Source organism: Rhinichthys klamathensis, unplaced genomic scaffold (genome assembly GCF_029890125.1).
Source record: "Rhinichthys klamathensis goyatoka isolate OS25496 unplaced genomic scaffold, OSU_Roscu_1.1 h1tg000591l_1, whole genome shotgun sequence".
In the NCBI taxonomy this organism is placed as follows: domain Eukaryota; kingdom Metazoa; phylum Chordata; class Actinopteri; order Cypriniformes; family Leuciscidae; genus Rhinichthys; species Rhinichthys klamathensis.
The window spans coordinates 290,075-362,163 of record NW_026607048.1 but is presented as its reverse complement, the minus strand read 5'-3'; positions in this window follow the sequence as shown (position 1 = coordinate 362,163).

Here is a 72,089-nt window from a genome sequence, read left to right as displayed (position 1 = left end):
ACCTGCTCAAATTTACTGGACATCAGTAGCAAATTAACTTTCATATTATCATTGTCATTTACCAGTGTTGTGTGTATAAATTGCCTCACTTCATTTGCATCAGTGGGCAGGAGTGTCATGCCCATTCAAATCAAGGACAAGCACCCCCTCATATTTCCAGGTGGATTTAGACTGCAACTTACTTGTACATTGGGAATTTAAGATGAACAATTACTGTAGGTAACATAAATAAATAAATAAATAAATAAATAAAGGAATTTACATTTCAAATTAAGCTGGTCAGTCCAATCGAGCTGAACCATCTGCATATAATTTGCACAGGGTAATGTATTCCTCTTCCTATAGTTTTAGTGCGGCTATCTTGTCAAACACATTTAACACATGGAATACGGAGTGAGTGAGTGGTGTTGCCAGGACAGGTGGAGGTTATGAAACATCATCATGCCTTTACAGGAGGTCATGATGTGACATTGTTCTGAGCTGATAGCTCTGCTTAGTGCTTTCCACATCAGCCTCGGAATGACTAAATCCTCTCGTCAGGGTCTCTAACCCTCTGCGTCCCTGCTAGTGGTGTGCATTCACACCCTTTGAAGTGGCCTCACTCTGACCTAGTCACTCGGCTTGTCTCCAGATTGATCTGTCTCCACGCCCCCACCTAAAGGTCTCAATGCTCTCTTTGTTGCTTGACTCACCAAGGTTGCACATCATGAGAGAATGACCCCTAACACCTCAAGCCTCTCTTATATTATTTCTTGGAAAAGATTGCAACAGAAATTGTTAAAAATCACACTGAATAGCCCTATAATACAGAACTTATTTTCGAGACATGAGGCAAAGCATGCCTTGTAAATTAACCTGAAATGAATCAGACATGATCACTAGAAGGATCTCAACACAAATATTCATTAATAATCACATTAAAAACCAATAACTCATCGCAGGTGTTGGAGACTTCAGATGCCCCAACACCTGCGATGAGATGACTAAACGCCTGTGAAGAGACGACTCGACGCCGGCGATATGTTATGCCCTAAATTAATACATGATTAACTAACTGTATTTTTTCTATGTACATTTCTGAAATGCACTTTCTGTAAAGCTTCTTTGAAACGATATGTATTGTGAAAAGCGCTAGACAAATACATTTGAATTGAATTGAATAACTATAAACAGCTATTTTATGCTATATATATTTAATAGCTATTTTAACAGTCTTCATTTAATGAAAACCATTATTACTCATCAACACTAATTATCAAACAGTTCAATGACACCATGCAGCCTCAGTGATTATATATTTAATATCATGCAGCCTTAATTCATTCACTAATTGACTAACGTGCTAGATTTCAACGTCAATATTTATAATATCTGACGGTGTTCCTGAATGACAGTGAAGAAAAAATTAACATACTGTAATAAAATACCTCTGAATTTATATAATATTTTTGTAGCCTATTTTTTCCCTTGTCTTAAGAATTAGTGATAAATGTGTGTAACGTACGACGCCAGGAAAATCCTTCACACACAGAGACAGGGTAATGTATTCTTCCTATAGTTTTAGTGCTGCTGTGTTGTCATAAACACATTTAGCAGATATCGGGGGACGGGGCGGGGCTAGTCTTTCACCGGCTAATTGAAAGGGATATACAAGCTTGTTTAATAGTACTAGGGGAGGATGCTGACATTCCTTATATTAAATTGCAGTCCAGTGAGTGATTGAGGATTCTAATCCTGTCTAATGCACTCCTTGATACTTCCCTGCTGAAATCTGTCGGCTTGAACACCGTCTCCTGCCTTGCACTTAATATCCTTTGAAAAGCTTTAAGGAATCAAGGGCAATAAATTATATCACATGAATAAAATGCTCTATGATTTAGTGGGAGGAGTGTTGCATTTATTGCTCTCTTCTCTATTATTTCATTTTGTCACATAATTAGATTTAATTATTCAGTTCCATCTCTAATCTGCGCTCCTCATTTCCCCCTAAAATTAATAATGTGGATGCTTTTCTTTCTTGCGCAATCCACATATCAGTTGTTATCTCCGAAGTACTGGTTCTTATAGCCACAAGATAAATGGTATGTTAAACATGAAAAGAAGAAAGTGTAAACAGGGAAGCTTTAAAGCATGCACTTAATGTGCATTAACCACATAAAAGAACCAACTGAAAAGCAAAACACATTATTTTATTAGCTTGTGCATTAACACCGCAGACTACGACATAATGTGAAGATGCCCTTTGACTTAAATATGAATATGGAAATGAGACTAATTGCCAGAGACAGAGGTAAGAAATAAATAAATAAACACACACAGAGAACACAAAGAACCCCTATAAATTTCCTCTTGAATCATTCAACAGAACTATAACAGCCCAAGGGGACTCTATAACAAGCTGTTTCCCTTGAAGGTTGCCATGGCCTTCAGCACTGTAGCTCTGGGGATACCCTAATATATAAAAGATAATGAGAAATTCATATACCTATGGCATCAGTCACCAGATTCGGACCAATGCACCGGTGTCACCACTTAATTCCGGGGCGGTGCTATGTTTAAAACACTAATTTAAAATCCCCACTGGATACAGGATAATTAGATCTTAATCAAGATATGTTGTTATCTATGGGAGGTGTAAGCAGGGATTCGTGAAAACGCTAGCTGTACTTGGGATTTAAGCGTAATTATATAGCCCAATGTTGGCTGAGGGGTGCATCACAGTTTCATTAGATATATCAGGAAGCCTTCTGCCTTTCACTCTTGTGAACCCTCCGTTCGGCCCATCTTTAGTTTACTGTCTCTGAACTCCGCCGCGTACCTTTCACCAAATTCCTTACTAATTGTTTCCGTCTCCTAGGTAGCGAGCCTCAGCTTTGATGTTCGAAACCCTCCTTCCTTACAAAGGAGGCTGGCTGTGGGAGCAGAGGAGGAGGCAGATGGGCCGCGACAGGATGCGGCGAACCTGACGTCTCTCTTCCCCTTTCAAGTGCTCTGGTTCAATCAGTCCTCACCACACAAGCTGTTGTGGAGCACCTTTGAAATCAGAACGTCTGCACAATAGTCTTGACTGCTAATGACTTCTTGTAAAGTTCCAAAGGTGCTCTGATTACCCACCCAAACAAGCGTCAATGAGTGTGCATATGCTTGCGTGCATGCTCACAGCCCGCTCGTCTCTCTGGCAACGCTCATAAAACCAAAATGAGGATGCGGGTAAACAATTAATATGTTAATTCCTGGAGTCAATACCAGGCAATAGAGCAGGTGCGGGGTTGAGCGTAAAATAGAGCTTTATAAAATGCACCCTCCCTTCCAGCCCCCACTTTGCAGGTGACAGGAAAAGTCAGAGTGAATACATTCTATAACCTCAAGCTACTGACCCAATGAACAAGTCCACCAAATGAGCTTTTTACACAAAGAAACCTGCTCCTGTCTAGATACCAGTGCAGCAATTTGACTCATTCCCCATTATAATAGGTATGACCTGTTTTCCATAAGACTCAGTGCAGCAACTTGACATATTTGATCTCTATGATTTGTGTGAAATGTGGTTCGGCTGCTGGAGCAGAAAATTTTTGCCCAGTTAAATCAAATGGTAGAATATTCTCAAGTGATTCATTAAAATTGGCCATCCAACTGGACCGCAGCCATATCAAACTGAGACAGATACAGGCCCAGTCAATTTGGCACAATCTATGTGCCGGGATACCAAGAAGGGATGAGACAAAACTTCCTTGTTTACATGATCTAAACAAACATTGTTTAGTACATTTTTTGGCTGACACCTGTTGCCCATTCTTTGAACACCAAGTAATACATTCGCGATAATACATGACACTGTACATATTACCTCTCGAACAAAGCGGTACCTTTAAATCGATCTATTTTCAAACCATGTATCCTTTTGTAGGGTTGTGGGGATGCTGGAGCCTAACCCAGCCTCTTGGGACGAAGTCAGGGAAACACGCTGGATGGATGGTCTGTGCATGTTTTTAGATTGTGGGGAAACCAAAGCACCCCCACTGCAATACAGGAAGAACTTAGAAGTCCACAAAGCCTCCTGGCTCCTTGACTCGAACCGGGGGCCTTCTTGCTGTGAGGCAACAGTTCTACCCATTGAGCCTCTTATAAAATAAGTTTATTATAACATATTAATACAATGCAAAAGTGCTTTGACACATGTCAAGGTTGAGCTTCCAACGAACCGAGTTAGGCTCGAGGTACTTCCCAATCTCACCCTCATCATTCTCTCCCACATTGTTTCCTGTGAGATATCTACTGTCCTACAATGGAGGCAAAAAATGCCCAAAATAAGTCAAAACCTGGTTCAACAAGGAGGTCTCCACAAAAACAAAAAGGCAGAAGCATCTGGGAGAGACTCAAAGTATCTTCTCCGCATGTAATGCAACGCATTTCTGTTTATGTTAAATAAAACTGCTCTAGAGCAGGTCAAATCGGTAACAAATCCAAGTAACTTTATCCTCTAACAAAGGCCATATTACAAGCACAAGTCTGTGCTGTACAATAAGCCGTGACAACCTCAGTCAAAACTATTTTTACAATGTGTTTTTATTGCTCTTAGCACTGCTCTTAGACATCTGGATTACTCCAGATGTCCACATAATAAAACATAATACAGTAATAAAACAACAAATCTGTGTGTATTTAACAAACCAATTAATAAAATAATAAAAAGTCGAGTGAAAACTATAAAATATACAAAAACTATAATACAGTTATTGCAAAAGCAATTGAGTTTTTTTTTCCGTTCCACCAGCAGACGAAGAACTTCATACAAGTTTAACGTTGCATGTCTTTGACATCAGAACATGGAGGACGTAATTCCATCAAAGACGTCTATAGCCGGTGAAAGTACAACTCTGTGGAAACCCAACTCTGGTAGACTGAAGGGAACGTGAGCATTTTCTACATAGAGTATATCGATTTACCCTTATTAGCTGATCATTCTGATTATGTTCAAAATGGACACATTTCTACTGTAGTTCTCCTCTCTGAGAAAACCTCAGACTGAAACCTACACTGATCTATTGATGTTTTCAGCGTCAGGCTGTGGAAAGACTAGTGATCAGGTGTTTTCAATCTCATCTGAAATGAGCAGTTTTAGGAGTAAAGCATTACAAGTAACATGCATTACATAACCAGATTCCTTTTCTGATGTAATGAGTAAAGTAATGCATTACATGTAACGTACATTACATAATCACATTACTTTTTTGATGTAACAGCAAATTACATTCTAATAACACAAATACATGTATTTACAGCCAAAAAAGTTACTGCAGGTGAAGTATTTGCAAGAACAGCAGTCACAGTAATAGTATGAATTGTAGCTGAAATATAGCTATTGATGCATGATGTCCAATTTAGTGGACAGATGATTAATCAGAATACCCTCCCAATCTAAAATCAATACTTGGAAAATGTAACAATGATATGACTCCTTAGATGTTACTTTATGCTACAACATTTCTATTTACCTACAAGATTCTCCTAGGATAGAAGAAATGGATGGATATTCCAGAGCAACTTGGCATTTCTGACTGGACCTTGGCCATCATGCTTTGGAGAAAGAAAGAAAAAATCCACATACAATGGCTTGGATGTATAGGATGATGCACTAGGGTCCACTGTAGAGGTTTATGTGCAACTTTGCCATTAAAACCCCTGCATACGCAATATAATGCTTTTTGAATAGCTGTCCACTATAGTGACCTGCGTGAAAGTGTTAAGAAAAAGAGGAAATCAACATTATGCATAATTTTCCTATAGCAAAAATGTGCACACAGCCTGCAAGAGTCATAGAGATGAAATTTAGATGCCTACTGTACCCCAGAAATGACAAAGAAATGGCTAATCTATGTCACAGTAAATGTGAAGTGTGAGATATCACTTCAGAGATCTGGAGGCAGCAGAGAGCAAATCAAACATGCAGATAGAAGGGCATAGTGTGGCACCTCAAATTGAGTGCCTTGAAAGTAGACTAATGCGTCAGGCTGCCTTGAAAGGGGAAGAGTGCAGTTCTTTCCATTCCTGAGCTTCAAGGACTCTCCTAAATTGGTTGGCGGGGCAAAGAAAGCAGATATATATATGTGTGTGTGTGTGAGAGAGAGAGAGAGAGAGAGAGAGAGAGAGAGAGAGAGAGAGAGAGAGAGATGGGGAAAGAGGGAGATTAAAAGATAGGGAGAGAGTTACCTGCTGTACTCAGCTCTTGAGAGGTTCAAAATTCCAGTCTTAAGCTGATAACAGTGCCAGCTGAAAGTGCTAGTCAAAAGGTAGAAAGTCTCCTTGTCAGGAGGCAGGAGAACTGCACAAGGAGATCTGGGCCAAAGGAAAGCCAGCAGCTGTTTCCATCAAAGCCATCTCCCATCTGAGTGGCCATCTTCCTCCTGTGTGTGGTCCAATAATTCCGGTATTCAAGCATCTCCACCTCTTCAATGAAGTACTCTCTGCACTTCAGATGTGGTAGGTGGAAAGGTAAAAGATCCTCCGTCTCTTGTCGATTTTTCAACAGTTTCGCAAGAGGCTGGTACAGATACATATAAATAATAGAGCCCGACAATATTTGACAAGCAATTATCCGGCTTTTGTTACCAAGATTGCTTTTAGAATAAGCCAAAACTTGATATTTTAATTAAATTGATTTTTTTTTTTTTTTTAAGATTAAGGACATGAACAAACAAATTGCAGCTGTCTATCTATCAACTACAGTAAGCAAACAATTATTTGAGCAAGTGCAATGCAGGCACAAAATAACATTTGTGAATAATTGTGGAGAAAATTCCGTCATCCCATTAAAAGTTTAGCTAAAATACGGAAACTAGCTGCTGAGAAGGATCTCATAACTGAAGTCAAAAAAACTACTTGACTTTCTTGGTGCCCTGACAACTAATAAAATACAACAACCAAACAAGAATAACTAAAGCTAATTTGTTGAATGTAGTCTTAATTACTGGACACTTTCAGAGCAATTCAACAGTTTAACCATTAGTGGGAGAATAAAAGTACTAGAGAGCTGATCAACATCAACACATCTTAAAGGACAAGTTTGGTATTTTACACTTAAAGCCCTGTTTTAAGATCGTTTCTGATGAAATAGAATGGTTAAGATTGAAATTTGGACACATGCCGAGTGGTCTGGGGTGTTCACTGATATGCTCACACAAAAATCGCTGCAAAAGATGCTTTCGAACAGGTTTTATCGAGTTGGACAAAAACTACGATAAAACCATAGACTGTAAAAAATATGGACAAAGCGTCTGTGACGTCACCCATAGACTTTCTGAAGAACGGTTTTGAGGCCGTTTATGGGGGGTATGGGCGGCGCCATCTTTTAAAAATCTTGGGAAATCCTAACCCCGCCCACCTTCTGGCCAATCCATATATGGGTAAAAGGGCGGGCTTTGTGTGAGACTGAGCCGGCCGGTGGACGCACCTCTTCAGCCAAGCAGCCTCAGCTATCTGTAACGTTACAAGATCGACTGGCAGCCTAAGCTACTTTTTACAGCCAGTATCATTCTTACGTTGAAACTCCTTTTCCTCGATTTACTGAAGCCTATATGTAAAACGCATTTGCAGCTGCATAGCTCGCTCATAGGCTGTGCTGCGGCAACTGCACATCCAATGGCGCGGGCGCCTCTGACGTACGACCAACTAGCTCGCAGATCAGTCTATTCTTATGTTACATTTATTCATTTGGCAGACGCATTTACAGTGTTTCAAACGTCAGTTATAACCATAGGTAAAGTACCTCGGACGCTAACTTATCTGAGACGATTTAATGCTAATTGTTGTAGTGCCACTGTCCACAAACATTGATGCTAAATAGTGCTAACTACGTGAAATAGTGTCACTTACCGGAAAAAAAGGAGCGAGGTACTCCTAGTCCTACAGCGTCGGTTAGTGCAGTTTATAGCAGAGCAACCCATGTTATGTACGATATTTCAACACAAATGTTCAGAAAGGATACAGAGGTGGTATGATGTGTTGTGTCAGAGACGTCAAATTTCAGGAATTCCACTCGACGCAGCCCGTTATCAGCTGTCAATCAAGCTGTCAATCAAAGTTAATCACGCCCTTATTTGTCATACATTTTATATCTAAATACGATCTAAACTAACGAGTTAGAAAAAAATTCACCCCCCTCACAGTTGTCAGGCACTCGGAACCTATCGAAAAATACAACCTCCCTCTAGCGGATTTTCAATGTATTGCAGTTTTTCGCACTTCCGGGTAGGCTTCATTTTTTCAGATTAGAATGTTGCCGCTTGGACAAAACCTGTTGGAAAGCATCTTTTGCAGCGATTTTTGTGTCAGCATATCAGTGAACACCCCTTTAGTTTTGTGCACCTTTATGCACAAAACTAAAGTTTAATGCATTTTAGGAAGGATTTTTCCAGTGCACCTATGCAACCATTGTGGAGGTGGGGGGGTGCAACCACAGAAACCGAAAATTCTCGGGCCAGCAGCATTCAATCAAATTTCAATCTTAACCGTTCTATTTCATCAGAAACGATCTTAAAACAGGGCTTTAAGTGTAAAATACCGAACATGTCCTTTAATATGTGCCTTCAGTCACAAAATATCAGTAATGCACCTTCTAGATACCTTCACTTTTGGGCAAAATGATGCTACAGTACTTTCTTAATAATGTGGAATTATTCTTGCATACCCTACTTTTATTCAGTGCAAACACTGCTGTTCATTGAGTTTAATGTGTTCCTTCATTGGCCCCAGCAGATTCAATACTTTACTTGCAACCGCACTTGCTGTATCGATTTGCTTCATGTATTTAAGTAATCTTTTCTGAGATGAACTATAGTCTTTCTATAGTCATGCTAAAAACACAGATGTAAAATAAAAATAAAAAAGTACTGTAATCTTTATGTACCACTGCTTTCCTGTCAGTATAGTAATTACCCCATTGTTTGAACTTAAACATACATGCATATTCAGTGCATAAAAAGGTAATGGGTCTTTAAGAGTACCTGTTCTTTTCACAAACACAAATTTGTTAAAAGTCAGTCAGTTTGTGTAGGCTATTTTCAACTGGTAAATAGATGCTCATGAGAAGCAGTTGTGTTTGCATAAGGATATATCCACCATAGTGACAGTATACTGCTCTAGCACATTTCATTAGGATCATTATTAGTTGGAACATTGATGTAACAAACACGGACATTATTTAAAACTATTGTAGATGTTTATGACTTATTGTGCCTCAAAAGTATTCCTTAACATCAATTTGTACTGCAAAAACGTCCTACACACACTCACCAGTAGGGGTGGGGGAAAAAATCGATTCTTAGATGCATCGCGATGCGGACGTGGACGATTCTGAATCGATTCACAATTGTCAAAAATCGATAAAAAAAAAAAAAAAAAAAAAATTAGATATATATTTATAATAACGTAATATTGACGGAACGCGAAAGACGGAACTCTGAAGCGCGGAAGTGCAGTGGCCGGACCGTCTGTGGCGTGCACGTAACAGACGCGGACGCGATGGCTGAGCGCCAAATCCAAACACCCTCCTCGTTAAAAGCTGACGTGTGGAAATATTTTGGCTTCTGAAGTTGAAGGGGGAAAGGAGCTGGACAAGAGCCACACTAGTTGTAAGCTTTGTAGAGTAAAACTAAAATATTTCGGAAACAAGACACATATGAGAAGCCAAATGACACGTTTCCAGCCAGAGGAGGAAAAACACTCGGCTGTAACGTTCCCGGTCGTTGTTATATTATTAATTTACTACAAATATGCTGCTGCTAGTTCAGACACACATGTATTTTCCTGTTGGTTCTTTGCAATGTTAATAAAATATATTGTACGTTAATTCTTTATGGGTCATTACTTTGTACTTTTAAAGCAAAGTATTTATAGTCACACACACACAAAAAAAAGATTCTGATAATCGATTTAGCATCGAATCGCAGCCCTCTGAATCGTAATCGAATCGAATCGTGAGGTGCCTAGAGATTCCCACCCCTACTCACCAGTCACTTTATTAGGTACACCTGTTTAACTGCTCGTTAATGCAAATATCTAAATCAGCCAATCACATGACAGCAACTCAATGCATTTAGGCACACATGGGCCGTTTCTCAATACTCAATACTTCGGACTAGTCTTGCGTCCTTGGTAGTTCGGACTTGCCAAGTTCGACTCAGGAGAACGAACTCCAGAGAATGAGAGGTCGCAAGTCCGGTTATTCTGCAAATGGAACAGCGGCGTTCTTGATCGCGTCACTCAGCACGCTCTGGCTACTCCGGTTATCTCTTTTTGTATATTTTAGGCAACAATAAAACAAAATATGCTACAACTCTGCCTCTTTTCATCAACAATAAAACGAAATATGTTATAAAACACCACTCTGGCTCTTTTCATTTAAAAAAATCTTAAACATAGCCTAATGGCCATGTGGTTCAGGCAACGCGTACATTGATCATCTTCACTGCATATACTTATAACAACATGAACATGATCTTTTTGTTTTCATTTTAAAAATATGAAAGATTATTGATTTTTATTGACATTTAACAAACAGAGACAGGGTTGTGTCATTTTATTATATTGTACATATAGTGAAGAGAATGTTCAAATAAATATAAAAATATACGTATATATATATATTTTAAAGCATATAAAATAAAATGACACAACCCTGTCTCTTTTTGTTAAATGTCAGTTTTAATGATCAATAATATCTAGCCTAAAAGGTATAGAAGCTACAATAAGAAATAAAGCAAACAAATCAGTCAAACATATAAGTAAGCTCTCTAATAGGCTACAAAGTTAAAGTTAAATAGCCTAAATATATAAAGTTATGAAACTTCACTTTGCCCTCAGCCAAAACGAGTTTTTGCCATGGAACAAACTATAGATTAATGAGACCAAAGATCGACTTATACACAAGACGAATGTCTATCCACTAGACTAGAGACATCAGAGCCAGCGGCAAACGTCAGAAGCACTAGCTGAGGTAAAGCTGTTCCAGTCGGGTTTAATGAGCGTTGAACACCCGGTGACCGCCTGGATCTCACAACTCCGAAAACGTCAGATACATTTTTCAAATAGGCGCTATCTTTATAAATAAACCACAGATTTGAGCTTTAAACAACTGAAACACTGTTAAAATTACATTTCATGACACATTAACAGTAGTATTTTGATATTACGCGGGTTTTCTCCTCTGTTATTGACGCTTGCTGGTTGGTGCGAGATGCATTCTGGGATACCTGGCTGTCTCAAGTCCGCACAAGTCACCTCTCCATGCATCCTCGGTAAACGGGGCGGATCAAGAACACATCCGGGGATTTGAACTGGACTTGTCTAGATGTGCACTTTGAATTAGAACAGTACTTGGGCAGGGACTGATGACGTTTCACAGACATGGGGACTTGTGACTTGGTGACTTGGACTCGAGTCGCTATTTTTATGACTTGTGACTTGACTTGACATAAAATGAAATACTTGAGACTTGACTCGGACTTGGAAGTTAAAGACTCGGGACTTGACTTGACTTGAGACACGATGACTTGAATGACTTGAGTGTTAATCACATCATGTTTTCAGTTTGAATATAAAATATATAAATTATTTAAAAAACAAACAAGTTGATCCAGCTGGAGCGCAGGCTGAGAATAGCGTTGTCATGACTGGATCACGACACTATCATCAGTCATGCCCTCTCGTACCTTACGCACATCACGGCCACTTAGACATCACATCAAAATGTCAGCCGGAGGGGTACCGAGGGTCATCGCTTTCGGCTTCAAGAATTATTCACAAGATGGCAAAAGACGAACAGCGCTTTGCAAGACATGCAACATTAACATTGCGGACAGCCAGACGACAACCTCAAATTTCGTCCGTCATTTGAAGAGCCATTCTGCCCAGTAAGTGCTTGTCAATTTGTTAATGTTATCTGGTTAGTTGGTAGTTAGCTAATGTAATAATAGCTAAAGTAGCCATAACCCTTTCACAAGTAAGTTTAAACTATTCTAACTGATCCCCCAGCGTGAGGTTTTCTAGGCGACCGTTATTTAGAACCTGTCTCTCACTTTAATGTTTCCATGGTGACGCGTCATTGCCTGTCACGTGACACAGCGCAACCATAACACAGCGCTGAATGAATGATGATCTGCTTTTATGTCATTTTTCCTGTTTTATTCAAAATGTTCACAAATGTATTAGCTATAACATGAAACACTGATATTCCGATTGTCAAATATGTGGAAGTGGATGTGTTTTGTTGTTTAAATGCCTGTATAACATCGCATAGTTGAGCTGTATGTGCGAATGGGCGGCGCCATGTTAGTTTACAACACGTCAATTTCTCAACTTCTCACAAAATACATGAAAGTAAGTGACCGGTGAACTGGGAGAAGAATAGTGTAAAATGTAAAGCCATTTACACAATGTGTATCGGATATGAATTAAACGTGTCGTCTTATTATAATGGAAAGGATTATTACTGACGCTTCCATAGACATCAGTGTGTAATTTTTTTTTTGCTAGTAGGCCTACGTATGTGTATTTAAATGTCTGAAACCTAAAATAAAAATTATGTGGATGAAAACACTGATCAGTTGTTATGTATGACAGCACTGAGAGCGTATGTCTCTGGCTCAGTGCCAGCCAACGCACATTTGAATTCATTGATATATACACTAAGCAGAATAGTGGGTCATATGTCTAATGCTTTTTGAAAACTTAAGGCTTTCTTCTTCATAAAAGTAGTCAGACATCACATTTTTGTATACATTTTTATTTCTTTAAATTAGTAAGCTACAGGACACTGACTTTCAAAACATGACCTGCGCGAAAGAGAAAAGTGAATGAATGTGTCATTATACCCAAATGCACTTCCGAATGCGCCTCTGTTCATTTCAAACCAAACTGGTTTGAAAAGATCAAATTCTGCAGGTAAGATCAAAATTCTGCAGGTAAATTTACAATAATAAGGTGACTTGACTTGGACTTGACTTGACCTACTACAGGACTTGACTTGAATTGACTTGACATAGCCTGTGACTTGACTTGACTTGACCAGGAAAAAAATACTTGGGACTTACTTGAGACTTACTTGAGACTTGCACATGTGTGACTTGGTCCCATCTCTGACATTTCACAAGTCCACAAGAACACAAGTACGGACAAGAACGCATATTGAGAAACGGCCATGGTCCAGACAATCTGCTTAAGTGCAAACTGAGCATCAGAATGGGGAAGAAAGGTGATTTAAGTGACTTTGAATGTGACATGGTTGTTGATGCCAGATGGACTGGTCTGAGTATTTCAGAAACTGCTGATCTACTGGGATTTACACGCACAACCATCTCTAAGGTTTACAGAAAATGGCCCGAAAAAGAGAAAATAACCAGTGAGTGGCAGTTGTGTGGGTAAAAATGCCTTGTTGATGCCAAAGGTCAGAGGAGAATGGTCAGACTGGTTCCAGCTAATAGAAAGGCAACAGTAGCTCAAATAACCACTCATTACAACCGAGGTCTACAGATATGTACAGGACAGAATAGGGCTGTCGAAATTGTTTCTACGATGCGATGCATCGCGATGCAGATGAGGACGATTCGGTATCGGTTCAGTAATAGACCATAACCGATTATAATGTACTGACGCTTTCTGACGTCATTTGTCGCGTGTAAGCTTTGTCGCGGTAGCATACAATGGCAGAGGGAGGCGAGACGCGAGTGCGAGTAATTAAAAATGCTCCAACTTTAAAAGCCTACATCTAGGCACATTTCGGCTTTTATGAACAACCTAGTATGCACGACATGGAGAAGACACGCACTGTGTGCGCTCATGTCACACACAAATAGAATATGCAGGAGGTAATACCACTAACTTGATAAACCACGTTAGCCGTTTTCACCCCGAGCTGTTAACGCCTGGCAGAGTCTGACTGCTTTAGAGTAAGTGGATGAGCTCCAACGTCACCCGAATCCGCAGCCAAATACAAATCATCCACCCGCCCCAATAATTTTCTATGATTTAAGTTTCCGCACCCGATGGTCAAATTACAATTATTCTGTGTTGTTGTTATGCGTGATTATAAATGGATGATCGTCACCTTCAACAGTGGACTCGGCGACGGTTGATGCGCGTATCTCTAATGGTAACATAATACACTGATGAATGAGCGCTGCTTTTAAATGAACATTTCTTTAAAATAAAATTGATTTGACAGAATTTAATTTTCTCAATTGCATAAACAGGCTTAACTCCCTTGAAACTTAAACTGGAATGTCACTGTTTCTGTCACTGCGACTTCCCGAACCGGCGAACACGCACACACTCGCACGCACACATAACTTTTGAAGTAAAATTGAAAATTGAGGATGTGGTGGATCGTGATATCGAATTGAACTGAATCGATGAAATGATCATCGTAATTGAACCGAACCGTGAGACCAGTGTAGGTTCACACCACTAGGACAGAACATGTCGATCCTTGAAGCAGATTGGCTACAGAAGCAGATCATCACACCTGATGCAATTCCTTTCAGCTAAGAACGTCTTGGTTACATATGTAACCCTCGTTCCCTGAAGGAGGGAACGGAGACGTAGTCGATGTGTCGACTGATTGGGATCATACTTAGGGAGCCTGTCATCTTCGAGTATTCATAAAACGAGCCAATGCACATTGGCATGCGAGATTTCCATCTCACACTCCGCCCCGCGGCACGGGTAAAAATATGGAAGTGGATGCACGCACCATTTGTTTTTCGCTGAGGAGCCGAGCGGAGCCTGGAGTGGTCCAGCAATAGTGGCGACGGCGGCACTACGTCTCCGTTCCCTCCTTCAGGGAACGAGGGTTACATAGACTGTAAAAAAAAAGTTGTAATTTTACAGGTAGGCCTAATGGTCTGTTTTTTTTTTTACAGAATTTTACCGTTTTGTCATTATACACTGAAATGCCTGTTATTTTACAGATTTAATTTAAAGGTCCACTATTAAATTTACAGGTAATTGCTTGTATTTTGGTTTTACATCAATTTTAAGTTTTTACAGGAATAACAGGATGCTCCCTGCACACGCAAGGTCTCTCGCTCGCTTTCCCTCTCTGCCTTGCGCGCGCTAGATTCCGGGAGGTTTTGACTTCTCTTAACTAATTTGCGGCATAACTATTCAATCACGAGTGGCTCAACAGGTAGATATATATAGATAAACTCATCTTGCAGGCATTTGGCCGACCGGGTTGACACTTAAGCGTGAGAAATCGGGGGTGTGGCGTGTGAGCGTGAGAAACCAATCAAATGCGGGTGTCTCATGGCCAATGCATGAGAGTTGGCAGCTCTGGTCTCATCATACTAAGTTACATGTGAACGATATTTTATATTACATTTGTGTTAAGTTGACAGCTTCCAAAGCTAACGTTAGCATTCTTAAATGATGTTCAGTCATAACTGGCGTCGAGAGCTGGAGGGCAAAACACTGAAAATGCAGCATGCGTCTTTCAATTTTCCATCTGTTTTAAGAAAGATCAGTTGAATCCACACCTCAAAAGACCTAAAACAAGCTTTAGTAGACTTGTTATTCATATCAAAGTCTGTTTAATTGTTGTGTATAAAATCTCCGTTAACACATGATAGTAGGCTATCTGTTAAACGGCGGGACATTTTGAAACACTGTCTGGAAGCTGAAAACTCTTCTCTTAAAACATATCCTTGGTTTTATTATAGTAAAATTATAGTAATCACGTTTTTAACGGATTTATTACCATTTTTAATAACCACAGATAGGCCTACCATGTTTTTTTTTTTTTGTTAAACCATAGTTAATTTTTGTAATGGTTAACGTGGCTAACTATCAAGACCGATTAGAAATCGAATTCAGCAAACTACTGTACTTGTTGATAATGACACAGGAAAGCACATGAGACTAGAATATGAACAAAATTATGAATTGCATATTCTGGCCGCATCTGCTTGCCAACACGTAGCTATATAATGCATATAGGTGCATATATTAGTGTTATAATGTTTGTGTTCTGATGAAGAAATTAACTTATTGTATCACTAATTAGCAAAATTAACATTTTGGATGGCCTGGGGGTCATCATAGTAGCCTTTTTCATATGGTACTTTTGATCATTGGTTATGAAAATTGCTTTGATCCAGATAAAAGGACAGTTTACGTGTAACTGATGCAGCTTAGTCACAGTACAGTAAATCATATACATTTACTTTCTATGTAGCTAAAATCACATGACAGCTCAAAACATTACTGGTAGCCTTTCCTGCTCAGCTTCCAGATCATAGTCAGTTGAGGTTTTGCATTGTCCCAGTGACATGTGTAAATTATTCTGACATGTGTAAATGTAATACTGAGTTTTAATTCAAACAAGGTATGGGAAGAAGTCACTTAAAAATATCGTAATGGCCGAGTCTTCTGATTCCATATGATTGCACTAAAAGTGGCAGAACATTTTATTTGTTTTATACTGTATATTTTTCCACGTGAATATTAATTTGATCCTTGTGAGGCCACTGTGGCTCCACAAGGTTTGATTTTGCTACAGTAAGACCACGATTGTGTTAGATTCCACCCATCTATTGTTTTTTTTTTGGTTTTTGTAACTAGGCTCTGTCATTTAGAAACATGGCTTTCCTATAACTATCTTAATGCCACATATCTCTACCTTTCATTCCAGCAAGATGATCTGACAGTTGCTGCTTGCATCTCAGCCTACCTGATGGAAAATTCTTGCTGGATGAATGACCTTCACCTTCAACTCAACCTTGTCAAGACGGAACTGCTTATGGTTTCAGCCAAACCATACTTGCTGTGTGATCCTGCTGATTTGCCTTATACAACATCAGAAAGATCCAGCCCTTCCTATCGGGGCCACACAACTCCTGGTCTAAGCTCTTGTTCTATCCAGACTGGACTATTGTAATGCTCTCTTGGAAGGCCTTCCAGCATCAGTCAAGCCTCTGCAACTGATCCAGATGCTTCAGCAAGACCTAAATTAGACCTAAACTCACTGCTTGTGTTCTGCAAGTGAACGGCGCCTTGTGGTGCAATCATCCCAAAGAGACACAAAATCACTTTCCTTTACCTGGACTGGTCCCTGCTGGTGGAATGACCTGCCCAACTCCAACACATTTTGAAGAAACTGTAAACACTTGACCCAATAATACTAAATCTTTGTTTTATTAATTAAAAAAATAAAATAAATTGCTGTCTGTACTGTGCTAGACTAACTGCACTTGGTGCTTCTATTGTTCTCTTAATTGGTAAGTCGATTTGGATAAAATGTAATTGTAAATGTATAAAATAATAAGTTATATTGGAGTATACAGCAATTGCCTTTTTACATGTTCTAAATTATATACTAAGCTTATATATTTCCTATCATTCACGTATCTTGATGTTCAGTGTTTGTTTAATGACTAATACTGTAAATGTGTAGGTATTCTGTACTTATACATTTAGTTAATTTAACAGAAATTGACTGTACATTTGCTATTATTAAGTACTTCGAGATTGGTCAAAGTTGTGAAATTGGATCTGTACAAATAAAATAACTGTAAATACAAACATTTGAATTTATGTACTTATTGCATTTTTATACATATCTTCAGTTATTTTACACAGAAAAACTATATATTAAAAGAAAATTACTGTAGATAGACAGCACTATTATACAATAACTTTATAAAACCCTAAATTTACAGTTTAACCTGAAAGTTAAATGTGTTTTTAATATAATTTGACATCGTTTATCTGTTTTTCCATGGTTTAATAAGCCAATATCAACAGTAATATACTGTAATTTAGTTAATTTTGACTGTAAAGTAAATTCGGTATTTTTAAAGTAAAGTAAAGTAAATACAGTTTTTGCATGTAATTTTGTGAAATGGTTATTTGCTGTAATTTAACGGAATCCGTCTGGAAACTTTTACCGTTTTTTTTACGGGATTTTTTTTTTACAGTGTACGTAAGCGAGACGTTCCCTTTCAGTTGTTCATGTTTGGCGTAGTCGACATGGCGACTGATTGGGATCCCAATTAAAACGCCACTAGTGCTGCCACCTTCCAAAAGCCTCCTGATCCCAAGAGGGCATAGAAGGGGGCGCAAGGTGGATTCAGTCTCCTCACTCCCCTCAGGAACCTGACAATCAGGTTGTGCTTTCCCACGAATCTCCCATCCACTGCATTGTGATGTGCGGCAATAGAGGCAACATACACTTTGAGGGTGGAGGTAGCCCTCGCTCCAGCCCATCTTGCAGAAAAGAGGGTAGAGGGTGCTCTCGCAGAAGTGATGGTGTCTACGACTGATTGTGGTAGATCACCTAGAACCTCCGCGTCCCATCCAGGGACCAGACATGGAGTTTCCAGAGGTGCCATACGGTGCCCCGTCCCTGAGAGAGAAGGTCATCCCTCAGAAGAATGGGCCAGGGAGGGGCTGTCGAGAGGAGCATGAGTTTGGGGAACCAGGTCCGTTTGGGCCAATAAGGGGCAACTAGCAAGACCTGCTCCTCTTCCTCCCTGACTTTGCACAGTGTCTGTGCAAGAAGGCTCACTGGGGGAAACACATACTTGCGGAGGACCCAGGGCTAGCTGTGTGTCAGTGCATCTGTGCCTCAATTTCTGCAGCTACGTTCAGATGGTAGTGTCAGAATTTGTTGTGAACAACATTCAAGCATTGGTCCATCCTGCCTTCCATCAATGGTTCAGGCTGCTGGTGGTGTAATGGTGTGGGTGATATTTTCTTGGCACACTTCGGGCCCCTTAGTACCAATCAGAATATGTGAGTGGAGTAGAGCAGCAACAATATCCCCTCCGCGCTCCAATCATTCATTAATCACTCCACTCCAGCTCCGCTCCGGGTTCACCATTTACCGCTCCCTGCTCCACTCCTCGCGCACTGATATCAAAAACACCGCTCCATCTTCCCTCCCTGAGGAAATTGCGGCTAAAGTATTTATAAGTATGCTTTGAAATCTCGCAAAAGTTCTGTTCATAATATATAGGCCTATTAAATTAAAAACCTGATCATATTCAGTAGCCTTTTTAAAAGGTACAAACAAATTCATTTAGATATAACCTCCCGCTCATGTCCATCCACGTCATCATAACCTTCACATTTTTCTGATTTGATTTATCTGTATCATGTTAGCTAAATGTGTTTAATGTGTGAATTTGAAAACCACAATGCTCCGACTTTTAAAAAATCCGCTCCGCACACTATACCAAATCACGCCGTTCCACTCCACTCTCATTTCACTCCGCTCACATACAGTACTCTGGTACCAATTGTTTAAACGTCACAGCCTACCTGCATATTGTTGCTGACCGTGTCCACTGTGTACTCATCTTCTGGTGGCTACTTCCAGCAGAAGCACACACCATCATGTCACAAAGCTCAAATCATCTCACACTGGTTTCTTGAACATTAAAGGTACACTATGTAGGAATTCCATTTTTGTCAAACAGCGACCCCTAGAGTCGCTGTGGAGTACATGTATTTAACGTTACTGTCGTAAATACCACTCACGCAGAGCGTCTCTGCCATAGACTGGTCTCTGCACTCACGGCCTTATACCCCTTTGAAGCTGTTATATTATGGTACAAATCTTGCATAGTGTGCATGTTTTGTAGGGGTGTGACGAGATCTCGTGCCACGAGATCTCGCGAGACTAAATATGACGAGATTTCTCGTCGAGTGAAAAAGCTGTCTCGCGATATCCCCATTAATATTCCACCGCTACACTCACATTCGCCTAAACTATCGTTTTGTTGTTTTTATAAAAAAATAAAAACCATTATAAACTAATGCAAAAGTCTGCTCTGCTCATCCAGCGCGAGTTGCCGTTGCAATCAGTGCAGCACGAATCACAGTTCACTGATCGCGTGACGATGGCGGAGGATTCGTTGCGCAACAGACTAAACGTCTGGTAAATGTCTTATCATTTAGAATGCGCGCTCAGCACCGCTGCTCCCTATACGCGCGGTCACGAATTTGTAAGTGAAAGTAAAACACAAGCTCCCTGATGTGCATTGCGCACAAATTAGGCTGCATACATAAAATAATCCGTCTCCCAATACCCATCTCTGGACTGTTTATTTGCGGCTCTGGTCTCTGTTGGCACTGCGAATATTGAGAGAGCACTGTAACGTACAAAGGACAACAGACAAGGGAGGCTCCGTTTCTGAACTTATAATCGGAACGCAAGAACAACTGTAGAGACAAACAGCCTCGTTTCTCTCGGCCTTTTCCGAACTCACCGCATTAACCCTATAACTGCCGGTGCAAAATAAAACAGCAATTTCAAAACAATTATAAAGAGTCTGTGTGCTAACTTTGATTATGGTTGCACTCGCACTTATTGTTTGCACTTAATAAGACTAAGAGAAAACAGTTATTTATTTTTGTTGTTTATACGGTTTTTATTTCTCTGTTAAATGTGTGTTAAAAGGAGTTCAGTTAGGAGGTCACACACAGCCTCAATCAGAAGTTCTGAAAGCTCTTAAATGTACAGTAAGGTCTGAAGAGACTAATGTGAAATTATACAGGAGAAAAGCCAGTCAATAAAAACCTTTTACAGTGCTTGAATATTGTTTTCTTTCAATGCATTTGATAATTCATACTCATAAAGTAGACCTGAAATGACATGCATTAGAAGATTATTAGTTAAAACATTGAAAAATGCACCTGCATACTATTTTTCCAGTCATGAATTTTGTCATTGAGGATTTCTGAAAAATTGTGCAAAAATCTCGTCTCGTCTCGTTCTCGTGAACCCAATCTCGTGTCTAGTCTCGTCTCGTGAGATAAGCGTCTCGTCACACCCCTAATGTTTTGCATTAAATAACAGATCTAGCACTAAAATGTGTTTTTGAACTCAAGCTGAGCGCTCGTGTCCGCTGCTATCAGTGTCATGGATACAGTGTTCTCTGTGGCGTGCATTCTTCACTCGGACGTGCTCTTCAATCTATCGCCGTTGCGGAGACTCTCTATTCATTCCGGTGAAATCACAAAATAAAATGCACAAAAACGTGTCCCTGCTTGATATAGACTGTAACCACTGATGAACATATTCAGTTTTGATGAGAGAGAAAAAACTTAGAACCTGTAACCTCTGACACGCTTGGCAAAAGATTTACCACTAGACCATTAAAGAACTCGAACAAAACTTGCGGATTGATGCATTTATTTACGGGTTGAGCAGAGAGGCTTATTCTCTTTTCCTTTTCCTAGTCTCTTCCGACCGCGTTTTCTTTGCTTTTTCCATCGTCGAGTATCATGTCTGAAATGCGCGCAAGTGTCTTCGTGCTTCATTTGCTGTTGTTGATGTGTGCGACATCGTTGCCGTAAAGCATGTTGTGATTCTCGCGAGATTTGTCGAGGGCGCTCCTCTCAAACTTGCATTGCATTGCCCCCCCCCCAAGCTTTACTACCAGGATGATTCGTCCTACTATGAGTTTGTTTACCACCGAAATGACTTTGAAGCTGTTATATTAAGGTACAATTCTTGCATAGTGTGCCTTTAAAATGAGTTCACAATACTCAAATGGCCTCCACAGTCACCCAATCCAATAACGCACCTTTCAGATGTGGTGGAACGGGAGTTTTGCGTCATGAATGTGCAGCCGACAAATCTGCAGCAACTGTGTAATACTATCATGTCAATATGGACCAAAATATCTGAGGAATGTTTCCAGCACCTTGCTGAATCTATGCCACGAAGAATTAAGACAGTTATGGAGGAAAAAAAGGGGGTCCAACCCGGTACTAGAAAGGTGTACCTAATAAAGTGGGAGGTGAGTGTAAATTTAATTTAAAAAGTCAATACACTTGTAAGTCATTCAAGAATTTGTAGAGTGCATAAAAACGCATCTGGAAATCTCTGCTGCAGTATGATTTTGAAATGTACCTACTTATTTAATTGATTTATTGACTTATTTCCAGAGCAGATACCCAAGTACACAAAGACAGATGCGCACACAGAGGGAGTGATTAAAATCTAATTATTTTCTTTCATTATCTTTCAGAAAGATGGTGTCCAGAAGTCACAGAAAAACATAATTCCTTTTTTGCCGTTTTATATTTGCATAGCAGGAGAAAAACAATTAGACGCATGGGAATTAGACATATTAGCACTGTCCCTTGGAAATTAATTTATTACCTGGCAGCCCACTTAATTGATTTCGTGCCACTGCATCTTCTTTCTTGTCTTAAATCCTGATTGCTGTCTGAATGTAAATATTACAAAAATTTAGCCACTACCCAGAACAAAAAGCTGAGATCATTTTTGGTCTGCATGAATAAATCAATATCTTCTCCAGCATGTGTCAATTGACGCCAAAATGTAGTTAGCAGTGAACCAGAGGGTGCGTGAAGGCGCTCAGAGAGTCTTTAATGGAGTCTCAGAGGGATATAATGAGGATCTCCTTGTACCTGTTTCAATTTCTGTTTACTAAGTAGGAACATGCACAACGAACAAAAGCCTTTGGTGGTGGAATCATCCCTGAGCCCCTATTTCCAAAGAAGAGTGTGTCTCGCTAACGACAACACGAGGTTAACCGCAAATTCAGAAATAATGTGCTATTTCCCTGTGGACCTCCCCCTGTCCTTTTCATTTTCTGTGTGCCTGAGGAACGTTGTGGATGAGGGGGACAGATTCCTCACTAAGTCAACATGATGTGACTGCACTGCTGCCACTGTTTGTGGTGGAGGATGGCCGGGGCTGCCCAGGGAAATTAAGTCTCTCATAGGTGCTGTTGTGATTTGTAATGGCCATCGGTGTGTGCCTGGAAAAACAAGCAATGCGGCGCCTCGTACTGACCACTGTTTCAAGGAACTGAAGGGTTGTTTGTTTGCATTGCTTCCTGGTAAGACAATACAAGAATGTGAAAGTGGGAACTGTCATAGTTCATATGTACATAAGCAATCACAATTTCACAAATCTCAGTATCATCAATGGGGCAGAGTCGGAACTAGGCATTGATCAATTTGTATTGACTTGTTCTCTAAAACAGCACCACATTTACATGTTAAAACTCATGACAGCAGGGGCAAAAATTAAGATTTACCTAACGTAGGGAAAAAATTTTTGGAGTTAAACTGAGGATAAAATGGTGGGTTACTTAACAATAGACAATAACTTCATAAGTAACTGCAACATAATACATTAATTAAATCAAATTCTTAATGGTAGTCTGACTGCACGCATTTACTTTTGACAATCGTAAATATAAGTTTTTCATGGTCCTCTAACACATCTTTGTGGCTCACTGGGAGTCCACCAGTTTGAAAACCCTGATGAAGTGACTTACAAACTGTCAACTCACAAATCTTCTGACAATTTTTTACCTCAACAAAAAATTTACATCCATCTATCCATCCATCTTGGAATGAATGATTTATATATGAATGATTTGGAAGACACACATTGACACAGAAATGCCCTCTACTAAAGGAAACTGCCCTCAGTGGCTTTTGTTTAGTCTTAAAGGCTAAATAATTCCAAACAAACTCAGGAATTTTGACATAAAATAATATATATATATAGTGTGAGTGAGAGAAACAGAGTGCTCTCAGCCAAGCCAGGGGGAGTACAAACTAAAGTTTAAAGTGCATAAAATATGCTGCACGTCCATTGATATCAATAGGAATAGTGCGCTCACTCTGCTGTAAAGACACGGATAATTACGCGCTCACATGCTCAGTCAGAGTGTACAAGCGTAGGCGAGTAAAAATATATCTGTGCTAAACTTATTCTTGGCCTCCAACTCAATCACTGGCAACAGACATATCACCCTGTAGCCCAAGACTGGTTGCCCACTGAAGCTAAGCAGGGTTGAGCCTGGTCAGTACATGGATGGGAGACCTTCTGGGAAAACCAGGTTGCTGCTGGAAGGGGTGTTAGTGAGGCCAGCAGGGGGCGCTCACCCTGTGGTCTATGTAGGTCCTAATGTCCAGGTATAGTAATGGGGACACTATACTGTCAAAAAGCACTGCCCTTCGGATGAGACGTTAAACCGAGGTCCTGATTCTCTGTGGTCATTAAAAATCCCAGGGTGTCCTTCGTAAAAAAGAGTAGGGGTTTAACCCCGGCATCCTGGCCAAATTTTCCCACTGGCCTCTGTCTATCATCATGGCCTCCTAATCATCCCCATACACTGAATGGCTTCATCACGGTCTCCTCTTCACCAGTAAGCTGGTGTGTGGTGGGCGTTCAGGTGCACTATTGATGCCGTCGCATCATCCAGGTGGATGCTGCACATTGGTAGTGGTTGAGGAGATTCCCCCCTTTCATGTAAAGTGATTTGAGTGTCGAGAAAAACACTATATAAATGGAACGGATTATTATTAAAATCTAACAATTTAATAGCCAATGGCTAACGATAGACATTAGGTACATATTTATGCACTATTATGCCATTTTGTGATTAGTGCGAGTAGTGAAAATTCCCAAAAGGAAAAGGTGCACTTTAAATACCTGGAAGATGCACTTAATTAACTGAAAAAACAAAGTGTGAAATATTGGACATTTAATGCACTAACCTGCCGCAGTTTTAATTGAGTAGATGAGGGGAGGAGCTATCAGACTTTGGTGTTGGATGGATGAAAAAATTTGTGTCTTCATGGTTTTATGACATTAAATAAAGACTGACCCATCACTGGTGACTCTATGATGTGGGGTTTAACAGCTAAGTGCACATAATAACAGGGAGATAGGGAGTTTTGTTTTATTTTATTCTTTCCTAAAAAAAAATCAATGTACACTGCACTTGACCAAAAGAGCAGTCAGCTTTTAGCTAGTTTAGTCTGTGAAAGAATGACTCGTTAAGTCGTGAAGTCCACTAGGAAGTGTGAGAAAGTCAGTCAAGTTTCACATACTCGCCAATTCAGGTCTTCGTAATTGAGACTGGGATCTGATTCAAGCTCAATTCACAAGTTTGAAGTCCACATCGCTGGAAATGAATACCCTAGACCTTCAGAAAAAAAGTGTGAATGCGTTCTGTGCCGAAAATGTGAACACTGGCTTTGTCATTTCCAGCCGATTAAAACCAGATTCATATGGCGAAGAATTACATTAGTGATTCAGCCTAATTTTCCTGTGACTTGTCTGAATTAACACAATTAAGCACAATTTTCTGTGAGACCTCTGGATGAGATACACAAGTCATACTCCAAGACCAATTATGCCATTAGTGCCACCAGATGTTCACACAGCTGTATTCACACTGACAACAGCACAGAGGGTTAAATTAACTAGTAATTGAACAATAAAACTGGGCTGACAGAGTTCTTTGGAATAAATTAAAATGTGGCTTTCAGGGTGATAATATCCCTGAAGAGAATATGAGAAACATAAATTCCGAGTAGAATATGATATAGCGGTGTGACTCATGTTTGCACAAACCATATCTGATATTAAAACTGACATGATCATATTTCTGTAGTGTTTAATGTTTCTAACTAGTGAATTCTGTAATTATCACAGAAAAAAAAAGTGGAATTGTGCCCTCGCATGTAGTGTAAAACTATTTTTAATTTTTAGTCCCATCTTCTCCACATGGGGCTAAACATTTACTCAAACGCAAACAATCAAACTTACGGCAGGCGATTATTACAATCACTGAAGAACACATTCTAAAATAGTACAACAGGAGCTACCACAGAACTTTCATGCTATTCTCACTGGTACACCGTCAAGAAAACTCAGAGGTTAATTGGGAATAAGTCACAGCGCATCAAGTTAGAAGCCACTTCATGTCAATTGCAGCAAATTAGTTGACCCTTCTCTTCTAACTAAGTTTGCATCTTTTTTTCGAGCAGAAACTACTCTTTCCATCAATTAGCAAGTACAATCCCACTGGAGGTGCAATCTGTAATAGATATGCACTTTTACACACTAAAGGAAACAGTTTTTAAAAAACTTAATTGAGAAGGATTGGGTCAACCAATTAACCCAAACACTCATGGGCTTAAACCATTTGGCAAATTTTCTGCTTCCAGACTTTAAAGCGCTAAATACAGTTACATCAGTCCCTTTTAAATGCCAACGGGCTTACTCCATACTAAGGTGCTAACATTTGGTACCAATTATTGACCATTATAGAGTTCATTAATAAACACAGACCACACCATGGGCAGTGGAGCCATGTCCGTGCTCACTAATAATTTACTGAATCATACCGTTATTTCCAGCGATCATAGTTGTAATTGAATGTAATGAAAAAAAAGTATTAATTTGCATAAATTGAAAACGTTTCATACAGGTCACATTTTATAGCCTCAAGATGTTGACTTACATTTACAATTATTTCATGAACTCAGTGCATTTAGACAACATACAAAATGCATATTTTCTTACAATATATATACACTTAAATAACAGCTGTAAAATAATCAGATTTTTCCTATACATAAGATGTGTTCACTGGATATATTGTCTGTTTTTATTAAAAAAAAGTAGTGGACAAATGCTTAAACACTTTCTATTCAAGTACAAATGATAAGCTAACAGGTAATTTCCTTGTGTATGCAAAACATGGTGCATCTGTATATATTGATTTTTAAACATATGCTGTTTAAAATGCATGCAGATATTGGACATTTCATGACGCAATCTATAATTTAAATTGAATGTATGTACTTCCCTACTGATTGCCAGAAGTCATGGGGAAAAAATCCAATTTGTAGCTGTCTAATATGAGAAATGGACCATATGGAATGCATGACAGGTGTAAAGTTAGAATAAACAGAACAATCTGTTCAGTTCCACATTTTCTGCAGTCTGCAACTTGACTCTCTTTAGACTGCCTGTATCAAGATCACACCGGTGTCCTAACAGAGTAACCACAGGTTAATCATCACATTAACCATGAACATGATTCCACCAACATCTGATAACCAGAAAGTGTAAAAAAAAACTTTTTGTAAATTTTGGAGCAATGCAATAGTTGGTTTAAATATAAAACCCGGCAATTTTTTGTAAAATATTTTGCGTCAAAAGTCTGCTTTGAGCTACTGCATCTCTAAAAATCTACTAAACAAATTCCACTTGTTTTGATATGTTGTTATATAATGCATACACAGCACATTTAAGCATAGTAAAAAAAAAAAAAAAAAACACACACACATATTGGGGCTACTATATATAACTTCAGCAACATTTTGTAGGTCTGTTATATAAATAAGATTAGTTTTAATTACTATGAAGATTGCTGTGAATGCATAAGGAAAAGAGGAAATAAATCTGGCCAAAAAAAAAAAACTGCACCAAACCAATCACATGGGTAATACAATCCTGCATCTATTGCTCTAGTAAACATCTCTGTTTATGAAAGCATAAATAGGCTAGAAGTTGTATGCATTTGATTCCATCCTCTCACGTATACTGAATTATATTGAAGAAAATGTGATTTAGAAATAGGATATATATATACCGTGTATAATATATATATATATATATATATATATATATATATATATATATATATATATATATATATATATATTTCTTGTATCTACCAGATCGTCTAGTAATGGAGCAGGCTTATCCCATATTTCCCAATTTTACATTGAACAACTAAATTTGAGCTTTCAGCCCAATACTGTAACCCAGAGCCGGCCCGAGCCTTTTGGGGGCCCTAAGCAGAATTTGATTTGGGGGCCCCCTCCCACTACGCGGAGTCACCTGTGCTTGACGATTATTGACACAAATATCATGCAATAATGATACATTATAAATTAATACAGTGAGGTTATGTATTAATACAAAATAAATACTTAATAAAAAATAGACAGCCTACTTAAATAAAATAAAAAAACTTTTACTTTACTCTTTTACTAACTCTTTGAAACTTCTCAAAAAAAAAACTGTCTCAAAACATATCAAATAATTTATTTGCTAAAATAATGACAAAACTGAGAAATCAGAAACATAATAAGAGCAAGGGTTCAACAATGACAATTATTGTTGAAAACTGTAAAAATATTATTATTTCTCAACTGTCTCAATACAGTGTTACTGTCCTCCAAATCTTTTTTTTTGATTGTTATTGAAACAGACTTTGTTGGATTGTGCATGACAGAATCCAACAAAGTCTGTTACTATAATACCGATAATGATGTAGGCTACTGGCGCTCGTTGTATGTGCGTATGCAATGTATTTTTCCCCTCGGGGCTTGCCGTAGATAGGAATGGGTCAATTGCTGCACAAAACATACCGTAAATAATCATACAAATAGTTTTATCTTGCTCTTTTTTTCTCCTCCTCTGTCCTTTTCTTTTTTCTATTTTCGGCACCAGAGGGATACGTCCTTTTTTGTTACATGGCTTAACATTTCCGTGACTATGCGCAGTTGCGCACGAATTGTCTATGCACGCGCGAGGTGTCTAGATTATGCGCATTACTTAAACGCTGGCAGACACAGCAGCAGTTGTAACTTGTAGGCAGGTGTATTGATCATGTAATCAGAATTTTCTTGTCTCGAGTTATTCATTCATTCATTCATTCATTTATGTCACTTGTTTAAGTCGATTTTTCGACTCGATTGGGGGGCCCCCTGGTGGCCAGGGGGCCCCAAGCAGCCGCTTAGTTCGCTTATGCCTTGGGCCGGCCCTGCTGTAACCTACACAATTTCCTTCTAATTATATCATCACACATAAAGTGGGTTTCTGTGGCATGTGAAGACATATAGACCACACAGATGACAGAAAATAGATGATCAAATGGTGTCAAATACACTGGAAACGATGAGTGCAGTTTAGAGCCATTTTGAGAAAAGTAGAGAAGATAGATAGTCTTTGAAAATGACTTAAAATGATGGCCAGAAATCAAAAGATTCAACTCTCTACACATCAAACATCATAGCAAAATATGAACTGGCATGAGAAGTATTCACTTTGCCTGACCTTTCATCTACGAAACCTGCAGCAGAATTATTTATGCAGCTGTATCTGATGTGTGTTTTGGGCAGGGATGCCACGCAGCTGCCTTTGAAAGAAGTGAATCTGACTCCATCTACAGATAAAGTGTCTGAAACTATGGTCTTGTGGTTCAAGGCAAATGTGAAGGTGATGGTCTCTAACATTTAATACATTTAATAATTATAAATAAAAATCCCAATGCTACATTTATGGGTCGATGACAAATAATCTCAAATAATAATAAACTACAATAATAGTTGACTAAACAACAAATTATGATTTATTCATATTCATCAGTTTTTGGGAAGACACACACCACATGACATTAAACACCCTAAACTAACTTTGCCATGTCACAAAGAAAAGTCAAATTATAATATAATTTAAGAGCCGTATAAACATTAACACACAGTCATGAAGGTCTAATTGCACAACATCACTTTGATTTGGCAGACAAATGTTTTTTTTTTTCAAATATTAATATTTTAACAAAACTGCTACACTGCCTTTTTTTCTAAGAAATAATAATAAAATATTATGCCAACTAATAAGCTTTTCTTTTTCAAGAATTGTATTACATTTTTGACTATGTATAAAAAAAAGCTAAATAAATTCAGAAATGTAAAACAATCATCATAGAAGAAATTAATTCAAGTCACTGTTTTTATGAATTCCATTTTTAACTATTTCCCCTCCAGCATTTTATTTATAAGTTGCCAGCCAGCACCAGCATTTTTGATCATATTGACAAAACTTTTGTATGAATATGTAAACAGTAAATATATCTAAAGAACAGAGCCTCTGCTTCAAGTTTTTTTAATACTCAAAGTATTTAAGTGCGTTTCATCAACAAATAAAAAATAAAAGAATCAAAACATAGATTGAGTAGATCGAGTCCATCAACGCTTGCACAGTCCTATACCTCTTTGTAGGTTTGACAGTTTTTCTCTGTAACGTTAGGTCATTTTGATTTATAAGCTGTTGAATGTTTGGTATCACATTATCTTACATGTGCATAAACAACTTCTTTCCTTCTGGTGTACGCAGATCTTTTTATTCACTTGTTTTTGAATCCGGAGATGCTGTACTATTTCAGAAGATCCGTAACATTACCCCTACCGTATAACAGCGAAAACACAGATCGCAGGAAAAACTTGTCAATGGTTGTCATAAATGGCAGGGTAAGTGTTATTATAATTTTGAATAAATTAACACATCATTGAACATCATTTCATTGACCCATATAACACCTTGAATAAAACCATCATGAGTTTAATCTAAACATAACTTTCCAAAGCAAAAACCAACAATCCCAACTGGGTGTGATCGCTTGTGTTGACATTGTGCAGAAGGGTTCACTGTGCGTTTCTAGACCCATCTCTCACTGTCTTTTCAGTCTGACAATGATAATACCAGCACAAGAGTATGAATGTGTCATTTTTCAAGGCACACAAAACCTATGGCACTCAAACCTTTCATTTCTTCAGACTCAAAGGCAGGCCCTGTTTGATAACAGCAATTCTAGAAAGGTCATAGGCGTCAAGAAAATAGGAAGAATGAGCCTGGAGGTTTTAAAGTTGTATTAATGAGAACCCCTTGCTGGCACATGCCTCTGAGGTCAGACCATCACCTAAAGTGATAAAGATTTATCATGGGAAGGCAAGCTGGTCAAAGCTTCCTCTTATCTTATGCCATCCCTTTATGAAAGCAACCACTGTCAAGACCCTTGGTGCATGAAAGAGTCTCCTACACTGCTGCAGACCTCACAGTAAAAGAGAAACATCCAATAAGTCTGTAAATATTTGATGCAATATATTTTGTACTCGGAGTATTTTTAAAGGCGAGCGAGTACATTATGCTGGACTTTGAAGATCCCTTCTGAAGAGGTGACTTGTATAAAACAGGAAACCACTTACAATAATAAACAGGTGACCTTTGTTGGGTTTCCGTTTTAAAATTTTAGATTTTTTAGATTTAAAAAAAAAGACCTGGGGACTGTACCATGAAGCTGTTTTAGCTGGCTAGCCACACTGTAAGAAATGATCGTGATTTTAACGGTAAAACACTAAAAATGCTACAGTGAAAAACTGTTAATTGGTTAACAGAAAGTTTCCTTACTAAATACGGTAAATAACTGTTATATATAGTTTTTGGAAGTGAAAAAGAACAAGTCATTGTATAATTTACAGTGAAAAAATGTAAATTGACATTCCCACAATTCCCTGCGTGACACTTCACATTTGATGTATTTTGTTTTTAAATAACTGTTTCTTCATAATTTTCTTAGTTTTTTTCTAATCAGTTATGTACATTAGGGTTTTATGTTACATTTAATGTTGTTAAATTAATGCTTATTGCATTTTTTTAATTTCAACATGTTACCATGATGGTGTTTAATGTTTGTGTGAATGACACTGTGCAGCTTCTGTATAATAGAATTAACTTTCTTGTGGAAGAGCTGCTTATGATGAGCTGTGATTGACCATTTGACTCTCATCACTGCTGTGATTGTTGGCTCTCAGTGTATTACAATGGAAAAAAACCAGATATTAATACTTCAAAAGGTCCGTATATTAACATTATATCAGATAATGAAATACGGTTTATTGCTGTAAAATTATATACTGTTAAAAGTTGTAAAACCTAAAACGTTGCTACCGTATTTTTAACAGGAAAACTCTGGTAACCACAGCTGCCAGGGTTTTCCTGTAAATTTAACGTTTTTTTTTTTTTTTTTTACAGTGCAGGCAAGTTTTAGATTAAACATAAAACACTCACTATACAAAGCGTCAAAAATATTTGAGTCATTTTGGACATTAACCTGATGTTTCTTTTAGTTATTTTATGGACAACTATTTTCTTCTTGCTGTGTAAATGTTTTAAACTCTTCATATTACTTCCAATCTCTTAATCTTCAGCGGGCTAATGCAAAAGTTTTGTGAAGCATTGAAATATTTTTCCTCCCATCTTATATTTCTTCCATCAGCATGTCCACTTAGAGGCACTGTATAAAAGCTCTGAATTAAGTTTTTTTAGCTTACTGTAGTGACAATGTTTTCAAAAGTGATCTTTTGGGAATGTTGACATTAATATATATAAAAAAAAGACATATTCTGCAGTGTACCTTTAAGTAAAATTGTCTTCACTGTGAGGATAAACTTGTATGAAAAAAAGTAACAAAGGTAAAAAAGGAACCAGCATTGATGCTGTGTGTGAGAGGATTCATGGAAATATCTACAATACAAGAGGCTTTCATCACACCACAGGAGAGGCAACGCATGGGTTGATTTGATATTTAATCTGCTGCCACATGGAGACCATGGCAATCTGATGTTTTTCTAATACACATGTTGCTAGCAGACATGGAACATTCCACACCTGATTTCAGTAAGAAAAACAATATTATTATTAAACATTGCATGTAAAGATATAATCAAAAGGTTAAAAGCAATACTGCATTTCGTCAAATAAATTAAGGTCTAATTTAAAGGGGATTTATTATGCCTCGTTTCACAAGATGTAAAATAAGTCTCTGATGTCCCCAGAGTGTGTATGTGAAGCTTTAGCTCAAAATACCCAACAGATATATTTTTTACAGCGTGTTTAAATTGTCACTTTTTGGGGCTGAGAAAAACGTGACGTTTTAGTCTGTGCCCTTTAAATGCAAATGAGCTGCTGCTGCCGGCCCAGAGGGCGGAGCCTCACAAGCTCACGATCAGGGAATGGCGATAATATCAAAACAGAAACTCTCAGTAATGGTGTTCAGTCGGACAATAATGCCTAGAGTCAGAGAATACATGCTGTATGGAGATGGAAGAGGTATAGTTTAGTTTAATTACGGTTATAACGTATTTGTCATCTGCTTGTATCCACCATACAAGCCTGTTGTAGCGGACCCCGTCCGAATGATGGCCAAAAATATACTGATGAGTTTAATAAAGTTTATTGTACATCACACAAAAGATGAAGTGTCAGTTTTACTCCAGAAAATCACCATAAGAGCTGAGTGAACACAGCATAAGAAGTGCGCAAGTACATAAACAAATTTCGGTAAAATTGAGGGAGTATTTTCTTCGAAAAAAAAAATGTATCCACCTCGTCTTCAGCAGCTGGCTCAGATTTCGGGAGTAAATAGAGAGAGCTATGTGGATTAATACATCCAGCCACACAACACGTACTAGTGTTGTCACAATACTAGAAGTCTAACTTTGATATGATACCTTGACAAATATCGATATTCGATACCATTTTCGATACCACAGAGAAAAAAACTGCCACAATATTAAGGGGGTATTTTTTTTATTTTATTTAAAGCTAAATATAACAAGTCTAGAACATGACAATGAGGTATATTTTACATGAACAAAAATGTCCTGAGTTCTATTTGTTAATATTTTTTAATTGGACCAGAGCTAACATGATCCGTTGTATTGTATTACCTACTGTTATCAAAGATTAAAATATACAGTATCAAATTGGAGGATAGAGTGTCAGTAATGTATAATAATAAGATTAAACATTCAATTTTCAGTTAAAGGCATTTCATTATTGAATTCAGAGATCCCATTGTCTAGCTGTTTAGTTTAATTAGTATCTGTGTAATCAAATTGATGATAATCGCTAATGAAGGCAAATTGCAGAATTAAATAATTTTTGAATAAAGTTAAATAGGCACAAGTTAATTTACATTTGACCACAGTTACAATATTTACTTGTCTAAGATTCCTCAGTCAGATTATGTTAACTTTAAAGGGACAATGTGTACTTTATGTATTTTATTATTTAAAATCAATATTTTTATTCATAAATATGTCCTCAAAGGTGTACAAATACCTCTGCCAATTATCTGACTTATCCTCGTAAACGAAGAATTTATTATCTTTATATACATGGGACGGGTAGGTCCACGGAGGCTTCCATGTACTTCCGCCATCTTGAAAAACTATAATAGCAGAGAGGGACAAAAAGTACTAGGCCAACGCGTTTTCGTTCAGAGCCAGCGTGACGTAACTGAAAGCAGCAGAAACGGAGGAGCAGAGCAGTGAGAGGCGCTTGTCACTCCACCGGCAAGTTTAAAAGGCTGCATTGCATATCCTCGTCGCCAGAAAAGTCCAAAATAGATCGTAAAAGGAAACGTGAACGGAGATTACAAAAAACACGAGTTAATGTCGAGATAGCTTTTTCCAGGTGGATAGAGCTAATGCAGGAGAAAGATTTCAAAAGAGACGCTGAAGTCCTGCTTTCTTCTCGACAGGTAAGTCAATGTTACAGTCTTAATTACAAGCTTTTTTTCATTGTTTGGTACTTTATTTTATAGACAGATGAACATTTATAGTTTAAAGTTGATGATGATATCTAATGCACGTACTTCAGAAAATAAAACGAATAAAGAAGGCATAACTAATTATGACAATAGTTCATGTTTTTCAGAGTCAGTAATTCATACTGTAACATTCGTTTGTTCGTTGTGTCAAGTTGCAGGTTGTTTGAAATAACAAACCTGTTCACCCGAAGGAAAACTCGACGAAGTGCTATTAGAAGACATCCTGTCATAGCTTTTTGGTACATAATGGCTACCGTAGATGCAACGCGCATTTGAAAAAGCGAGGCGCTGGAGAGCACAATTCGTTTGAATGCAAAATACATTTTCACCGCTAGATGGGAGAAATTCCTACACATTGTCCCTTTAAGAAAACGGTGAAAAAACTAGACAACACAGACTCATATCAACAACAATACTAGGCCATCTTGGTTAATGTTTCAGAAAAGTTAAAATGAGAAGAGTTAGGATTTTTTTAGCAGTGGGGGCAGGTCTGTCCAAACAACAAACACCCCTGATGCTGAGCATATGCTTGCTAAATGGTACCCCTGGAGCCTGTTTTCACCTATAAAATAATTTTAAAAAATTAGTAATGTTAGGGATTATTGATAGTCAAACTTTGATAGTCTATTCTCCGACATGCCCGCTCGCGGTGTTCTTTAGCAATCAACCAAAGCCAGTCGCGGGGGCGCCGCCCTCGCCATCTTTCCATTCACTTCACTTTTGCTATTTAACCATAGCGAATGACACGACTGCGTCACGTGTGGTGTTTGTCAACACGCCCTTGGATAGAAGTGAAAGTGACCGCTCGGCTAGTATCGATACTTCGTGGAAATTAGTATTGGTTCAGAAGATATTTCAGTATCGATATTTATCAAAATATTGATATTTTTGACAACACTAACACCTACAACGCTTGGGAGACATTCTCGTCAGTGCAGCAATGGCGGATGTGTACAACTCGCTGTGAACTCGATCAGGGTGTTTCTATGTTAAAACGGCAGTGTCTGTCAACATTCGTGGGTGGAGCCTGTGGATGTTGTGAAGTCACACCAGCCCCATGGCTGAAAACAGGTATTTGGGAGACACTGCTTATGATTTATAGGGATTAAAAAAAAAGGAGTGAGTGGATTTTTATCACTAGGGTGGTTGTCTATACTGCCAACACACATTTATGTCCAAACACCATGCAAAAGTGAATTTTGCATAATAGGTCCCCTTTAAAGTAATTAACTAAATCAAAAGATTAAAATACCAAATTAATTTGAGTTAACTAATTAATGTCTACTCTATTTTATAGGTGAATTACTCTGGGGCAAAACATTAAAGATAACAACATTAAAGGCTCATGTAGAATTTTCTTCCACCTACTTTCATGCATCCATCAACTATGACACTTAGTTACATATTCATCCTTATTCTTAAGTGATTTTTATTTTGTTTGAGACGGGCACCCCTGGGGGCAGGAATAAAAACCATAAATCCATTGTTGACAAGGCAACCATTAAACCTGAATTTCACGATTTCAGCATGAGGCCGTTTGGCAGTGTGATAAAATGTGTGAACACAGAGCAATTGAAGCAGCGACTGTTGTGTCTATAGACTGGTTTGTCTCAGAGAATCTAAGAGTCATTCATACAAGAACTGCTCTCCTGCTGAAAACATAGAGAAACTAAACTAAACAGAACCTACAGAAAAGAAAGCATGGTGCACAAGGTTTTTAAAGTGATAAACAAATCTTTGTGGTATTGTGATGCACTAGCTTTTGTCACTGTGGATTTCTGATTAAAGGACAAAGGTTTTATTCCTTATCTGTTCGTTTTTATATTCATGCTGGTACCTTGAGCGCAAACGTGATACAGAGAGTGCTTTGGCAAAGTGTGCAGAGACATGCTGTGGTAAACTGATATGAGTACAGTCTTGGGATTGGTGTTGTATCACAAACATATTCTGGCTAGTGTAAAGCAAGCCAGAAGCCTTGTAATCCCTAAACATTTTAAACACCATTGAGTCATCATCCACAAAGTAGGCCCTGAATTAGCAGCACAGTCTACGCCAAAAATGAGTAATTAGAACAATGTACGCAGTGACATTTCAACTAACTATACACATTATTTAACCATCATGTTCTGTTGAGAGATCCTGTTATTAACCGCTTATTTTGCCTCCGATTCAAACAAGCTCATTTAACCAACTCAAAATCCATTAAGCAGAAATTATTAGCTTTTTAATTCTATTTTGCCAGAAAGTATTTGCACACTTTAAAAATGGGACATATCCACTCAAGTTGTTACATAGGGCTGTCAAGCAATTAAAATTGATCTAATTAATTGCTGTCATGGGCTGTAGCAGAAACAAACTCTCTATGTGTGTGTGTGTGTGTGTGTGTGTGTGTGTGTGTGAGTACGTCTCCTCCCGAAAGGCGCTACCCCGTGCCGGCAGATGGATGGAGGCGGCTTAGGTGGAATACAGGTACCCAAGAGAGGGCTCAACAGAATAGTCCAGGAGTGATCCAGGGAATGGCCTTGAAAAGAGGGAGATGGTGACTGATCCAGGCCACAGCTGAGACTGCACCGCAGGGCAGCGTCGCAGGAGTGAGGAGCCATGGAGATGTTGCAACAGACGCCAGCATGGGGACGACCAGAGGCGACGATAACGTAGAGAAAGAGCCCACCACGCAGCCGGAGAGCCGATGAAGTCCAGCTGGACTTCACCAGCCGGCCAGCAAGTCCGCAGCAGAGTCTTGGCGATGTCCGACCCAGGCGGAGCCGATAGTCACTGCTGACATTGAGAGTGGAAGGAGCGTAGAGCCAAGTCAACGGGTCGAGGGGTAGTGGAGTGCTCTGAGGCTGGAGGCGGAGCCACAGGCTCCTCACGCCCAGAATGAGATGGCTCTAGGGTTGGGTACCGAACTCGGTACATTTCATGGCACCAACCGAATTACGTCGGTACTACCGAGTACCGATTCACATTAAATCAATAGGTGCCTGAGTACGCATCTGGCCGTAAGACTATTTAAATACGTATCCTGCATGTTCTGCGTGTCTCTGTGTTTCATTTACCACACACACACACTGAAGCATGCGTGACGCTCGCAGTGTTTTTCAGCCCCTGTCGTCTCACTATAATGAGAGAACATGAATGCATTTCCAGAGCCGCTCTGAGAGTCACTGAAGTTCATCAGCATTTTACAGTTTAATTTAAAGCTGCAGTCCACAGTTTTTCCTCTTTGTCTCTATCTCTGTTCGAAATCTGCAATTGCAGTTATTCACGGAATCATCAACTTCACGTGAGTTGTACTTCGACGCGGCACAGTGAGGATGAACACAATGTTTGAGGAGAGTGTGCAGCTGTCAGTCACCGCACCGGTGTGGATTCTGTCATTCAGAATCACAGTCACAGATTATTCTTTTTGGGAGTATGACCAACATAATAATTTTCACCGGAAAATGTTATCTGAACAAGTAAGTAACATCCACTTTTGTTCTGGTTCTGACATTGCAGTAAATCGCGCTGAATTAATCTAAAAATCGCTTATCATATCATGCAAAACCGTGCAAATTATACTTTATTCTCAAATTGTTAATGTTAACAACGTCAGCATTGCGCTCAATGCCATACCCTCGAATTCCACTAGCACTCCCTCGGCGACAGATGGCGCAGTCGGCTCGCACACCAGATCAGACCCGCGTTGCTCAGGCTCCATGGTGAAGTTCTGCTCGGTCGCTCTCGTTGGCGCTGGCTTAAATGTCACAGGGAAGTCCCTCTCGTGGCCTGTGGTGGGCTCATGCTGCTGACCTTGCAGTGAGAGTGGTTTTGGCTGGGCACTGTATAATCAGTGGGGCTGGTGTCGTCGTCAATGGGTCTAACAGTGACCGGTGATTTACAGGACACCAGCACCCACTCAACAAAGTCGATGAAGCTCACTCGAGGCCCTTGCCCGGACAGCTGCGCTCTGGTAGCGGTGTTCAGGCTGATGAGCAGAAAGGTACAGAGGCAATCGTCCGGGAATGATGCTTCTTTAGCGATTATAAAAAAATCCGGAGCCGGTGTCTGTTCCTGAGCCGGTGTCTGTTCCTGAGCCTGTCCTTCTCCCCAAGAACATTTTTTTGGGGGGGCTATACGCCTTCGCCGTGGCCCGCCAAAGATCCATAGAGGCCTGAAAAAATATCACCGCCACGGCCGCCCGAAGGGTCTTCTCCGCCCTGGCCGCCTGCACGTCCTGCTCCGCCCTGTCCTCCTGCACAGCCTGCTCCGCCCTGTCCTCCTGCACAGCCTCCAGGGCGCCCTCCTCAGCCTCCAGGGCGCCCTCCTCAGCCTCCAATGCGCCCTCCTCAGCCTCAAGGGCGCCCTCCTCAGCCTCCAGGGCGCCCTCCTCAGCCTCCAGGGCGCACTCCTTAGCCTCCAGGGCGCCCCCCTCAGCCTTCAGGGCGCCCTCCTCAGCCTCCAGGGTGCCCCCACCCACCCCATTGATGTTATACGGCGCAAGGACGCGCCTTTTTGGGAGGGGGCGTACTGTAACAGTTTGACTCTGTTTCCCCGTTTGCTTAGTATTTTGGTTTAGTCCTGTTCAGTTTTCCCGCTCCTCATCAGCCACCTGTTTATCGTCATGATCAGCTGTGTCACTAGCCTGGTTAAAACCAGACCATTCTCAGTTGTAACTGAGTTATGGTCTGGCAAAGTGTCATAGACAAATCATTTCCAGAGGGGCGTCACCAACGGACGTCGCGGATAGACCTAAACCCAATCAGAGAGATGAAGGAGATGACGTATGCAGAGCGGCGGAGAAACATCTCTGAGTGTTGTTCTTTGCTCAGTTTTTAACTAAAAGGAAACGTTTAAATCGCTTAAAACAGACGCGATAGCTGATTCGAACGAGTGATGTTCGACGGCGGCATCCATCTTTGTAATGTATGCTACAAAATCTGCTTCAAAATCCCAGCGCTATCGTCATCGTGTAAAGCCCGCCCCAACGTTTCTGATTGGTGCCTCGATTTCGACGGATTGGAAATGGGCTTGAATGAGCTCTTTGCCAGACTAACTTTCAGAGCAAATCTAAATTTGCCGGAAGTTGTCTGGGTTTTCCCAGGCTACTGTGTCACCTGTTTTCACCTCGTCAGTGTTTATTGATATCTGTATTTAGTTTCCTGCTGTCCAGTGAGTGTTTGTCGGTTCTCGTTAATGTTTGCTTGGTTTCTTTGATTCCTGTGATTCCTGTTTTTTGGTTCATTAAAATTCCTGTTGCCTGGTAATCCTCATCTCCACGTGATTCCTACTACCACGAAACCTGACACCTACTAGGCTTCATTAGTCTACTATAATTTTGAAGGTAAAAAATTAACTGATTTGTAGCTATACAAACACTTAAATTACACTTATTTATTTTTATAATAAGAAAGTTATATGAAATATAAACATTTAAATGGTGGCTGTCATAAAAACTTGCCAGATTTATTCAAACATGCATTAAATATTGAAGAACATTAAAAATTATAATGAATATGTAATATGGTGCATATATTTAACAAAATTCTCCTCTCTAGAGTTATTTTTTCTAGCTGACTAACTGACTAAGTTTATGGTCACATGTTTTTTCTTAGATAAATGTGACGTTACATGCCATTGTTTACAAGCTGTTTAACTGACGTCTTTCCACGGATGAAACACTGATTGAGCGATACCATGTTACATGATACGGATTTCGAAGTTGTACTCTATCTTTTAACACACTTTCAGATGCTCATTGATGTTTATTTGGCGCTGTAACTGATATTATTAAGGCGGAGTAACTGGTATTACTAAGGCGGAAGAGAAGATCATGTGCGCTCCGCGCTGCTGCTTCTCTTGAGTTGAGCTGAGCCAGAGCGATCTCACGCCACAGCACCAAAACGGTATTTATGTTTTTGAATTTCGTAAGATAATGGACGTAATTCGAAATTTGAGACTTTATTTCATAATAGTCACAAAACACAAAGATTATTTCGATTTATTGGATGGGATGCGCGCTACAATGTTCTGCACCCTCATCAAATGAAAACAGGATGACTAATCGATTCTTGAGATTTAAGAATCGATATTGGTTTGTAAAAATGAGAATCGATTAATAGAGAAATCGATATTTTTTACCCAGCCCTATTTCGGAGTATGAAAGTATCCAAGGACTGTAAAAGGTTTTGCCACAAACTCGACTGACTAGCTTCTCTCCTGTATGATTTCACATGAGTCTCTTCAGACCTTACTGTACATGAATTATGAGCTTATAGAACTTCTGATCGAGGCTGTGTGTGTGACATCCTAATTGAAATCCTTTCCACAAATTGAACATAGAAAAAACTGTTATTTATACTGTTTTTATGTCTTAGTCTTAATAAGTGCAAACAATAAGTCCAACCATAATCAAGTGCAAACAGAGACCAGAGGTAAGAGACGGTTACAACTGCACAGCTCAGCCTAAGATTGGTTTGGTATTGGGAGTCAGGCTATTGTATGTAGCCCAACTTGCGCACATCAGGGACCTCGCGTTTTACTTTCGCTTTCGAATTCGGATCACATGTTCTCTGTGTATAGGGAGCGGTGGTGCTGAGCGTGCATTCTATAAGATAAGACATTTATCAGATGATTTTAGGCTCTGTTGCGCAAAGAATCATCCGCCATGGCCACATGATCAATGAACTGTGATTCCTGCTGCACTAATTGCAACTCTGAAGCTCGTGCTGGATGAGCAGAGCAGACATTTACAATTGAAGCAATCGTTATCCAACTCAATTAAATGTTTATTTCTATCTAAAAAAAGCAAAACGACAGTGGAGGCGGGGCCTGTAAACATAGCGATGGCATTTTCTATGCTAATTTCATCCTCACACTCCATCATAGCGATATCGCGAGAAAGCTTTTCACATCGACGGAAAAGGTTACGTGCGCCTCAGAGCTAATCCACATGAACTGTTATCATTATGCGTGGAAAGCATCTCAAACTCCATCTCTGCATATGCTGTGAGTTTGGGTTGCTTATAACGTTCATCAGGGAACGCAATGTGCGCCATTTCATCAAATTTGTAAGGTAAATCATTTATAAACCTACGCCAACACAAGAAAATATATCAATATGTTCGAGTTTGCATTTTTTGATGTCCAGATATTTGTGTTCAAGAAATTACAGTGGCTGTAGCCTTTCAATTGTAAAGAAATGGCCAAATATTAAAGATGAATGGACATTTTAATTAAGCATGGATTCATTCAGAGTTGCTTAGAGATGCAAAACAGTTCTGCTCTGGCTTTAAAGGTAATATTTTTTTCATATTTAAAAACAGAATGTTGTGTCTAAAAATTATTGAACTTTTGTATGAAATCAATACCACATTTGCACTTATGCTATTTGGGATAAAAACAGCACTCCTGTGATATTGCACTTGTTTCTCGAATAATTTTTTGATAACTAGTTAATTACATTGACAGCCCTAGTTGTTTTTTCTTCTTTCGATGGGGACTGAGTCAAACAGACACTGCAGAAAAACTAAATCTAATTAAATAACAGGTATGAGCACATCTGAAATTGTATTAACCAATTAAAGAATATCAGCATGTTAAAATGTATTATATAAAAAAGTACACACACGATTACATACACATATATATCTGGGATCTCACAGACCCCACACATAAGTAAAAAAGAAATCATTGAGGACAACTGAAGCGTATTCTAAGTGTATTTAACCCAAACCCTTATCTAAACTTACTCCTAATCCGAACCCGACCCTTAGCCCTAAACCCAAACTCATTTGCAATAGGGCCTAAATGTGAGAATTAACATGTTCATAGTTTTGTGGGTACGTAAAAAGGGGTTATGAACTGCGTTATTTTATTATTTTGTGATGTTTCCTTGGGTGAACTTATAATATTAGAATGATTTTTACCACAAATTTGTTCAATTTAGAAGGCATTTTTCCTACCCTGATTTTAGCCCTTTGTTTAAAGGGGTGTGTCTACTGTGTAAACACCCACTGCTGTGATTGGCTAACATCTTGAATAGCGAAGTACATGTTTAACTCTCTCAAAAACTTTTAGCACATTTTTACTATTACACCAAACACCACTCAAGGTCAAAACAAATAATGCAGGCTCATCCGGGTTACTGAAGTCAGCAGCGCTGTACATTGCTAGAAACGTTTTTTTCTTTGTGGAAGTTTTGCATTTGGTGAGCTAATAAATTATTAAATCTCAGTTGAGTTCAGTTATTTAATTATGCCATCCAGTATCATGGACTCACTCTCTCTCGTTTCATACAAACGCAGCTGCTGCCATTTTGTGACTATTGTTTTGTAAACTGTTGGATTATAAGATACAAACAGGAACGCTTTTAATCTGAAATCAATATCTCTTATCTCCATAATTATTTATGTTGCGAAATGCTGTGTAACAAGCTGTATGACTGTTAGGAGCTTTTTTAAGTTAAAGCTATAACACGGGTAGCAAAATAATTCAAATCTAAAGTAAAAGATAGACACTTAAGTATGTTCAGACAGCCGCCAAAAGAATGGAGGTGAACTTGACATTGTGAAGAACAGATGGTGCAATCCAGAACACATTCCTGTTAAAGCACAGGTTTGCAACTTGAAGTGTTGTAGAACTGTGGCCCTGTTATCTGCTGTGAGAGCTTTTTTGAAGCACAATATTGCTTTGCCACTATCAAGTACCATACTGTATGTCCCAACCACCGCAGACATATCCACAGCATTTGGTCATTATCAAACACTTAAAGGGATGGATCACAGAAAAATTCAAATCCTGCCATTATTTACTCACGCTCATATTGTTCCAAACTTGAATGACTTTCACCCGTGGGGGAGGGGAAAACATTGAATAATGTTTTGGTTTCAATTGGCATCATCAGTTTTGGTTTCAATTGACTTCCATTGTACGGACAAAAAAAAAGATATATATGTTCCAAAATATATTATGTTCCACAGAATAAAGTCAAACAGGTTTTGAATGGCATGAGTAAATGAAAGAAGTTTCATTTGTGTTTTATGTTTGTGGAACTTAAAAACAAACCCAGCATAAAACAAAACAAAACTACTCGGTTACTATTGTAACCTCAGTTCCCTGAGAGAGGGAACGAGTATTGCGTAGCTACGCAGTGGGGAAACTCCTTTTCCTCGATTTACTGAAGCCTATATGTAAAACGCATTTGCAGCTGCACAGCTAGCACACTGAGCGTCTGACCCGCTCTTAGGCTGTGCTGCAGCAACTGCACATCCAATGGCGCGGGCAACTCTGACGCGCGACCAATGAGCTAGCCCCACGTCAGAGCCCGCCGAGGGGGCGTGGCCCAGCCTATATAGACCCCCGAATTCGCCATTATAGCAGGTTTATACGACTGAAGCGACAACTTCACAAGTTACTATAGACTAATATGTAATAAGTTTCGCCCTTTCGAACCTCAGTTTTCAGAGTTTTTAAAACTTTTTTTTCACCTATTCGCACACCAGTTTTCAGATCACCATTTACAAGGTTTCAAATCTGGAAAACAAACTATACACTGGGAGAACAGTGACAAATTCTAAACTCTGAAAAAATGATTGCACAACACCGTAAAAAAGAGTGTTGCACTTCTGAAGAAGGAAAACTCAAAAACAAAATTATGTTTGCAGAGATTTAATTTTTTTTACCCCTTTGCAAGCCTGCAAAAGTCTGTTTTCAGAGTTTCAAAACTTTTTTTCACACATTCGCACACCAGTTTTCAGATCACCATTTACAAGGTTTCAAACCTGGAAAACAAACTAATACAGTGGGAGAACACTGACAAATTTGAAACTCTGAAAAATTGTTTGCGCAACATCGTAAAAAAAATTGTGCAGTTCTGAAGAAGGAAATCTCAAAAACAACAATGTTTGCAGAGATATTTTTAATTTTTTTACATTTTGCAAGCTTGCCAATCTTATTTTTCGATCTTGCAAAACTTTTTTTTGTAAGATTTTGAGTTTTCAAACACTTAGTTTCAACCTTTCAGAACTTTATTTTCAGTTTTGAATCATGGCAGGATATTAATCCCATAGTGTTGTGTTTACATGTGTGGATCTATTTTTTACAGTCTATGGTGTGGATGTGAGCGTCTGTAAGCGCAGCTTTCTATTTCATTTAGGTGATATTAGGTTTATATCTGTATTTATTTACTGCTATACACTATATTGTTGAGATGATTTCTTATAGAAGGAATAGTACAGACAAATTATATAATTTGTCATCGTCGATATCAGAATACTGGATAGCCTACTCAGTAAGTCAGTTTTTTTATTTATTAATTAATACTAAACTAATACTATTTATAATACAGTACTTGCTTTTTCAGGTGGAGAGGCATATTAGAGCTCAGTGAGAGCCCATAACATTATACAGCAGTGTCGTCTTGATTTAATTGGTAAGTTAGCCCAATCATTACATGACTTGTTTATCTAACGTTACATACGGTTACATTCATATTTCCCCCCTGCCACCCCAAACAACATTGGGCTAGAGTACTGTACAGTATCTGTACTGTAGCCTACAGTACAAAAAGTACTGTATCAGACAATGACCGATGCCATTGGACCAGATCGCTGTCAATCACTGCCCGATTCAACTTTGGCAATGTAAAGCCAATTCCTGATTAATTTGCGATGCAGAGTTTTTAAAAGAGTAGAGACAGGACTTGACCACATTCCACGTCTCTATTCATAATATGTAAACACTCAATTATTTTGAAGTATCACCCTGGGCGCAATATTTATTCTGCAAAATGCAACAAAATGCTTTTTCTGTGTCCATATTTGAGCAATAATAATGCAAATAAAAAAAAACAGTTCGGAGAAAAATGTTGATTTTTTAATAGTCTTTAATAATAAATATATGTCCAAATGCAAAACCTAATAGATGCAAGTAATTATGACTGAAAACATCCAGCAACTAGGGAATACACAGCCATGGATAAATGTTTATAGGGCTATATAGCCATCTACTGGTTACACAACAGTATTACAGATGATAAATGGTGCATGACTCGGAGGTAAATATTTAGTACTGTAAAATCCCTTAAAACATTTATATAATTTGTTTGAAATAATTATTTTAAGTCTGCAACTTGTTACTGCATGTGGAAGTTCAAAGCAGTTTGTATTGTTAGATTATAATACATTTCCTTTCTCACTTTCCAGGGAGTTGAGCAACTTTTCCATAAACACAATTCTGATGCTGACACAGAGGATGGAGTGATAATACCAGAGATCAACTGTCTCCATCAGACAATAATGTTACTTTGTTCAGACATATCACCTTTGAATGACTGGGATCCTGATCTTCAGACACCTGATGTATTTTATTTTAATATTATAAAATAGCAAATATTTTAATTTCTTTGGAGCTGTAGATTAAAACAAACACAGTTTACAAGTACACAAGAGGTTGCAGTTTATTCTTATTAGTCTATGCTGATCATGGATTAGCATACCAACAGCATATGAATGGGATAGTTCACCCAAAAATGAAATTCTCACTTATTTTACTCACCCTCATGCTGTCCCAGATGCATTTTACTTTCTTTCTACAGATAAATACGAATTAAGATTTTAAGGAAAGTAATCCATCTCTGCGAGTCCTAAAGATGCTTTAAAAAACACACACAGTAACCGTGATGTCCATGCGACCTCAGTGGATGAATCAATGCCTTCTGAAGTGAAACAATAGGATAAGAAAAATACTAATAATGTAAACTGTTTTAACTATTAAAAATCACTTCCGACCAACTGTCATACATGGGTCCACTTGTCTTATATGGACTCACAGAGATAAAAATCTTTGTAATTATGCATTTTGTATGTATATTATGAGAATACTGTGCATTACATGTATAGTATGCAGTTAATGTTTTGTGGCTTCTGGTCTTTCCTGTCACAACATAATCGCATCCAAGACTTTCACTTTGATACTTGTGTATATGCTGTACGTAGTGACAATAAAGGATGTAAATTTATTTGATTTTTTATTTAAATTCATTTAACTGATTTTATAAGTCATAATTGAACCTGTTGATGATTGTTCAAATATATTTACAATTTTAAATGTTAGAAGATAATATTAACTAAATGAAATAAATAAAATTATCAGCATGATTAAAAAAATGGCAACAAAAATATTCTTTGTGTGAAATATGTAATGAAATGCCCTTTGAGGTCTGTATCATCTGACAGCAAGCCACGATTGTAATTTTCATAGTTTAAATTCCTCTTATTTAAGTGATCATACATTTTGATGGTGTAAATGCATATGGTAACAATGAGAAATTTGATGGCCATGGTTGCCAACCTTGATTACCTGGTTGAAGTGAAACTTTCTTGACGGCTGAATATATCACACACGTATACTAGTACGCTATTCTCTTTAAATTGTAATAGCACAACCTAATCAGAGCCTAACATGCAAAAGAATCATCAGGAATAAACAAATATTCTCCTAAAACATTGGACACAATATTTTAAGTAGGCATATACAGTAGGCCTACTTTGATGTACAATTACACCTGAATAGACTGAAGAGATCTCTTGCGCTCCTAAAAGTTTCTGTTGACAAAGTAGTAGCAGCAGCAGGTAAATAATACAGATAAAATTCAAAAACAAACATAACTTAATATCACTAAAATTAAATAGAAAGCTGCGCTTACAGACGCTCACATCCACACAAGTAAACGCAACACATACGTCTTCACTTCCAGGTCAAGAAGCTGTCAATCAAAAACTCAGTAGCCAATGAGAACACACTGCTACTAGCCCCGCCCCCACGAGAGATTTGTGTCAGAACAGCGAACGAAAACTCAGGGAGCGTAAACGAAAACTTTAGAAGCGTAAATGAAAACTTAAGAAGCAAACGAAAACTTCAGAAGCGTAAATGAAAACTCTGGAAGCGCATTTGTAAGTTTAGATCAGTAAAAGAAATATGAGGAATAGTTAGCAAAACATGCAGTGTATTAAAAACAAAGTCAAAAAAATTGCTTGCGATTCATTCTTTTTCAGTTTCAAAGATATTTTATTCAATTTCAATTTTCATTAGTTTCTTGAAAAGTTACGTTCATTATTATCGGCACAAAAATAATTCCATAGCTTTCATTGTCACCGAGTCTAAAACCGTGCCCAGAAAGACTACAGTCTGGCTGGGGGTCAGTTTGCTCTTGGTAACATTGATTGTGAGCCCCAGGCATTTTAGATGGCCGAGAATCAAATCCCTGTGAACTACCAGTTCGTCTCTCGACTGCGCCAGAACCAGCCAGTCATCGAGATAATTCAGCACGCGCACTCCCTGACTTTTCAGTGGGGACAGCGCTGCATCCATACATTTCGTGAATGTGAAAGTGACCGTTCGAAAGGGAACTAATAAATTCGGACGACTTTTATTAAACCACTCAATTATTATGGACTGTATGTGACATGTAAGTTGAATGTATGATGTCACCTGTTGAATTGTAGGCTACGACGCAAGTTAGTACAGACCCAATAATATTTGAGGGGGTGGTTTATGTCCTGCAGTGGCGTAAAATGGTGCGGGCTGGGGGACAGGGACGGGGGAGGGGTTGCTTAAGCCCCTGCCCCTTTAATCGTGAAAGGGAAAGTGCCCTATTCGGTCATATCGCGGTGCCCGTGAAACGCTATTTCTACCGAGGGGAACAAGGCTGGCTCCATGGTTAGGATTCTTTTTAATTGGGAAAAACAAAAGAAGAGAAACCGAATCAAAGGGTTTGTAGCTGTCGACCCTAAAATAAGCATTGGGTTAATTACATGCAATGTTGATTTATTGGTCATTGAACAGATCCTTCACACTACTAACACATCAAATAACTGGACATCCTAAGAAAATGTTTTCAGATCTCAGTGAGAGTTTCTGTTTCCCTACTCTCTTGAAATATGTCTCACTCTACAGACCGGCTAATGACTGTACAATGCATGCAAAATTGACTGGGTTTATCAAGAGGCAAACTGAACCGCAAAGCTTGAACCAGTGGCCCCTGCGAGCAAAGTTTCAGCTGAGTGCTGTGAGGTGGGAAGAGTTCGGCGGTAGCAGTTGATGAGTCATGCATGGCGCACATACACAGCTTTTTTCACTGTTGACAGTCAGCTCCCAGACTACGAAAGCCTTGTTTGTCTTCGAAATGGGCTTTGGATGGGAGAAACACAGCTGGTTTGGGCGATGAGATCTCTAAATGTTCAACTTTCCAACAGGAGTCATTCAAAAGCAAGGAACAGGAGCTGCCTATTGGGAAATAGTCCCGGATTAAAGGAGCCAAAAGATTGAAAAAGTAATTTAAAAAATAATGGGCTTTTTAATGACTGAACCTAAGGGACACCCAGATGTGCTCTTTGTTAATTTTCACTTGTGTAATGTAAAATTCCAACTGCTTAATTACTCTAGTATACACAAAGCAAATGCTTTTAACGAAGCAATTATGGGAGACAATCTCGTCATGGCACCACAGCTTTCACAAACACCCCCTGCCAGTTGGACAGACTGTTGTTGTCAGAGAAAAAAAAAAAAACGTTGGTTTCTCATGTGTTACATGACGAATGAAAACATATTACCATTAAGTAATGGTAACATTTTCACCCAGTCTTTCTAGTGTTACCCTCTAAATGTTACAGGTTGTTTCAAGGCAAGTCATTATACAAATGTTGATATCAGCTATTTAAAGGTTCAACAAAGAATTTTCTTCAGAGGGAAAAACAAAAAGGATTTTTTTTCCTCCCATCTCAGTCAGACCAGGATTACTTACCCTGCCAATATTTTCACTGGCCACAAAATAATTTATTTAGCAATAAAAAAAAACAAAAAAAAAAAACATTTCTTTTAATTTTCGCAAAAAAAAATCTAGTAATGTATTTTTATATTTGCCAGTTATATTTATATTTTTCATAAACTTAAAGATTCTTTATTTTTTTCTTTAGAATCAAATATTGCAAAAGCTGTAAAATTATTAAATGCCAACCATAACGTAACTCCTTATATTAATAAAGTACTCAAACATATGCATACGACTCAAAACACTGCTGATTGCTTTGCAATTTAACATGTTTATACTAGTGCTGTCAAATTTTTATTTATATATATATATATATATATATATATATATATATATATATATATATATATATACACAGTTACACACACACACTCAACAAAATTATAAATGCAACACTTTAGTTTTTGCCCCCAATTTTTATGAGCTGAACTCAAAGATCTAAGACTTTTTCTATCTACACAAAAGGCCTATTTGTTTTAGATGGCATGATTATTGCACAGGTGTGGCACATATTGGCAGGAACTGGAACACGCTGTCATATACGCCGATCCACAGCATCCCAAACAAGCTCAATGGGTGACATGTCCGGTGAGTATGCTGGCCATGCAAGAACTGGGATGTTTTCAACTTCCAGGAATTGAGTACAGATCCTTGCAACATGGGGCCGTGCATTATCATGCTGCAACATGAGGTGTTGGTCGTGGATGAATGGCACAACAATGGGCCTCAGGATCTCGTCATGGTATCTCTGTGCATTCAAAATACCATCAGAAAAATGCACCTGCGTTCGTTGTCCATAACATGCCCATACCATAACACCACCGCCACCATGGGCCACTCGATCCACAACGTTGACATCAGCAAACTGCTCACCCACACAACGCCATACACGCTGTCTGCCATCTGCCCTGTACAGTGAAAACCGGGATTCATCCGTGAAGAGAACACCTCTCCAAAGTGCCAGACGCCATCGAGTGTGAGCATTTGCCCACTCAAGTCGGTTACGACGACGAACTGGTGTCAGGTCGAGACCCCGATGAGGACGACGAGCATGCAGATGAGCTTCCCTGAGACGGTTTCTAAGAGTTTGTGCAGAAATTCTTTGGTTATGCAAACCGATTGTTGCAGCAGCTGTCCGGGTGGCTGGTCTCAGACAATCTTGGAGGTGAAGATGCTCTGGACATTCCTCCAGTCAGCATGAATGAATGTGTCTGGGATGCTCTGGATCGGCGTATACGTCAACGTCCCCCAATACAGTAAAACTGCACATTTTAGAGTGGCCTTTTATTGTGGCCAGCCTAAGGCACACCTGTGCAATAATCATGCTGTCTAATCAGCATCTTTATATGCCACACCTGTGAGATGGATGGATTATCTCGGCAAAGGAGAAGTGCTCACTAACACAGATTTAGACAGATTTGTGAACAATATTTGAGAGAAATAGGCCTTTTGTGTACATAGAAAAAGTCTTAGAGATTTGAGTTCAGCACATGAAAAATTGGGGCAAAAACATAAGTGTTGCATTTATAATTTTGTTTAGTGTGTATATATATGTGTGTATATATATGTGTGTGTGTGTGTGTGTATATATATATATATATATATATATATACACACACACATACATATACACACATATGTATACATATGTGTGTGTATACATACACATTATGTAAGCAAAAACTTTTATGTTAGATGCGATTAATCGCAATTAATTGATTTGATAGCACTAGTTTATACAGATGCTTATAAGACAATATACAATAACAAGTCGGTTTTGCAATTTAACAAAATTGCATGTCTGTCAGCGAGATTATATTGGTAACAGATCAACCAAACTTCTACAGTGACTACGTTTACATGCAGCCAATAACCTGTTCAAAACCGGGATATTAGCAATAACCCGGTCGCGCACGGCCATGTAAACACCTGTAAAAACCCGAATATGCTTATATACCGGATTTTAAAAACCGGGATATGATACCTGGGGTACCCCTTTTCTAACCCGAATTTTTGGTCATATAAACGCGCATCGGCATATCCCCATAGTGATTTGTGTTCTGCGCATGTTCTATTCGCAAGGATTCTTGGTCTTTTGAGTAGATGAACTTCTCGGCGCATACAAAAACCTGTGTGCAGTATACCGGAAGTAAACATGGCGAGACGCAGCACAGCATACTTTTGGAGCGAGGTCAGTACAGGGAACTACACTGCGACCAAAATGGTCGCATATGCGACCTTTTGAAATGCCATTGCGACCCTAATTTTTAATGGGTCGCAAATGTATCACCGTTTGATTATTTTTGTACCTACCTAATGTTTTAGGCAATATGCTATGATTTACTATGAGCATTTATTAAAACAGAAATGTGTATTTTAAGAATACGTTTTATAACGCGCTCTGAGCATTCAACACATCAAGTTGGCTTCGCGGATTCGCGCTTGTTTAACTGAGAGAACGAGCAGAGAGAGTGAAAGCCCCAGTCGCGCGCGCGCTCTCTCTCCCTCCCTCGCTCATAATAATGAATTGAGTTGACTGAATATCTTTGAGAATACACGATGGTAAAAGGTCGGAAGACCGAAGTTTTTTTTTTTCTGAACTACCACTGGTTGTGAATTGTGCTAAAATAACGTTGCCTCATCTTCTCTGAAAAGCTTTCCACACATTCAGATGGCATAAACCACTCTTTCAATAAACAAAACAAAAAATCTATCTGGTGATGAAATGTTTTCTGTGTTGAGACAAATCTTGTGCGATGTCCTAAACTGCCTGGATAATCACACAACGTGTGCCGTGGTCCGTTAATGACACGTCCGATTCGCGAACTGACTCCTTTGAACCGATTCACTTTAATGAATGGTTAAAATAACAACTGATCTGTCCAACACTGAACTCAAGAGTCATTCTAGAATGATTCATTCTTTCCAAGTAGAGCTATTCAAGTAATCTGGTGAAATTGTTTTTATATCGCAATATATATCGCAGAAAAATCAAATATCGCAATGTCATTTTTTTACCAATATCGTGCAGCCCTACTGTAAATTCTGTGGGCCTTCAATTGCAGGACTGTCCAAATTTGTAACTGCGTCAAAACAATTCAAACACGAATCATTGAAGCTTCACAATGACATATTATATTTATTTTACTTTTCCTTAAGAGTTCAGAAGTCTGCCCATCTGTGCCAACCATAGCATGGTGAAATCCAAAAGAAATTAATTTAGCACTTTATTGTGTAGGCTACTGTATTTTCTATTGCAGTAAATCTATCCCAACCATTTTTAAAGAAAACAAGAAGGCATGTGTTTTAAAAGATGGAGAGTAAAATAAAAAGCACATCTGTATGCAATACAGTTTCACTATTGGTCATTATTATCCAGAGCAGCTTACTATATAAATAATTTGTGCGACCAAATCATGTTTTGCGCTAGTAACTGAAAAAGTTAGTAGCGCAAGTGCCACCAGTTGAAAATGTTAGTGTACTGTAGTTCCCTGCAGTACCAGCACCAAAGCGCAAACAAAGGCGATCGCTATCTGCCCCTAACTATTCATTATCCGCGTGAAGCTGCTGTTGTTGTTGTCTTTGGATACAGGAAGAAGAATCGGAAATGACGCATATTGCGTCTTAAGGTTGTCCGTACGTCTTGACCATAGACAGTAAAAGAGTCTTGACGCTAACTGTGCGTCGCCGTTTACATCGGGATATTGCAATTCCATGTATACAGGAGAAACTCTCTCTGCTCACGCATGTAAACGGGTTATTCCTAATGTTTCAGAAACCCGAATAGTGACCTTAACCCGACCATAACGTAGTCAATGTAAAACACATGACAGAAAACCAAACAGATCCACCAAACTTCTACAATGTAAAACACATAACAGAAAACCAAACATTTAAGTCCGCAATGCATGGAAAGGGACATATCAGATGAAGAAGCGTAAGATTTTCAGTGGCAGTACAGCTCCATTTCGAAAGGTCTGTCAAGTAGCCCAAAACTATCTCATACTGGCTCTGAGCCAAAAGCCCATACTTATTGTTGTTCCCTTATTTAGAGAAAATATAGTAAGTCAGTATATTAGACCCATGTTGCAAGATTACAAAACAGGTAATCCCTGGAATATAAAATGGAGGCGCAATGATGCACCCTTCAAAATATTAGATGAAAATAATAACCATAGAATAGATTTTAAAAACTATAAAACACTCAATGTGAACAAATCTAATCAGAGAACTATTTTTTTTTCTTGTGAGAACAATGTTGTGCTGGTGCCCAAGTTAAGATTTTCTCTTATTGAGTATTATAGTACAATAACAAAGCTTACACCCTCTGGAAATCAGGCAGTGAAACTCCAAGAGCTGATGTTTTCCTTATTTTGCCAGTGGAGATTTTGTTGTGTGCTTGTTAGTGCCTGTGTATGAAGAGAAGATATATCATGCACTGAAGGGGGCAATGTTGGCATTGTTATTGCCCTTTTAGATCAAAAGCATCATTAAGGGTGCATGTCTCTTGACATTCTGTGTAGATTTTTTGTTCTTGCTGGAGGATCAATAGATTTCCAGTGCCAAGGAACATAAAGGGTGGCGATTTCTGCCTATTGTAAGAGCGGCCGAACAGCTGTTGGTAAATATCATTACAATATTGCATGTTTTATTGCTGGTTTAATAGTGACATATTTGACGGCTATACTCATTGGACATTAACATTTAGAACGATCAATAGATCTTCTGGTTGCAGATTTTATTAGAAGCACTTCCCTGTGTTAGAAGAATTTTCAAAAGGCCTGTAGTCATTTGAGAGTAGATTAATGAATGGGAGATGGATGTACGATTTGGCCACTCTGAACATGAGCCACAAAAATAGAATTGGGTATATTATGCATTCTTCATTGTCAGTGAGTAATTCTACTCAGCATGTAGGTTTACAAAGACTACTGACCATTTCAAAGCTGAAAAATAAGGACGATAGGACGGGCGTACAGACAGACAGCAAAAGATACTGAAAAAAATCATTCCTTTGAGATGCAAAATCCAGAAGAATACTTCTCCTGTCCGATCTAAATTGCTAATGCACACCGTATGGGAGCCGAGTATCCCTTTCAGGGATGGGAGTCTTAAAGACACAATCCTGATAGCTGCTCAGTTGATCAAAGCTTGGCCATGCCATGTTTTTCCCACTGCGGAGCTTCACAGATGCATAGCAACATGCATATTCTGAGCCACATTTTCAGGTTGTGCGAGTCTGACAGTACAATTGTCAAATTGAACGAACAGCAGCTAATTTGCCATTCCAAAACATAATTTTCTTTAAAGCAACAACTTAATAGAGAGGTTGTATTGCAAGGCAACATATATATTTAACAGACTCATGCTGAACCTCTTATAGCACTGCAAACCATGCAGTTTTTTTTTAATGAAATTTGATTAGTCTGCACATCATTATTTCAGTATGTAAACATCCTTTTATATGAATACTTATCTTTTTGGGAAAGAATGTGTTTCGCTGGTAAATTCAGCCTAAGCCAATTCATCTAATACACACGTACCCGAAACAGTAAAAATCAAAGTTCGTAAATCATATAACTGTGTTTTAGATAAATACAAGCCGGCCGAGGCCAACTCCTACACTCGGCCCACAGTGTTCTGTGATGAGATTCTCCATTTCACAAAAAAGCATTCCAGCACAATAGCACTGGAAGAAAAGAACTGTCCCTTTCATGAGTGCTGCCAGTGAGTTTACACGCTCCACTTGTTTTTCTCTTGTGCTTCAGCTAATTCGCCAGAGTTGCCCACTCACCCTCTGCAAAGAACACACATACACACAATCCAAGGCCACATCACGCTAGATAAACATTCTCACTAACTTATTACTCAGTGAGAACCAGTCACAGGGGAGGAAGTGAACAGGTGTCCGATCTTCTCAGAAAGACTATGGGGATAATGACAACACGCTCTCATTAACACATTGTTTTTCTGTAACTTTTACACACATATTATGCAGGAAATTATGAAAGCCAAAGTCAGATGAAGTTCAGAATTCAGCGATTATTGATAAAGAGTTGAATTAATGAGGGCTATACATTGCAAAAAGTTTTATACCTAATAAAGCATAACATACTATACGCAAATTCTCACAAGCTTTCTGGACCAAATTATGAGGTGCTTGTCATGAGAGCCAGCAGCACTGGTCCGATAGATGTCCCACGAGCTGGATGTTCTGCCGGAGCCTTGTATTTTCCATATTTTCATGAAGGCATTTCACATGAGAACTGAAAGGACTAATTGGCCCACAGAGATCAGTGGTATTGTTAGTTCTGCCCGGCTTCCAATATCCAGACCTGCCACATGAGTGGTTAATCATCTGTGAGCCTCACACCTGACTTAACAGACACTTTGATTTCCAAAGAGAAGCGGTTAACAGCCAGATATGCCTTGAGCCACATTTCACCCCATTGAGAGACTCAACCTGGGTTCAAGTGAAGATGGTCTGCTATAGTACAGCAGAAGCATGTATGTCAGAAAACACTACATTTCTCCACCAGGATTTAAGACGGGTACATTTAAACTGAAAATTCATTTGACAAGATCATTAATTTTAATATCTAGGATTGTAACGGTATGCCGATGTATCACGGTATGAAATACAGTGATGGTCAATCAGATGATGAATCTCACCTGCGCATAAGCAACTTCTTTCCACTTGACTGCTTAGACTCAACTTGCTCCACCCACACACGTACATCGGAGACGATGTCAGAGACAGAGCTTGTTATCTCTAATCTGTTTCCCCGTCGAAAAATAAGTTAACATTTTCAGTATGGGAATACTTTGGATATAGAAAAAAACAAACACATGGTTGTCCTCAAGGATAGATATCAAATTTACAAAAAATGTGGATGCAAAGTGGCTGCAAAAGGAGGAAACACATCGTACATGTTCACCTATATTTGAGAACACCATCCCTCCGTGCAGATAAAGGTATGACTCGTTTATAACTTAAGGACGTATGATTTCTGTGATGCAGAGGGAATCCTGGAATAGCCTACAGTCATGAAAATGGACTATGCATATGTCATGTAAAACACGCAAATTGATGGATGGATGAAATAATGGGAAGTAGACTGTACAATAAATCAATGGTCTGTGACTATTGAAGCGCAAAAAGACATCTGTGAATATATATTGTCTACGATAATATCATGATTGTTGTTTTAACAATGTGCAATCTGACATTATCGAGTACTTCCCTCACTTTACAAAAACACACCTAGAGAGTGCATGAATACACTACGTGATGTAATCTAGTAGGTTACACTATAGTGCGTGTGCGGCAGTGCACGTATGTTAGTTACATAGCCACTAATATACAGACATTTAGAAGATTTATTTACAAATAAAAAAAGCTCTGTAAACGCATTTTTTTGCAAAACTATAAGTGTGTCCCATCCAGTAATCAAAAGTTCTATACACACTTGCGGTCTTCACACCTACTTGAACACATGGGACAAATACAGTCATGCAAGTAGACAAGTGGTCAAGTGCAAAGACTGGAGGTGGGTATTTGGACAGGGCAACAGTCTATTAAAATGCATTTAAAATGCCGCCAGTATTCAAGATATTTATACAACAGCTCAATAGAACAGATTTTATACAACAGTTCAATAAACAATATTAAAGGGGACCTATTATGCAAAATCCACTTTTATAAGGTGTTTGAACACCGATGTGTCCACAGTGTGTGAGAACAACCAGCCTATAATGGTAAAAATCAACTCTAATTTTTTTTATAATTCCCCAAAATCAAAAGCAGTCTCATCAAACAAGCAGATTCAGATTCCCCCCTACAATGACATCATCGTAGGAAGAAGCCCCACCTACAGCCGGTGACAATCTGCCCTAAAAGAGACACAATGAGTAGCACAGAGTCCGCCATTGCTGCGTCCTCGCTGTAGCAGCTGGAGTTGTACGATGTATTCAGCAACACTAAAGGGGGTCGCACATCGGACGAGAAGCGAAGTGAAGTGTCGCGTCGCGCCGCGTCTAGAACAACTCGAGGTATCACACACTGGACGCTCACTTTCTCAGTTTATGGCCAGCAATATTATGTTTAAGGACATTATGAAATTAAGATAATGTCTGTACTCTGTTATGATTGTACTGTACAATTAAATACAATCGTTGCTGAGTCTGCAGTCTGAACACCTTACCTCAGGGCGTACATTAACTGAATTAATTGAGAATCTCACCTGAAAATACGATAACATCAGCAATTTTCATCCACACAGCTGATTTCTGTAAATGAATGTAAAACTAAATGTATCTTGCAGCACAGGGTGAAGTCAGTATCATTAACGACGATTTGAGACAAATATAAATGTAAGTTTTATATTAAATTATGTAAATGGGGAAGCATGATTTTGAACAAGGTCCTGACCCGTAGCTGGGCGCTGCGGACAGATGCCGAATGGCGCTGCCGGTGTTTGTACACTCATAGAAAATAATGTGTTTGAATTTTAAAAATGTGCTTCACTTCTCGTCGGGTGTGCGTGTGCGACCCCATTTACTGTCCAATTCCACGTAGCATCAAGGGACCATAGCAGGCTCGATAAATGTTACATGCATTCTGAAGAGAATATACGTTTAAACAAACTCCAGTCCAGGATGGTCAATCATAGATTTGGGAGTCCGCTCAAGCTGTCGCATCAGTCTTTTCACCTATTTTGCAATCAGTGTTGTGCAAGTTACTTCCAAACTGTAATACATTATACATTACTTGTTACTGTAATTTAAAAGTAATTAAAACCTTACAATATACTGTCTCAGACTACTAATGCGTTACATTACTCCTGTATTACTTTTGAGTTACTTTCACCAAAATAGCTATACAGTAGTAGAACTTAACATTCTAAGGCTGTAACGATATGCGATATGAAACCGAAATCGCGACACTCAGATCCACGAACCTGCAGAATCGCGACACACCCCTTCCAACTCCAAGAGTTATCCTTCCCGTCCAGATCCAATGCTACCACATCTTTAAATTACTATTAGTATTATTTGAATTTTAAAGTTAACATTATAAAATACGTAGACCTACACCACAAAACTAATTGAGGATACATTATTTAAAATTGGAGAATTCCTGCGTTTTGGACGTGACATTTGCAGTCAAAACTTGAAATATAAATTCTCAGAAAATGCATTTAATACCAGAAACGTCTGTTTATCCATAGGATACCCCCTTAAAGGGTCATGAAACCCCCCTCTTTCAGCTCAAGTCTAGCTCACAATCTTTTTGAAAAATGCAACTTAAATGGGCGTGGATGGCTGTGAGAAGGGGTGTGGTATGGCCATCACTGTCATCGCCAGTATCCCATGCATATCGACTGTCACTAAAAGCAGTGGTAAAACGTGAGGAAATGCTAGATTTTTTTTATAGCTGGCAAAGTTAAAGTCTTATGAAATACGACACTTTATTATTGTCCTTTCAAAAGTAACTGAATGCCCTGCTATATTAGCCTACAGTAATCATAATTCTATTGAGAACATATTAATGTAGGCTACATGTATAATTATAATGTTATTATAAAATATATAGTTGTTTATATAGACACTATAAATACATATATTTGAAAATTATTAATTTTCCACTTAAAAAAAAACGTTACGTGCATAGCTAGATCTACGCGCCCCCTGAACCCCCATAATAAAGATGGCTCTGTGGAGGTGGATGACGTCTCATTTTAGACACACACACACACACACACACCTCTGTATTCTCGTTCCCAAAGCGTCGTTGACGCATCGCGAGTTCCCTCGAAAGGGAACGTCTCAGGTTACGACTGTAACCATAGTTCCCTGAGAAAGGGAACGAGACGATGCGTCACCCTGCCATACTTCCTGCATCCCTGTGATCGGCTTGCTTCGGCAATTTTTGAAGCTAATGCCGGTTTGCACCGGATGCTCTTTTATCACTTCCTGGTCATGACGTCACCCGCCCGTGACGTTAATTCCTTCCATTGGACTAGTTGACATAGATGCTTCAGACGCATGCACGCTGGGAGCGTTCCCGAAGCGTCATTGACGCATCGTCTCGTTCCCTTTCTCAGGGAACTATGGTTACAGTCGTAACCCGAGACTTTTTTGTCAAAATTGGGTTTTCTATCAATTATTATTCTATAACATCTTGTTTGTCATCTCTGAATATATCTTGGGAAAATTCACTAGTTTAGTGCAGAAAAATAGCGATTTATAGTGGCAAGCTGAAAACACTGTCTTTCTCTTTAAGAACACGCACGGCGGAGCAGAGGGGCAAAAAAACTAAATCGCCCATTTAGTTCTCCTTCTCTTAACCCTACAAAGACAGTTTCGCCTATCAAAATAAACCACATAACAGAATAAAGGTCCCGCCAGTCCTGTGTAAACTACAACGGCACGCAAGTTTTTATTTATTTATTTTTATCTGGCGTTATCGTGTGGTGTGATGCGGAGCACAAGAGAACAACAGAGTCTGAAGCTGCTCGCTTAAAAGACCTTGCCCCCCCTCTCAATCGTCCAATTTCAAAACGGTTTTCATAGGATGAATTTTGAGTTTGTAAGCTTTCGAATGATACCTAATCTATGATGATTACTAAAATATGTGATATGATATGAAAAAAAGGCAATAGAAAAAGAGCGCCAGTCGTCCCGCTAGCAGGACGTGACAGTTAATTAAACCTGTTTTTCTCAAAATTCCGTTTCTGAAAATCATAGCGATCAGCCGACTTCAGATAACCACAACTTTTGTTACAGACAAACGATAAAAGATTTGGAAAGGGCTTGAACCCAGCTTCAATATGGTCTCAAAACCTGTAATATGTCAAATTTCACCACGTGGTGGGTTTTACCAGATCGCATCACATATATTCTCTGGCTCTGTAAGCATCTTACAACTAGGGCTGCACAATTAATCGCAATTTCCATGTAATCGCACTTTAAACCGATTTGGCTTATCGCGATTTTGAAATCGCAAAGGCTGCGATTGTTTTTTATGCGCAGCTTCTCATTGATGTACGGCTCTTAAACGCTGCTCCATCTGCAAGCACTATAGCATGCATTTGAAAAAGCAACACACGTCAAACATCTTTTCAAACATGAGAATCATTTATGAACCTCCTATCCAACAAAAGCAGTGCTCGAAGTGGGGCGGTACTCACCGTTACGCAGTACCGGCACTTCTACATTTTACTCTTAAGCGTACCTGCACTTTTTCTTGCGTACCACTACTTCTCGCATGTAGCCGGTACTCTACTGACAGAAAAAGCGTGACGGCCGTTTAACCCCTTATTTACACCGCACACATCTGCGGCACGTTACGACTGCGAAACGGCTACCGGAGCTAATCGCGGCCACCGCACGCATGAGCAGCGCGTATTTTTTCGGCTTGCATGTTAATCAATGAGTGCATTCACACCGCGAGGAGGAGCGTCGCGTGAGCAGCAGTGAAGCGGGGGTTCGGCGCCGAGTCTATTGTTGTGCTACTCACGACATTTAAAGGTGCCCTAGAATGTTTTTATTTTTTATTTTATAATGTTTCCTGGGTTACCCTTATAATGTTAGTATGTTTTTTAGATAAAAAATAATCATAATTTAGAAATAAATGGCATTTTTCCTAGCCTGCTTTTAGCCTCTGATTTGAACACTCTGTTTGAAGGGGCGTGTCTGCTGTGGGATTCAGTGTAACCGCGGCCACTGCTGTGATTGGCTGACATGCTTGCATATGAAATAGCAACGCATTACATGTGAAACTCTCTCCCGAATACTTTTACTACTGCTATTATACGTTTTTACTATAACAGCTATCGAGATTAACGAATCGTGAGATGTTTTAAAAGTATTTAGATCTATTCCCATCACATCAAATGTTGCCGTGATGAGCATTGAGCAGATGACGTGTTGATCGCGAGAATGAAAATCTAATCATTGCAAAGCAGTTTCTGCACTCTCTCTGCTTTCACCAATGCAAACACGATGATGTAAATACAGTAAGAGCTTCGTTGTGCAGTAACATGCGTCATTGATTTCATAACGAGTTTGGCAAGTGTCCAGATAAACTCGCGCTGTGTGGAAAGATTGTTCTTTGATCGCTTTCTGTATATAATTTGTTCACAATTTAAATACGATTATTTTCATCCTACTAAAAGAAACGATGTGAAGCTGATATTTTAGTCACTGGCTTGACTTACTGATGCATAAACAGTATTGAACGATTTTGAGAGAAAGATTACCTGTCTTAACTTGAACAATTACACATTAGAAAGTGTTGCTTGGTGGCTCGATCCGAGGCCAGCTCTGTATTGGCCCAAGTTGAGGAAACAGTCGTCGGTGAAATGTTTGAAAATTTCCAGAGAAAATAAAAAATACTTTTGTGTTCATGTGTACATCCACACTGAGCAACTGCTATGCTTCGGCTGCGCAGTTCCGCCTGGCATTGAGGGCTGGCATTATGCAAATATTTGGAGGCGTACATATTAATGATCCCGACTATTGCGTCACAGTCGGTATTGTGTGGAGAACCGACCGTTTTTCAGGGGTGTTTTTCATAAACGTGAATTAAATGAGAACGCGAAAACAGTCCAGTTTGAGATTCACTCTATGTCATGTCCATGCACTGAACTCTTGTTATTTGACTATACCAAGGTAAATTCAATTTTGAATTATAGGTCACCTTTAAAGTGAAAGCAAAGCACACTTTTGATGGAGAAAATAAAAGACAATATCAGAGCTGTTTACTAGGTTGTTTTTGTTGTTTACCATTTACATGCAATTGTTGTATAGCTTACCTCCCATCTTAACAAACTAAAAAGAATCAAGTTTATTAATGACCAACTTCTAAAAAGAGAATGTTTCTTTGTAAATAAATGCGCGCACACACGCACATTTGTGTTGTTAATAAAAATAACAATAAATTGTTGTTGTACCAGCAATATTACCAATAGTACCAGTTTTGTTTTTCACTGTAGAAATTTAAAATGTCATGATTTGCCAATGCAAGAGAGTACCGGTACCTTTTCCCCCCCACGTCAAGCACTGAACAAAAGACATCATTTAATAACATGCTTTACTCAAAACTCACTTCATAACGACAGTTGAGCATCCTGAGCATCCTGAGATGATGTGGCTTCTTACACATAATAAAGCAGTCGTGTATTTATAGGTCATGTTTAATCAACAACCCAAGCATTTTAATCTTCTGTTTATTCAGCTACAGCTATGATGCCTGATAGGGATTTCCTGGAATGATGTGCGTTATTGCACTTCTGCAGCGGGGCATATTTGGCTTGTCTGCATGAAAGCACCCTCTGGCGTTCAGATGAAGCAGCAATTACTACCGATCAGCCGCACTGCACTGATAAGCTGCGCATAAAATAATCGCAGCCTTTGCCAAATCGCGAGCGGTTTCGTTGCAATTAATCTTGCAACCCTACTTACAACAGTTCCCACACGAGCAGCTGTATAGCGATTTATATATTATCATGACGGAAAATGCTAATCGATGACTTAAAGATAGTTAACTCCACATCAACTACATAAATGTATCAATTAACCATTCAGAAACGTCCTGTTGCATTCTACACGTTATCCATCAGTGTCCGACTCCAGTTCGAACATGAAGCCTGAACACAGCTACTGACAGTTTCTAACATTTTCAGTGCATGAGATTGTCCATTTTTGTTATCGCGGGTATGCCGGAGCATGAGCTCTTGAAGCTCCGTCCTCTTCTTGAAAGGGGGCCAGCTCATTTGCATTTAAAGGGACACACACAAAAACGTCTCACATGCTTGTGTAAATGCTTGAGGAACTCAGAGCAAGGCACTGTCAAAGGATCTTCCCTGGAGAGCAGTCAAAAGCCCTGCAAACTACGTTGTCACAAAATCAAAGGTTCCTCAAATGTCACTGGTTTTTGTGTCTGTCAATTCAATTTTAATACACATCTGACTCCAGCATCTCAATAAGAGAGACAAGAGATGTTCTATTTTGTGCTCTCTTATGCAACACAGTACAGTGATATACAATAAATAAATATAAAATCATGCCTAAGATACAGACCTTTTTCACACACACATTTCTTTTGTTCTACATTGAGGGGGAAAAGGGACTTATTCTGAGGAAATTACATGATGAAAATCAAAGTTAAGTATGCACAAATGTAAATCAAACAAGATCAAGATCAGGAGTAAAATTAACAAAAAAAAAAGGGGGGGGGTGGGGGGGGGGGTAGTATTTTTCTATCGAGTGACATTTTAATTTAATTTCCCTCTGCAGTCAATATAAACTTTGTTACAATTGCATCATAAAATTAGCCTGACTACGTCAGACTTCGTACTTCCGCTCAATTTTAGTTCGCTTCTGTACTCAGTCTGAGATAGCGACCATTCTCTCAGTTTTCCTCCGGCCTGAAAACAGCCAGCCAATCAACGACCAGAGGGCGGGCTGAGAGCCGTGACGTAGACGCTAAGCGCCGAGATTAAGATTGTATTTTAGGTTAGGGAAATCGAAAACGACCGCGGATATGGAGACACGGGATGCAATTCGCTCTGTTGTGGAAAATATTCCTGGCATTTGCAAACTGAAGCCCGAACAAGAAGAATGTTTGTTAAACATTTTGAATGGAGGTGATGTTGTGGCCCTACTCCCGACAGGTTTTTTTTTATCTCGGTCTCTTTTATCTGTCGAGCTCAAACTGGCACCCTTTTGACAGGTCAATGTCTCCTTTCTTTTCCAGTTCTTAAATATTGCCATGTCATGCTGTGATCTTGCAATTAAGTTGCAGCATTTCCGACAGACTCGAGATGAACAGAACTAATCCTAACTTTGACAGTTGGCTGCAAATATATTCTTGTTTCTCTCTACTGTAAAATATTAGTTTAGAGGCCCTGATTGTACCGTGGATGCGTAGATTTACTTCACATAATCTGCAAAAGTCATTCACAACCATGTTCACTCCGGTATTTCGCTCGATGGTTTCGTTTTCGCATCATACATGTGTTTACAGTGGAAGTTCGATGCGGCTGAGCTGGGTGCATGACACACGTCATAACCAAACGTTATGTGTTTGGCTTACGGGTAACCAATGATTTTATACTTCCGACCATCCAGACCCAGCAATATAACATTAACAACAATTATAGCTTGAAAAAATCTAGAACATAATCAAAACAATGTTATATCATAATACTTGCTGTAAATGCCATTCGCCAGGACAAATTGGAGCAGTTGCAAAGCAAGGCCTCAAACATAAAATACCCCATTAATAGCCAATTTTGTCCCCACCACTGTATAAAAACCTTTCTACAAATGGAGAAAATAAATTCAGCAGAGGATATATCTAACACTTACAAATTCTCAATCTATATTTCACATACATGTACCAACATTCCTATTTTGATTGGGGGGAGCAAGAGTGTTTTCACACTTGCGTACTCTTTGAAAAAACCAAACTCATAGCCTACTCCTTGAAGCGGACCAAGTGTGAAAACATTCTTAGTTTAAAGGGCCATTTAATATGCTATTAAAAAGGCTGCCTACATGATTATGTATATTTCATAACATGATATTTGAGTTAATGTTAATATTATGCTATATCTAATAACTCAAACAGTGTTCTTTAAAATATTTTTTACACGATGAATTAATTACATTATTTCTTTCTAACTAGAAAACATACTGAAATATACTTTAAAACAAGATCAAATTAATTAATTTGACTTACCCAATACTCAGGGTGTTCAATCATAGGGTGTCCTGGAGTTCACCTTCACAATCCATTTGCATCCAAAGCACATTTGTGTAAAAAATTAACAAAGTATAAACTAAATGTTATAGACGCATGTTGTATTACATTAAGAACTCATATTAATGTGTTGATTAAAGTATTATATTTCCATAAAGACACCAGCTATAGCACTCTTTTCCATATAATCATTGAGCTTCTCTCTCAACATCGCACATGCCCAATGGCGTCGCAAAGAAGCAATATCTTAAAGGGGCCATGTCTAATTTGTTCCAAACTATCACAACAACATATAACTGTATTTTCAATTAATGGAGCATTTGGACTTGGTCTTGACTCAGACAAGTTTGGAATCTGACTTATTGTGTTGAAAGTATTTATTTCCTGATTTAATACATACTTTTATTTATAACAATCTTGATGTTCTTAAATCTTATTTAGTGTAGGCAATGCTGTTTTCAGTTCACTGAGCATTATTGCGCCTACAATCCAATGATAGCAATGACCAAAGAAACAACGTCTCAGCTTTTAAATTATGCATGTTTGTTCATTTTAATCTTCAACATTTTAGTAATGATCCAAATGAGATATCCCTGTTTGCAGCATTAATTGGGAGAGTTTTTTTTTTTCTTCAGAAAAAGTAACATTACCTGATATTTACAAATGAGTAGGCCTATATCAAATCAAGAGCTTTTGAATGAGACATGAAATCTGCATCAAAACTCAAAAAACTAATTTAGGTTCAAAAGATAAAGCTATTAATCACAAATATTACTGTAAAACTTCAAATAATAGCCCGGGCTTTTATTTTCCCAAATCGTCGAACTGCACCGGCTTGTATTTGAGACAGGCGTCTATATGAGACAGGCCTTTATAATTTAGTGTTGAGATGTTGTTCATTGAGTGTAGGCCTAGAGTCTCTATAATCTCTAAAAATCTCCAAATGCTCCACGTGAAACTGCAGTCTTCCGACCTTTTACTATCGTGTTAGGCCCTGTCCCAAATGGCACACTCCGGACTTGTGGACTTCCTCAGAGTCCACACTTCGGTGACGTCATGTAGTGCAGACCCATGGGGCCCTTAGGGCGAGTCCGTGAGGGCGCATTGAGAGGTATTTTTGGGACAGACTCAATCGTCACGCCGGAAACAGGAAGACGGTCTGATTGTTGTTATGGACAGGAGGAGCTACAGGTTCGGGGAAATATGCTGCCTATTGTTGTTGTGTTTACATATGACTCAGTAAAGCCCTGACATTCTGTTCTATTTATTTAATGAATCATAATGCGATCGTATTATTCAGCTCGCTATTATTATGTTTGAGATATCAACCACTGGTTGATGATCATAATGTTTGTATAAACTTGTCATAAAAACCGTAATGATAATTACACTTAAATATTTTCTTCTCAGCCATGTTAACAATTGTCCGTAAGCGAAATCTCCTCCCATCCGTTGTCTGATTGGCCTTTCGCAAGGATTCCTGGGTAGTTAAAGTGCGTGGAGCCTGCATCTATGCGGGCTTCGCGGAAGACCGCTTCAAGGGTACAAAGGGGGCGCTGCTGAGCACACTTCAGAAAGTTAAAATGCTAAATGGGACGGCCTACGGACTCGTAGACTCGGCGAGCACGCGCAATTTATGTCCACGAGACCGAAAGTCCGCATGAAGTGCGCTCAATTGATTTTGATTAATATGCGCGAGGGAGAGAGAGCAAAACAGCGCTCGTGTTGTTTGAAGACGTGAGAGTGCGCGCACGCACGGGCGGGGCGCTCTCTCTGCTCGTTATGCGCCCTGTCAAGCGCAGCAGTCATTCTATTCTACATCACTCACCGATCAAAAAAGGCTTTGGCGGGACAAAAATTTGCTTTAGCATCCGCCAAAAACCGGATGATCTGATGGGTTTTAGAAGATTAAATACAACCCGAAACTAAAAAACAGACCCGGCCTCTATTTTGAGACCGGCCTTTATTTACCCAAACCTGCAGCCACACCAGGCGTGTAAAAGAGACAGGCGTCTATTTGGGACTCGGCTATTATTTGAAGTTTTACGGTCTCTACAATAATGGAACAGAAAAATTAAAGAAAAAACTGTGTCTGTAAACATCAGTGTCATCAATGTGTAATTCAGAGTAGAGGTCCACACGGAGCACCCGAGACCCGAGGACCCGGGATCCGACCCGGGACCCGTACGGGTTCGGGTTTATATTTTAAATGGTCAGCCGGATCCGGGTCGGGTCCCAATCTATTACTTCAGGTCCGACTCGCCGATAACTTCTACGATCCGACTCGGAGAACACCCGGCCGTGATCAGAGTCAGTCAGCACGGCTTGTGTGTTTGTTTAAACTTGTAAAATTAGGATAAGAAAAGTGTGAGCCGGGAAATAAGGTTAAAAAAACACAAATTGCATTACAAAGCTCATATTTCAGGTTGCTCCAGGCAGCTAACATGAATATGCAGTCTCAATCGCATCATGTTTCTATGGCAACCAGAGCTTCTGCAGTGACACAAGGACTTTACCAATACGATTGGCTCTTTTACTTAAAAGGCGGGACTTATTCCGCCAAGCTGCGCTTTACACTTTCTCCCATTTTTATAATAATATGAATGAACTGTCTTGTTTAATCTTAAAGTTTTGGAGGTCGAGGAGAGCACAGAGATGATAGCAAATAAATAATGCTAACGTCAGCGGCCATGGTACTGAACGAGCAATCATTATTATAGTTCAAAAGCGCATACAGTCAAAGTTATTATGCGAGTTAACTCAAGTCGAAATGCAAATCTGCAAAGTCGCATTTGTCATCATTCACCGGGACATCAAGTGAACTTTTGAAGCTGAAATAATGAGTGGATTAAGCTTGGAATAACGAGAGGAATAACATGGATAGCACTTTCTTGTCGGAGGATTGTAATGCATCACAATCAGTCAGGTAACATTACAAGGATGGGAGACGCCAGCTACTAAAATTAGGTAAGACAAAAAATATATATTTTTCGCAACTGGTTTATTGACTTGTTAATTGCAATTTAGTGTGGAATATGTGACAATCGGGTCCAGTCGGGTCTGTGTCTTCCCGCAGGGTTCAGGTCCAGCTTTTAAATAATAGACGGGTCCAGGTTGGGTCCAGGTAGTACATTTATGGCATTTCTCGGATCTGCAGGGGTCTGGGTCCAGCTTTTGAAATAATATACGGGTCCGGGTCGATTCCGTGTAGCACATTAAGGGTCTCGAATTTTTAGACCCGTGTAGACCTCTAATTCAGGGTGCCTGGATGGACGTGGTATATACTGTTGCAGTGTTGTAAAAGCCAAGAAAAAAACAAAAACAAATACAAAATACTAACAATGTCCACATCCTTTTTAAAGGGAGTGTCTGAGCCACATGGACAGGTGTAGCCTACCCAATGGACTGAAGTAATTTGTGGGCGTAGCAACCAATCACAAAGCTCCTGAAACCACACACTTCCACTAAATTTATTTTATCCGATTCACTATTTCGGATTATCCGAAGTCCTGTCGGATAATCCTCTGCGCATGCGCGTGCGGTGTTTGTTTGTGTTTAGAGCTCCGTCGAATTGATTCATTAATCCTTGATTTTCTTCTTTACCACTCATTTATTAACAAGCACTTTCTATTTTTATATCGTGTGAACCTATCCTCGATACTATTCCCTATAAAAAACAATCGGATTGCTTTGATATCGCTACTTAGATCCAACTTTGCGAATCTCGGCTACTAGCCTTCAGCCCGCTAGCATTTCACGCGTGGGCTCGCGCCTATCGAGCGTCTGATTTTACACCCGTTTCACTGAAAGGATACAGGTTATATCCAGCATTCCAGTCCTAAATTAGTAGTGATATTGGTAGTATCACTACTAATTTACTGTTCATCTGTTATAATGGCGAACATATCGGATGTGTGTCTAACGTTACCTCTGAGTGCAGGTGAGGACACATTCGAGCTGATGTCGGTGCGATTGGAACTGGAATCGGTGGAGAAACAGATCCGTGGTCTGCTGGAGAGGCAAGCCGAGCTGCGGGATCGGCGATCAGCGCTTGAAACGTCACGCGCCGATGCTCACAAGTCAGTGGTTAGTAACTTTTTGACTCCGACTTCCTCTACTCCGTGCGTTTCTCTGCCCAGGAGGACGCGATCATCTCTGGCTTCATTCACTCCGGCACCGACACAGCACCATGGACCCTGGGTGATCCCACAGCGGAAGACACGAGCCAGGACCAGAGCAAGAACCTCTCCGCCCCTCCCGGTCTTCGAGATCTCCACTCGGAACCGCTTCTCCCCTCTTCGCGAGTCGGAACGCGACGACGCCGTGATCATCGGCACTTCCATGGTCCGTCATGTCCGCGCTACCTCAGGTAAGGGTAAGGTGCGCACTCACTGCTTTCCTGGTGCTCGTGTTCTTGATGTCGCCGCACAGGTTCCCGAGATCCTGAACGGTGACGAGCGCGTCGGAGCCGTTGTCCTCCATGCGGGAACGAACGACATTAGGCTGCGGCAGACGGAGGTTCTGAAGAAGGACTACAGGAGCCTGATCGAGGCGGTACGCAGCACAGCGCCTGAGGCAACGATCATCGTGTCTGGACCGCTTCCCACGTACCGACTAGGACAAGAAAGGTTCAGTAGACTATTTGCTCTAAATGAATGGTTAATGTCATGGTGTAATGAACAGAAACTGCTCTTTGTAAATAATTGGAATCTGTTCTGGGAGCGACCTAGGCTCTTCCGTCCTGATGGCCTGCACCCCAGCAGAATCGGAGCGGCTGTTCTGTCGGACAACATCTCCAAGACGTTGCACACCATCTGACTAGTAAGTCAAAGTCCAATTCACAGTCTTTGCTGTCCCAACTTAATTGATATAAGTAGTGTAGAACATTATTTAGAAACTGTGTCTATTCCTCGTCTAGTGAGGCCAAACAATAAATCTAGTGTAGGATCTAGGAAAAATCTTATTGTAATTAAACCAGAAAATCTAAATATCAGTGAACAAAAACAATTTCTAAAACTAGGTCTTCTAAACATTAGATCACTCACACCTAAGGCGGTTATTGTAAATGAAATGGTCACAGATAATAGCTTCGATGTACTTTGCCTTACTGAAACCTGGCTTAAACCAAATGAGTATTTCGGTCTAAATGAGTCTACTCCGCCAGGATACTGTTATAAGCATGAGCCCCGTCTGATCGGTCGTGGCGGCGGTGTTGCAACAATCTATAGAGATATTCTTAATGTTACTCAGAAAACAGGTCACAGGTTTAATTCGTTTGAAGTACTTGTGCTAAATGTTACGCTCTTAGATGTAAGAAAGAAATCCCTATTATCTCTAGCCTTGGCTACTGTATATAGACCGCCAGGGCCCTACACTGATTTCCTAAAAGAGTTTGCAGACTTTCTCTCAGATCTATTGGTCAATGCTGATAAAGCAATAATTGTTGGAGATTTTAACATACACGTAGATAACACAAATGATGCGTTAGGGGCTGCGTTTACAGATTTATTAAACTCCTTTGGGGTCAAGCAAAATGTCAGTGGTCCCACTCATCGTCTAAATCATACACTAGATTTAATTATATCATACGGAACCAATCCAACCGATATAGATATTATACCGCAAAGTGACGATCTCACTGATCATCACATGGTAACTTGTATAATACGTACTGCTGAAATTTGTCATGTTGCGCCGCGTTATAGACCAGGCAGAGCAATCCTTCCAATCACTATAGATAGATTCTCAAATAGCTTACCTGATCTATCTCAGCTGCTCAGTGAACCCAAACAAACAGATGAACTAGAGGAAATGACCAGCAGTTTGAGCACCATTTTCTCTAGTACATTAGATATTGTTGCACCAATTAGATTAAAAAAGGTTAGAGAGAAAACTAAAGCACCATGGTACAATAGTACTACACATGCTATCAAGAGAGAAACTCGTAACTTAGAGCGTAAATGGAAACAAACTAATTTAGAGGTCTTTAGAATCGCGTGGAAAGACAGTGTGTCACGTTATAAAAAGGCTCTAAAAGCAGCCAGGGCTGAGCATCTCCGCAAACTAATAGAAAATAACCAAAATAATCCAAGGTTTTTATTTAACACCGTGGCTAGACTAACAAATAAACAGACATCACCCGAGCAAATTATTCCGTTACAGTATAGTTGTAATGATTTTATGAATTACTTCAATGAGAAAATAGAAAGCATCCGAAATACAATTGTAAATGTACAATCCTCTATGGTGTCTTATGATTCAGCCTCAATCATCGCCCCTCAAGAACAACTACACCGCTTTACAACTGTAGGACAGGAAGAGCTAAATAAACTTATCATTGCATCTAAACCAACAACATGTTTATTAGATCCAATACCCACTAAACTACTGAAAGAAGTGTTACCTGTAGTGGAAGAGCCTCTTCTCAATATTATTAACTCGTCTTTATCTTTAGGTCATGTTCCAAAAATATTCAAGCTGGCAGTTATAAAACCTCTTATTAAGAAACCGCAATTAGATCAAAATAACTTAGCAAATTACAGACCCATTTCAAATCTTCCATTTATGTCTAAAATACTAGAAAAAATTGTGTCCGCTCAATTGTGCTCTTTCTTGCAAGAAAATGAGATATATGAAAAATTTCAGTCAGGATTCAGACCGCATCATAGCACAGAAACTGCGCTAGTTAAAATTACAAATGATTTACTTTTAGCTTCTGACCAAGGCTGTATCTCAATACTAGTTCTACTCGATCTTAGCGCTGCGTTCGACACTATAGATCACAAAATACTCTTGGATCGACTACAAAACTACACTGGTGTTCAGGGACAGGCATTAAGCTGGTTCAGATCGTACTTATCGGACCGTTACCATTTTGTTTGTTTAAATGGGGAAAAATCGAAGATAACGTCAGTAGACTATGGAGTGCCGCAAGGATCGGTGTTAGGCCCTCTGCTATTCTCAATATATATGCTGCCACTTGGTAATATTATAAGAAAACATGGAATTAATTTCCACTGCTATGCTGATGACACTCAATTATATATTTCATCACAACCAGATGAAAACACTAACTCATCAAAATTGACAGAATGTCTTAAAGATATAAATTGCTGGATGACGTGTAATTTCCTGCTATTAAATCCAGATAAAACGGAGGTATTACTTATTGGTCCAAAAAACTACCCACAAAATCTCTTACAATACAACTTTAATTTAGAAGGATGTCCTGTTACCTTATCGACTACAGTAAAAGACCTGG